General features: G+C 47.1%; 1 protein-coding gene across 1 annotated transcript; it reads right to left on the bottom strand.

Annotated features, from left to right (window-relative positions):
- Positions 1–20,843: 20,843 nt before the first annotated feature.
- LOC148142757 (uncharacterized) lies at positions 20,844–53,520 on the bottom strand. The gene is made up of 4 exons (XM_087976210.1): positions 53,141–53,520; positions 52,385–52,694; positions 51,825–52,197; positions 20,844–20,986 (listed from the first exon to the last, which is right to left on the bottom strand). Exons 1-4 carry the CDS (start codon positions 53,518–53,520, stop codon positions 20,844–20,846), a joined length of 1,206 nt encoding a protein of 401 aa, XP_087832336.1.
- Positions 53,521–72,089: the final 18,569 nt, after the last annotated feature.

Below are 72,089 nucleotides of genomic sequence, written 5' to 3' on the forward strand. Positions count from 1 at the left end.
ACCTCCACACACATCATTTACTATTCACCTGCACCTCCACACACATCATTTTCTATTCACCTGCACCTCCACACACATCATTTACTATTCACCTGCACCTCCACACACATCATTTTCTATTCACCTGCACCTCCACACACATCATTTACTATTCACCTGCACCTCCACACACATCATTTTCTAATCACCTGCACCTCCACACACATCATTTTCTAATCACTTGCACCTCCACACACATCATTTACTCAGCATTCCAGAAAGACCACTCCCTCCGCGACTCCCTCATCAGATCCACACCCCCCACCAACCCAACCTCCACTCCCGGCACCTTCACCCGCAACCGCAAGAAATGCAAAATTTGCGCCCACACCTCCCCCCTCACTTCCCTCCAAGGCCCCAAGGGATCCTTCTATATCCATCACAAATTCACCTGCACCTCCACACACATCATTTACTGCATCCGCTGCACCTGATGTGGCCTTCTCTACATTGGGGAGACAGGCCGCCTACTTGCGGAATGTTTCAGAGAACACCTCTGGGACACCCACACCAACCAATCCAACCGCCCTGTGGCTGAACACTTTAACTCCCCCTCCCACTCCACCAAGGACATGCAGGTCCTTGGCCTCGTCCATCGCCAGACCATGGCAACATGACGCCTGGAGGAAGAACGCCTCATCTTCCGCCTAGGAACCCTCCAACCACAAGGGATGAACTCAGATTTCTCCAGTTTCCTCATTTCCCCTCCCCCCCACCTTGTCTCAGTCAAATCCCTCGAACTCAGCACCACCTTCCTAACCTGCAATCTTCTTCCTGACCTCTCCGCTCCCACCCCCACTCCGGCCTATCACCCTCATCTTGACCTCCTTCCACGTATCGCATTCCCAGCGCCCCTCCCCCAAGTCCCTCCTCCCTACCTTTTATCTTAGCCTGTTTGGCACACCTTCCTCATTCCTGAAGAAGGGCTTATGCCCGAAACGTCGATTCTCCTGCTCCTCGGATGCTGCCTGACCTGCTGCGCTTTTCCAGCAACACATTCTTCAGCTCTGATCTCCAGCATCTGCAGTCCTCACTTTCTCCTAGTTGATTTTAACCTACTGCAAATACTCTTGAAGAAACTCTTCTCCTCCCTCTACAAGGATCTTAGTGAGTCCCTCTCTCACTGCACCCCCCAGGTCATCTCCTCTGCCCTGAAGCTCTTCAGCCACGTCCTCAAACAGACTCGCTACCACAGCCACATCTCCTTCCTCAGCACCTGTCTACCGAACTGACTGATCCCGCATGGACTCCAGACTACGTTCAGACCAACAACATTTGGACCAGTACCTACAACAAATCCGAAGACTCCAGCAACAGACCTCCCTCTGGAATCCACTCCACTGCTACCGACATTCCCTGCAGTCAGCCCTACCCCAACTCAGGACAACACTCTCACAGACCTGCAAAGGACCTCTACTGTTCTTCATCCACAGAAGAATCCATACACTAAACAAACAGTTCTTACTAGCCATATCAGAAATTAAAGACAGTAAGTACCAAAAACTTTCATGTACTTACCCCACACTCCGGATTCCTCAACCGTTCCAGTATCTTCCATCAGCCTCCGGAACCGCTCGGGAGCCATTACCCACATGGCCACTGCAGCAACCGCCGCCGTGAACCATGACGTCAATTCCACTCCCACTGACCATACAGCCTCTGTGATCGCTGCCCAGACAACCGGCTCCACGATCGCCAGGAAGACCATCGCCAACACATTCGCGGCCTCCGCAGGGTCCACAGCCACCGGGAACAACACCGTTTCTGCCATTGCCACAACCATTTCCGCCCCCGGAGTTACCATCGCCGCATCTACTTCTGCCCCCAGTGATGTCGCTCACCTGCACAACGACCACGCCGCATGCATCTCCGCCACGTGCAGATCTCTGCCCCCACGCTGATCTCCGCCCCAGCACCGATCTCCGCCCCAACACCGATCTCCACCCCCACGCCTAACCCCGCCCCCATGCCAATCTAAGCCCCCACGCCCAACTCCACCCCCAAGCCCAACTCCGTCCCCACGCCTAACTCCACCCACACACCTAACTCCGCCCCCACACCTAATCCTGCCTACACTCCCAGCTCCAGCCCCATACCAGGTGCGAGCTGCCATATTTTCACCATCCCTCCATACCTCCCCCTCTCTGAGGATGAAAGATCAGTCCTCAGCAGAGGCCTCACCTTCATCCCCCTACACTCCTGGATTAACAATAGACAATAGATGCAGGAGTAGGTCATGGCTGATCATCCTTAATCAGTATCCTGTTCCTGCCTTATCTCCATAACCCTTGATTCCACTATCCTTGAGAACTCTATCCAACTCTTTCTTAAATGAATCCAGAGACTGGGCATCCACTACCCTCTGGGGCAGAGCATGCCACACAGCCACCACTCTCTGGATGAAGAGGTTTCTCCTCATCTCTGTCCTAAATGATCTATCCCGTATTTTTAAGCTGTGTCCTCTGGTTTGGTACTCAACCATCGGCGGAAACATGTTTCCTGCCTCCAGAGTGACCAATCCTTTAATAATCTTATCTGTCTCAATCAGATTCCCTCTCAGTCTTCTAAACTCAAGGGTTTACAAGCCCAATCGCTCCAGTCTTTCAGCATAAGGTAGTCCCGCCATTCCAGGAATTGACCTCGTGAACCTACGCTGCACTCCCTCAATAACCAGAATGTCTGTCTTCAAATTTGGAGACCAGAACTGCGCACAATACTCCAGGTGTGGTCTCACCAGGGCCCTGAACAGCTGCAGAAGAACCTCTTTGCTTCTATACTCAATCCCTCTTGTTAAGAAGGCCAGCATGCTATTAGCCTTCTTCACTACCTGCTGTACCTGCATGCTTACCTTCATTGACTGGTGTACAAGAACACCCAGATCTCCTTGTACTGACCCTTTACCTAAATTGATTCCATTTAGGTAGTAATCTGCCTTCCTGTTCTTGCCTCCAAAGTGGATAACCATACATCCATCCACATTAAACTGCATCTGCCATGCATCTGACCACTCACCTAACCTGTCCAGGTCACCCTGTAGTCGCCTAACATAGAACATGGAACATAGAACAATACAGCACAGAACAGTCCCTTTGGCCCACGATGTTGTGCCGAACATTTGTCCTAGTTTAAGCACCCATCCATGTACCTATCCAATTGCCACTTAAAGGTCACCAATGATTCTGGCTCTACCACTTCCACAGGCAGCGCATTCCATGTCCCCACCACTCTCTGGGTAAAGAACCCACCCCTGACATCTCCCCTATACCTTTCCACCCTTCACCTTAAATTTATGTCCCCTTGTCACACTCTGTTGTACCCAGGGAAAAAGTTTCTGACTGTCTACTCTATCTATTTCATCTTATAAACCTCTATCAGCTCACCCCTCATCCTTCGCCGTTCCAACGAGAAAAGGCCTAGCACTCTCAACCTATCCTCGTACAACCTATTCTCCATTCCAGGCAACATCCTGGTAAATCTTCTCTGCACCCTCTCCAAAGCTTCCACATCTTTCCTAAAGTGAGGCGACCAGAACTGCACACACTACTCCAAATGTGGCCTAACCAAAGTCCTGTACAGTTGCAACATCACTTCACAACTCTTGAAATTCAATCCCTCTGCTAATGAACGCTAATACACCATAGGCCTTCTTACAAGCTCTATCCACCTGAGTGGCATCCTCATCACATTTCACCCTGCCACCCAGCTTAGTATCATCAGCAAATTTGCTAATGTTATTACTAATACCATCTTCCATATCATTAATAAATATTGTAAAAAGCTGCGGTCCCAGCACTGATCCCTGCGGTACCCCACTGGTTACTGCCTGTCATTCCGAAATGGAGCCATTTATCACTACTCTTTGTTTCCTATCAGCCAACCAACTTTCAATCCAAGTTAGTACTTTGCCCCCAATACCATGCGCCCTAATTTTGATCACTAACCTCCTATGTGGGACTTTATCAAAGGTTTTCTGAAAGCCCAGGTACACTACATCTACTGGATCTCCCTCGTCCATTTTCAGAGTTACATCCTCAAAACATTCCAGAAGATTAGTCAAGCATGATTTCCCCTTCATTAATCCATGCTGACTCTGTCCTATCCTGTTACTACTATCCAGATGTGCAGTAATTTCATCCTTTATAATAGACTCCAGCATCTTTCCCACCACTGAGGTCAGACTAACTGCTCTATAATTTCCTGCTTTCTCTCTCCCACGTTTCTTAAAAAGTGGTACAACATTAGCCACCCTCCAATCCGCAGGAATTGATCCTGAATCTATCAAACTCTGGAAAATAATCACCAAAGCATCCACGATTTCTAGAGCCACCTCCTTCAGTACCCTGGGATGTAGACCATCAGGCCCCGGGGACTTATCAGCCTTCAGACCTAACAGTCTCTACAACACCAATTCCTGGTAAATATAAATTCCCTTCAGTTCAGGTCCTTTAGCCACTGTTACCTCAGGGAGATTGCTTGTGTCTTCCCCGGTGAACACAGATCTGAAGTACTAATTCAATTCTTCTGCCATTTCTTTGTTCCCCGTAATATATTCCCCTGTTTCTGTCTTCAAGGGCCCAATTTTAGTCTTAACCATTTGTTTTTGCCTTTCACATACGTAGAAAAGCTTTTACTATCCTCCTTTATATTTTTGGCCAGTTTACCTTCGTACCTCATTTTTTTCTCTGCGTATTTCCTTCTTAGTAATCCTCTGTTGTTCTTTAAAAGCTTCCCAGTCCTCCGTTTTCCCACTTATCTTTGCTATGTTATACTTTTTCTCTTTTATTGTGGTTCTGTTGGCCGAGCTGGAAGTTTTTGTTGCAAATGTTTCGTCCCCTGGCTAGGCGACATCATCAGTGCCTGGGAGCCTCCAGCGAAGCGCTTCTTTGATGTTTCCTCTGGTGTTTATAGTGGTCTGTCTCTGCCGCTTCCGGTTGTCAGTTTCAGCTGTCCGCTGTAGTGGTTGGTATATTGGGTACAGGTTGATGTGTTTGTTGATGGAGTTTGTGGATGAATGCCATGCCTCTAGGAATTCCCTGGCTGTTCTCTGTCTGGCTTGCCCTATGATAGTAGTGTTGTCCCAGTCGAATTCATGTTGCTTGTTGTCTGCGTGTGTGGCTACTAAGGATAGCTGGTCATGTTGTTTCGTGGCTAGTTGATGTTCATGTATGCGGATTGTTAGCTGTCTTCCTGTTTGTCCTATATAGTGTTTTGTGCAGTCCTTGCATGGTATTTTGTACACTACATTAGTTTTGCTCATGTTGGGTATCGGGTCCTTCGTTCTGGTGAGTTGTTGTCTGAGTGTGGCTGTTGGTTTGTGAGCCGTTATGAGTCCTAGGGGTCGCAGTAGTCTGGCTGTCAGTTCTGAGATGCTCCTGATGTATGGTAGTGTGGCTCGTCCTTTTGGTTGTGGTATGTCCTCGTTCCGTGGTCTTTCTCTTAGGCATCTGTTGATGAAATTGCGCGGGTATCTGTTTTTGGCGAATACCTTGTATAGGTGTTCCTCTTCTTCTTTTTGCAGTTCTGGTGTACTGCAGTGTGTTGTGGCCCTTTTGAATGGTGTCCTGATGCAGCTTCGTTTGTGTGTGTTGGGGTGGTTGCTTTCATAGTTTAGGACTTGGTCTGTGTGTGTGACTTTCCTGTATACCCTTGTAGTGAATTCTCCGTCTGGTGTTCTCTGTACCATCACGTCTAGGACTGGGAATTGGCTATTCTTTTCTTCTTCTCTCGTGAATCGGATTCCTGTGAGTGTGGCGTTGATGATCCGGTGTGTTTTTTTTATTTCCGTGTTTTAATGATTAAAACACGGAATTCTGTGATTTCCGTGTTTTTAATCCGATTCACGAGAGAAGAAGAAAAGGATAGCCAACTCCCAGTCAACTGAAATATTGTCACTTCCGATTGTACCCTCTCCCTCTCAAATTGTAGATTGAAGCTTATTGTATTATGGTCACTACTTCCCAATGACTCCTTCAATTCGAGGTCCCTGATCAATTCTGGTTCGTTGCACAATACCAGATCCAGAATTGCCTTCTCCCTGGTAGGCTCCAGCACCAGCTGTTCTAAGAATCCATCTCGAGTTCAACACGTGGCGAGACGTCGAACAATTCTTCCACCACCTTCACCTCCAACCAGGATTCTCGCCCACCCTCTGACGACCCCTTCTCCCGCCTCCAACACACCCCATCCACTGGACACCCCGTGCTGGCCTCTTACCCGCCCTCGATCTCTTCATAGCCAATTGTTGCCGTGACATTAACCGCCTCAAAGACACCCACGAGAATTCCTGGAAGCACAGCAGTCCAACCGGAACTCTACAAACACATCAAGTTAGATCCCATCTACCACCCCCTGAGAAAAGAAACAGGAAGTGACTTCACCACAGGAAAAACATCACCAAAGGAAATGACATCACCAACCCAAAGAAACCCAAACATAAATAGAAAGCAGGAATTTTCAGCATTGCTTCGCCTGAGGCCCACTGAAGATGTTACCTAGTAAGGTAACAAAATGTCTGGAGATGAACCTTGCAGCTCAGCCAGCAACCTACATCCAAAACCTCAACCTGAGCTACAAATCTTCTCAAAACGTGCTCATCCATATGTCTATCCACTGACCATTTAGATGCTCTCATGTTGGTGAGTCTACTACTATTGCAGGCAGTGCGTTCCACGCTCCTACTACTCTCTGAATAAGAACTACATCTGTCCTGTATCTAACACCCCTCAATTTAAAGCTATGACCCCTCATGCTAGCCATCACCATCCAAAGGAAAAGGTTTTCACTGTCCACCTCATTTAACCTTCTGATTATCTTGTATGTCTCTATTAAGATACCTCTAAAACTTCTTCTCTCTAATGAAAACAGGTTCAAGTCCCTCAGCCTTTCCTCATAAGAGTTTCCCTCCAAACCAGGCAACGTTCTAGCAAATATCCTCTGAACCCTCTCCAAAGCTTCCACCTCCTTCCCATAATGCTGTGACCAGAACTGTACACAATACTTCAAGTGCAGCTGCACCACAGTTTTGTGCATCTGCAGCATGACCTCGTGGCTCCTCGTGGTAGAAGGATTGAGATCCCTCCACGAATGAAAACGAACATACAATATGCCTCCTAACAACCCTGTCAACCTGGGTGGCGACTTTCAAGGATCTATGTGCATAAACACCAAGATTTCTCTGCTCATCTGCACTACCAATAATCTTACCATTAGTCCAGTCCTTTTTATTCCTGTTGCTCCTTCCAAAGTGAATCACCTCACTCGCTCTGTGTCCTCCATATGTTTTGACACCGGGACGAGGAAACAATTCTCACCTGGAACAGTTCATGTTCAGCTTCTTACTTTTAACTGCTACATCTTCATAATTAACTTTTCAGTCACCTATGAGTTGACTGTTTTGTTTTTGGGGCGTCTGTGACTCCCAGATGTAAATCTTGTAAGTTGTCTGGATCTATGTTGGAGTCCTATCCTGGAACAGGGCTGTCCTGCATCTGTCAGTCAGTAAACTGCTATGAAATCTTTCTTCACAAGATCAAAGACTGAGTATTTTCTGTAACAGTACATTTCTGAAGATTTAATCGGGTTATGAGACAGTCATTTCCCATAATCTGTTACTAGAATTATAGTTGGCTCCGTTCCTGTCCCATTGGGAATTCCAGACCAGATAAAAGAGCACAATTTGGGGGCTCTCGCTTCTCCACTAATCCCCATTCCCTTTCGTGCTGGTGGAGAATGAAGTAGCCGCTGTGAGGAACATGTAACTCAGTCAGAATTGTCAGCAAGAATCCATCAGCACATTCTCATTGGAGATGTTACTGAGTAGAACATCTCAGATACAGAATTACAAAGTTCACAGCAAAATCAATTCAGGATGAAAGCAGAAAGTGCATAAAGTGATTTTAAAGTATTTCTGATGTAAGTTCCTGTATTATGGGGAATGATCAGATGGAGCTTTTTAAAGGGACATGGCAGCCATGACAGTCCAATCGGTTGTGGATCCAGTACCTCAATCTCCAGTTACTGGCTGTATTAAAATTGGCAGAAGCAGACAGCAATTTTCAGAAGGAACATGGGTCAGTCCTTGATGTGTGTAATTACAGAATCATTGCTGCAGTTGCTTGTCAATGCACTAGTGTCTGCAACTGGGATGAGTCAATGAATCCCTTCCCACACTGAGAGCAGGTGAATGCTCCTTCCCCAGTGTGACCTCACTGGTGTACAGTGGAATTTTTCGGTCTGATCGAACCTCTTTCCACAGTCAGTACTGAAGGACCTCTCCACAGTGTGACCTTGCTGGAGCCCCAGAAGTGTAGCTTTCCAGTAAATGGGAAAGTGTTCTTTTCCAGGCTCTGGAACTGGCTCAAGGTCTTTGTCACCTTCAGTTCACCCAAACACTCTCACAGGTGTTTTTTTTTTCTTCTGCTTTTCCAGTCTCAGACTGATGTTTGAAAGTTTTTTTCCCACTGATAGATCAGATATACACAATGAAAGATTACATTAAGGTGAAGAATTCAGTGACTGTCTCAGTTCTTAGTGTGATGTACGATTGAAGTTTCTCATCAGCAATACATTAGATTAGATTAGATTACATTACAGTGTGGAAACAGGCCCTTCGGCCCAACAAGTCCACACCGACCCGCCGAAGCGAACCCACCCATACCCCTACATTTACCCCTTACCTAACACTACGGGCAATTTAGCATGGCCAATTCACCTGGCCCTGCACATCTTTGGACTGTGGGAGGAAACCGGAGCACCCGGAGGAACCCACGCAGACACGGGGAGAACGTGCAAACTCCACACAGTCAGTCGCCTGAGGCGGGAATTGAACCCGGGTCTCTGGCGCTGCGAGGCAACAGTGCTAACCACTGTGCCACCGTGCCGCCCACGCCACCGTGCCGCCCACATATTTTACTAATTTCTTGAAAAATGTATTTATATAAGTTAGCACTGTTAAATACAGGATGGAACTTCGAAACAGACAATTTCAGTTTGTTTCCCGAAGCTGCAAATCCCTGTCTCCCATTTCTACCCTCCTTCTGCCAATCCAAATAAAGTATTGAATAATCCTTTCTGAAAGTTTAACAGAAATGTGCACCAACAGATAGCATATGTTCCATATCTCACTTTATAGAAACACAGCTAATAGGAGCGTGAGGAGACTGTTTGATCCATTGAGCCATGATTCAAAATGATCCTGGGAATAGGCCCTTCAGCCCAACAAGTCCACACCTACCCTCTGAAGAGTAACTCATCCAGACTCATTTTCCCTACATTTCCCCCTGATGTAAGCACCTAACATATGGGCAATGCAGCATAGCCAATTCATCTAACCCGTACATCTTTTGGAATGTGGGAGGAAGCCCACACAGACAAGGGGAGAGTGTGCAAACTCCAAACAGACAGTTGCCCAAGGCAGGAATTGAACCTGAGCACCTGCTTCTGTGAGGCAGCAGTGCTAACTATTGAACCACCACGCTTCGAGGAATAATTCAGGGGTAAATATAGGGAAATGAATTTGGCTGGGTTACTCTTCGGAGGGTCAGAATGGACATGTTGGGCCGAAGGACCTGTTTCCACACTGCGCAGAATCTAATCACATGATTTAGATGTGATTCCTTCTTGAAAATATAATGTTTGGCCTCAACTGTGGTGTGAATTCCACAGGCTCACCACTCTCTGGGTGAAGACACTTCTCCTCATCTCAGATCGAAAAGATTTACCCCTAAATCTTAAACTGTATCCCACGGCTCTCGATACGCCCACCATCAGGAATATCCTTCTTACATTTAACCTGGCTGGTCCCAGCAGAATTTTATAGGTTTCCATGAGATCCCTCATTCTTAGTTCCAATGAATACAATCCTTATCTCAATCTCTCCTCATGTGTCAATCCTGTCATCTCAGGATTCAATTTGGTCAATCTTCACTGCACTCCCTCGATCGTAAGAGCATTCTTTCCCAAACAAGGATACCAAAACTGCACCCAGTATTTCAGATGTGGCCTCACCAATGCCCTGTTTAATCGCAGTGAGACACGTTATTCCTTTCTGTTTGCTATGAATGTCAACACACAGTCAGTTTCCTTTACTGACTACTGCGCCAACACACTTCCTTTCAGTGACTGATGCACAAAAACACCCCTCTCCCAATGTACAGCCATTCAAATAACCTGCCTTTCTGGTTTTTCTACCAAAGTGGAAAACTTCACATTTATCCACACAAAACTGCATCTGCCACGCAGATTGCCCACTAACGCAGCCAATCCAATTAACTTTACATCCTCCTCAAAGCTGACCCTTTAATACAGCTTTGTGTCATCTGCAAATTTTGAAACACTACATTTCGATCTGAATCATTGACATACCTTGTGAATAGCTGGGGTCCTAGTCCCAATCTCTGCACATTCCTGTCATTTATATCACTCAACATACCGAATAGCAGAAGTTCAAAACTGACTATGTGGAGGTTCAATTAGCAATTGTGATTCACCAAATTATAAAAGCAAAGAAACAGGCCAGTTGGCCCATTGTGTCCAAGCTTTCTGACCATGTGCCATTCTCTTACATTGTTTATCATCAATTAATCATCTACTGCCCTTGATTGAACCTGCCAAAACCACTGTTTCATGCAATGTCTTCCAGATCTAATTACTCACTGAGCGAAGTTTCTTTCTCACATCCAGTTCCTTCTCTTGCAATGTATTTGAAATCAACCCTCTTATTCTCAATGCTTCTACTACTGGGAGGGATTTGGCTGAGCCCAATTGTCTGGGTCAATGGTTTGCAGAGCAGTGTGATGTCAACAGTAGGTTTAATACCCATTGCCAGTTTCAGGTTCCCATGAAGGGCTTTCCTTCTCAACCTCTTCCCTTGCCTAAAGGTTTGCTGACCCTCAGATTAAATCATCACCAGTTGCTTCTCTCTTGAATGAGGAAGAAGCCCCTATGGTCAGGTAAGACTATGGCACCATGACATGCTAGTCAGCATGGCATCACATTATCTACTCTGGCTAGGCTGTGCATGATTTTGAAAACTTCTTTCAAATCTTCTGCCAGCCTTCTCCAATCTAACTTTCTGACTGAAATTTCTTACTACTGGAACCATTTATGTGAAGGCGGTTTCTCCAAACCCCCCAGTATTCTTTCTGCTCCTTCTCCTCCTCGGGCTACTGTCTGTATGGGGTTTGCACATTCTCCCTGTGTCATTAGCCAAGCTAAATTGCCCGTAGTGTTAGATGCATTAGGCAGAGGGAAATGGGAATGGATAAGTTACTCTTCGGAGGGTCAGTGTGGACTTGTTGGACCGAAGGGCCTGTTTCCACACTGTAGGGAATCTAATCTAATCTAATCTAATCTAATCTTCTCTTCAGGTGAAACTAAATTCACCCCAGAACAGTCTCATGGTCCATCCTGGTGCCTGAGTCTCTTCATGCTGATAAACGAACTCCAGTGAAACACCAAGAAGAATGAAGCCGCTGTTTCCAATTTTCCCTGCTCCAATTTTCATTCCTGAGCTACCTCCTCGATCCCTCTCTCCTGTAACTCATTGTGATTCATCCAGTTTGTTCACAACTTGGTGCTGCATTTGATTCTGAGAGGAGCTGCTGATCTCAGACCAAAGCAAAAAGAACAAAGAAAAAGCCTGCGGCGATCCAGATCTTCTAACTAAAAGTGTCACCTATTTTCCAAGGGTCTGTATCCCCCTGCCCCCTGCCCATTCATGTATCTGTCTAGATACATCTTAAATGACACTATCATGCCTAACTCTACCATCTCTGCTGGCAATGTGTTCCAGGAACCCACCACCCTCTGTGTAAAGAACTTTCCACGCATATTTCATTTAAAGGTTTTCACTCTCCCCTTGAACTTGTGACCCCTAGGAATTGAATCCCCTACTCTGGGAAAAAGTGTCTTGCTATCTACCCTGTCCATACTTTTCATGATTTTGTAGACCTCAACCAGGTGCCCCCTCAACTTTTGCCTTTCTAATGAAAATAATCCTAATCTACTCAACCTCTCTTTATAGCCAGCACCCTCCAGACCGGGCAACATACCAATCAATCTCCTCTGTACCCTCTCCAAAGCACATCCTTCTGATAATGTGGCAAACAGAACTGCACGCAGTACTCCCAATGTGACTGAAGCAATGGCTTCTACAGCTGTAACATGACCTGCCAACTCTTGTACTCAATACCGCGTCTAGAAGCTTGCCATATGCCTTCCAGACCACTCCGTTGACCTGCGTTGCCACCTTCAGGGTACAATGAACCTGAACACCGAGATCTCTCTGTACATCAATTTTCCCCAGGACTTTTCCATTTACTGTATAGTTCCTTGAACTGCATCTTCCAAAATACATCACCTTACATTTTTCCAGATTGAACTCCATCTGCCATTTCTCTGCTCAGTTCTCCAATCTATCTACATTCTGCTGCAATCTCTGACAGTTCCATTCACAATCTGCTTCGCCACCAAAAGTAGTGTCATCAGCAAACTTGCTATTCAGACCATCTACAGCTTCCTCCAGACCATTTATGGATATCACAAACAATAGTGTCTCTGCACGGAGCCTTGTGGAACACCACTGTTCACAGTTCTCCATTTTGAGAAATACCCTTCCACTACTACTCTCTATCCACCCCCTAGTACACCCTGGACCCATGTGACTTCACTTTCTCCATCAGCCTACCGTGGGGAACCTTATCGAACACCTTACTGCAGTCCATGTCTTTGACATCTACAGTCGCATCAATCAAATTTGTCACTTCCACAAAGAATTCTTTTCAACCGGTAAGACATGACCTTTCCTGCATAAAACCATGTTGCCTATCATTGATAAACCTATTTTGTTTCAAATGTAAATCGATACCATCCCTTAGTAACTTCTCCAGCAGCTTCCCTACCACTGATGTCAGGCTCACTGGTCTGTAATTACCTGGATTATCCTTGTTACCCTTCTTAAAAATGGGGACATTAGCAGCTCTCCAGTCCTCCAGTACCTCACCCGTGTTCAAGGACGCTGCAAAGTTACCTGTTAATGCTTAGCTATTTCCTCATTCGCTTCCCTCAGTAACATGGGATAGACCCCATCCAGACCTGGGGTCTTGTCCACCTTAATGCCTTCCTCCCTCCTTATGCTGACTTGACCTCGAGTAATCAAACATCTATCCCTCGTCTCAATATCCGTCATGTCAATGTCCTCGGTGAATGCTGATGCAAAGTACTCATTAAGAATCTTACTGATTTTCTCCCACTCCACGCATATCTTTCCTGCTTTGTCCTTGAATGATCCAAGCCTTTCTCTAGTTATCCTCTTGCTCCTTATAATGGAATAAAAAGCTTTAGGATTTCCCTTAACCAGATGTAGGGGAAGCTGCAGATAATGGGGGTGGCAGAGGCAGGGTGGTGAAGTGGGGATAGGTGAAGGCAGGTCAAAGGTACGGTGGCACAGTGGTTAGCACTGCTGCCTCACAGCGCCAGAGACCCGGGTTCAATTCCCGCCTCAGGTGACTGACTGTGTGGAGTTTGCACATTCTCCCCGTAAATGCATGGGTTTCCTCCGGGTGCTCCGGTTTCCTCCCACAGTCCAAAGATGTTCAGGTTAGGTGAATTGGCCATGCTAAATTGCCCGTAGTGTTAGGTAAGGGGTAAACGTAGGAGTATGGGTGGGTTGCGCTTCGGCGGGTCGGTGTGGACTTGTTGGGCCGAAGGGCCTGTTTCCACACTGTAAGTAATCTAATCTAATCTAATCTAATCTAAAAAAATCTAATCTAATCTAATAAAGGTACAACCTAATTGGTCAATGGGAGGACCGAATCCAGTTGGTGGCAGGGAGCAGTGGAAGGGATGGGGAGAGCTGGGAAGGTAGTCGGGCGATGGGAAGGAAGGCTTTTTGAAATTGGAGAACTCAGTTGTGAGTCCATCGTGCTCTCGGCTGCCCAGGTGGAAGATGAGACGATAGTTATAGTTACAGAAACCCTCCAGTATGGGAACAGGCCCTTTGGCCCAACCAGTCCACACCAACACTCTGAAGAGGATCCCACACAAACCTATTCCCCTCCCTTATTACTTGACATTTACCCCTGACTAATGCTCCATACCTCACATCCCTGAACAATATGCGCAATTTAGCATGGCCAATTCACCCAATCTGCACATCTTTGGATTGTGGGAGGATGGTCATGTTGGAAAGGGAGTGATTGGGGGAATTGAAATGGGCGATGCCTTGGAGGATGGAGATTTTGGAAAGGGAGTGGTGAGGGGAATTGAAATGGGCAGTGACTGGGAGACCTGGTCGGCCCCTGCGGACCCGGCAGCGATGCTCGTGAGCCTAAGTTTACATTCGGTCTCTCCGATGTAGAGAAGGTGACAGTGGGAAAACCTGATGCAGCAAGCCCGGTTGGAAGAGAGGCAGGTGAAGGAGCTGAGTGGGAGTGGGGCGAGTGAGGAGCTGAGTGGGAGTGCGGAGAGTGAGGAGCTGAGTGGGAACGGGGAGAGTGAGGAGCTATGTGGAGCGGGGTAAGTGAGGAGCTGTGTGGGAGCGGGGAGAGTGAGGAGCTGTGTGGGAGCAGGGAGAGTGAGGAGCTGAGTGGGAGCGGGGAGAGTGAGGAGCTGTGTGGGAGCAGGGAGAGTGAGGAGCTGAGTGGGAGCAGGGAGAGTGAGGAGCTGAGTGGGAGCGGGGAGAGTGAGGAGCTCAGTGGGAGCGGGGAGATTGAGGAGCTGAGTGGGAGCAGGGAGAGTGAGGAGCTGACTGGGAGCGGGGAGAGCTCACCAGGGGATGGCAGCAGTAGCCATGTTCATGGCACCGTGGCTGGCTCTGCTGTACAGAAGGGAAGAAAAAAGTGTGGAAGGGCTATTGTCAGAGGGGATTCAATTGTAGAGGAGTAGGTAGGCAGTTCTGTGGTTGAAAACGAGACTCCCAGATGGTATGTTGCCTCCCATGTGCACATGTCAGGGATGTCTCAGATCAGTTGCAGAAGATTCTCAAGGGGGAGGGTGAACAGCCGGTTGTCGTGGTGTATAAAGGCACAAACAATATCGGTAAAGAAAATGGGATGAGGGCTTACAAACAGAATTCAGGGAGTCTGGAGCCAAGTTAAAAATTCGGACCTCTGAAGTAGTAATCTCAGGATTGCTAATAGAGTCACGTGCTCATCAGAGGGATAGAATAAACAGGATGAATGAGTGGCTTGACAGATGGTGCAGGAGGGAGGGGTTTAGATTTTTGGGACTTTGGGACCGGTTCTGGGGGAGGTGGGACTATTACAAATTGGACGGTCTCCACCTGGGCTGGACTGGAACCAATGTCCTTGGGGGTCCTTTTGGTAACGCTGTTGGGGAGGGTTTAAACTGACAGTGAGGAGGTAGTAACTAAAGCCTGTAATAAACTAGATAATGAAGTCAGGATGACGAAGGGGAAGAGGAGACAGGGAGCAGATGATGAACACAAAGGGGCGGGTGGTCTGAGGTGCATTTGTTTTAATGCAAGAAATGTCTTAGATAAGGCAGATGAACTTAGGGCTGGGAGTATGACATTATTGGTATCACTGAGACTTGGTTAATGGAAGATCATGACTGGCAGTCAAATATCCCAGGATATCGATGCTTCAGACGGGATAGAGAGGGAGGTAAAATGGGTGAAGAAGTTGCATTCCTGGTCAGAGAGAACGTCACAGCTGGGCTGAAGGAGGACACTATGGAACACTAGAGCAGTGAGGCGATATGGGCAGGGCTCAGAGACAGGAAGGGTGCAGTGACAATGTTAGGGCTGTACTACAGGCCTCCCAACAGCAGGCAGGAGATAGAGGTCCAAATATGTAAAAGGATCATGGAAAGATGGAGGAGCAACAGGGTGGTGGTGATGGGAGATTTTAATTTTCCCAACATTGACTGGGATTCACTTTGTGTTAGAGCTTGGAGCAGAATTTGTAAGGAGCATCCAGGAGGTATTTTTTAGAGCAGTATGTAAATAGTAAAGCTTGGAAGGGGCTCATTCAGAGCAGAAATGAACGTGTTTGTGATCCCTGGACATCAATCCTCTCAGTCCCGGTACATTTGTGCAGGAGTTCCTTAGGATAGCTTCCTCGCTGAACCAAACATCTTCAGCTGCTTCATCAATGTCTTTCTCCATCATAAGATCAGAAGTGGGGATGTTCACTGAAGATTACACAATGTCCAAAACATTTGTTAGCCCTCAGTTCCTGTGGCCATGTGTAGCAAGGCCTGGACAACATTTCAGCTTGTGCTGTTAAAATGCCTGTAACATTCATGCAACAGGACTGTTGGGCACTGCCCATTTCCACAGTGAAGAGGAAGAACCAGCACCTCAAGCTGGTTTCACAGGGAAATAACATTGAAACTATTGGAGAAGAAGAGGCCCAGAAAAAGTCGTCTGTCCTGCACATCGAGCTGTTAAACAGGAACCAGCGATCACACAATCAGCTCATTGAGCCTCTTCCATGGGACCAGGACAACTCACCTCTTCAGGAGAAACTGAGGATTTATTCCTAATACGTTGGTTCTCCTGCACTTAGGACCTGCCTGACCTGCTGTGCTTTTCCAGCACCACACTCTCGATCTCCAAATCACTGCTTGAGTCCCTGACACAGCAACTGCAAGAGGCCATTCAGCCCCTCAAGCCTCTGATAGGAGGATATAATTGATGAGAAAGTGAGGTCTGCAGATGCTGGAGATCAGAGATGGAAATGTGTTGCTGGAAAAGCGCAGCAGGTCAGGCAGCATCTAGGGAACAGGAGAATCGACGTTTCGGGCATTTGCCCTTCTTCAGGAACCTTCCTGAAGAAGGGCTAATGCCCGAAACGTCGATTCCTCGGATATCATTGATGCTCCAACATGACAAACCAATGTTTCAGAGACTGCACAGACAGACTTCTCCATGTTGTCCCTCCTGGCTCCATTGATAATGGTACACATGTGTTACTTTACCAAGGTTTGCTTAGGGTGAGGAGGGAAAGGGGATGGTTTGTGCCAAATCTCAAGGATGCAGCTTCCATCTCCGAGAAGACAGACTGGCATTCTCGATGGAGGTCAGAAGCTGGTGGGAATGGCTAACTCTTTCAGGAGTAAGGCATCGTGGCTGCTGACAGATTTTTGAACAACGTGAGTTTCACTGCAGGGTCACACGGCAGCACACACTGAGGTGGTGAGAGTTCATTCAACCAAGATGGGAGCTTCGCAGAGAAAAACTATTGGGAAACATGTATCATGGAGGAAATGAATATGCAATTTTTTACGCTGTCAGTATCATTATTTTCGACATAATGAATGTTAGCCTATTACCCTCCGGTTTCAATGCGATCACCTCTTATTGCCTCCCAACACGAGAGATTAACCACTCGTTTCCTTCACACTCTTCTCATGGTACCATCTTCCCAGGGATTATTCTGGTGGACCTCCTTTACACTGTCTATGTGATTAGGAAATCATTCCTCATAAAGGAGAGAAAATCTGTACACAGTGCCCCAAATATTGTCTCACCAACACTTGACAACAGCAGGAAGCTGTCTTTGCTCCTACAATGAACATTCTGCAATGAAGGACAACAATGAAGGACAACTGTCCTGATTACTTGCTGCTCCGTATGAATCCCTAGTGACTCATGACCAAGGGCATTCAGGTCCTTGTCACCAACAGCACTTCCCAACCTCACACCTTCTAATCAATATAAAATCAGAAGGATGGTATTTGTTGCCCACACCCAAATCATTCCTTTGCCTTGTCAATCCCGATGCTCCAAGTACTGATACAGGTGACGCCCATGAGTGATGACCTTCAGTCCAGAGCAGAACCCAACTCTCTGTATTCTCTCCATGAACCAATTCTCAATAGTTACAAAGTCAAAGGAATGTATGGTTACTTTAAAAGAGAAGGTGTGTTTCTAAGCTGAGAGATTGTGACAGCCCATGTGTCTGTGAGTGCAGAGATTGCTGAAAATTGAGAAAATGTAACCGTTAGCTTGGGGTTGTGTTTTGATGTCAAGGCAATCAAATTTGAATTTAACCAATTAATATAAATTATGCCCAGGATACCAAAAACCAATTGAACTTGAATTTAATTGTATTGACAACATCTGACCAAATGACTTGGATATTTAAAAACAAGTGCATTTTAAAAATTAGTCTGAGCACATGTCATCTGAAGGGGCTCTTCACCCTCTCAAAGAAATCTCTCAGAAGGCACTATCTATCAAACATACCTTTTCCAGTGAAAACAGGAAAAAAGTGTAAGAAGACAGCCCAGGGAGATGACAGCAGATTTGGAAGGATAGAAGGAAGACAGCAGAAGGATCTGTTTGGACTTTGAGAGATTAAGTTACATTAATGGGTAATAATTGTGTTATTGGACCAGCATTTTTAAAGAGTTGGAGTCAAGTAGCGGTTAGTTCAGAAAAAGGGGGCTCAGATTTGTTAATAGTTTTGTTTAGTGTTCACTGTTAGAGTTAGGAAAAAGAAATTATTTTTCTTTAAACAGTGGAAATCATGAGTTTTCTTTCACTCAATTAGCCTTTTTTTAACCTGATTACGAGGTGAGGCGAGCTTTCCTGGGATATTGGTTTTAATTAGCAGAGGAACTAGACCTCTGCATTAAAACAGGTTGGACTCAGGAGTAGGGAGTTACCTTTGATAAACCGAGTTCAAACCTCCTGGGATCGAGGAGGATGATCAAAGGAGTCAGAGGTGTGGACCACATGGGCAGACGGACTGTTGTTCCTGTCGCCACTGCACTGTTTACCCACCTGCCCCATTGAGGGGCCATGCCTATCCGAGACAGAGGTGTCTCCCTCCAACACTGGCTGGGAAACTGGCCTGTTGCTTGCCCCATGGCAGGAGGCTGGTGTTCCCAGAGAAGGGCCGGTTATCCCCTTTCCTCCTCCCGCTGCTGCTGTTTGTGGAGCCCTTTCTGCACTGCCATGATACTCTGCCACTCGGTGACCAGGTGGCACTTGTGGCACTGGCAGTACTGCCAGCTACACACCCGCTGCTCCTTCAGCCAGACATCGAAACCATGGTTCCAGCATCGCCTTTCTTAAAGTGACAATGCAGTCTTTCGACTTTGTAAACCCATCCGTGTAATATATTCTCCTCTTACCCCTGGGCTCTAACCTTCTTCACTCACCAGTGTGCAAGCATTACAAAATTCATCTGAAAATTGAAATATTCCAGTCCCACTGTTCTCATTAGACAATGTCACAAACAACATCCTCCACAAACCCCAGCGCATTTATTAAAGATAATTTCTGAATGTCGGCTGGCTCTGCAAAATCATATCATTACTCTCCAATTATCCAGTTACCTCCTTCCTCACAAAACGTGCTCGTATCTTTAACCAACTGGCATCAAATTACTAACTGTTTGGTAAATAATTCCCTCTGCATCATGTTTTCAATATTTGCAGCCATAGCACCTACTCACCACTGTCTTGGATTAGATTAGATTACATTACAGTGTGGAAACAGGCCCTTCGGCCCAACAAGTCCACACCGACCCGCCGAAGCGAAACCCACCCATACCCCTACATTTACCCCTTACCTAACACTACGGGCAATTTAGCATGGCCAATTCACCTGACCCTGCACATCTTTGGACTGTGGGAGGAAACCGGAGCACCCGGAGGAAACCCACGCAGACACGGGGAGAACGTGCAAACTCCACACAGTCAGTTGCCTGAGGCGGGAATTGAACCCGGGTCTCAGGCGCTGTGAGGCAGCAGTGCTAACCACTATGCCACCGTGCCGCCCACTTTCCCAGAATTTGAAGAACTTTGAAGAACTTTGACTTCCCTCATTAGTCATGGAAATGCTGCATAGAATCAAGGAATTTACAGGATGAAAAGAGGCCATTGACTCATCATGTCCAGACTGGCACCCAAAAGAGCATGCTCAGTCTGCAGCCCCATCTCTACAGTGTTCTAAATTCATCAGTCATTTGGTGCAGCAACTTACCGCACTTCAATCCAATCAGTTTTTCAAGTAATTGCTCTTTAATAATTCAAATTTCCTGCACTTCCTCATCTTCACTAGTCACCCTGTTCCCTAATATTTCTGGAAGATTTTCTGTTCCTTCCTCTGTGGAGACAGAACCAACGTATTCACCTCAGGGGACAGGGATCATCTATGTCACCTCGTGAGTACCTCAGGGGATGGCACTATGGCACATGGTGGATATGACAACCATTCTTTCATGGAAAGTTCCAGAATCAAACCAGTTCGCTTCATGGTCCTCTCCCTGGTGTGAGACCACAAGTTATGCTGAAGCAGGTGACACAGCTCTGTGACCTCCACATTGTCTAATCAAACTGGCTTCACACATTGCAACTGGAATAGGTACAACATTGGAAAATATTCCTGGAAATGCCAGAGAGGAGATTGTAGTGCCCTGCTCCCCACTGTTTACAGAGCTTCCCTTCTATGCAGTCTCTGCTCCATTTGTTAGCCGTGTTGAAGACCCCGATACACTGTGAATGCCCTGCCCACACCTTGTTCAGAGTGGGGTCACCAGACCCTCAGCTCTCCCTCAATGAATGCAGCAGCTGGTACACAAACCTGAGGAAACCATTTACAGAACCTTCACTGTTGTTCCAGTGACAGGAGCAGGTCAAATCCACATATACATGGTACACCCACTCTGTGTTGAAAATGCCTTCGTTCTCAGATTCTTGTCAGTTGCTGATGAACTGTTTACATCTCTGCACAGTCCCAGTGTCCTGAAATATTAGCAGTTCCACCCGCCATAGAGTTAGTTGACAATCGCACCATTTTCTGTACCTCAGTCACGATGACAGCAACACCACTATTGCATGGGGATTTGATTAGAGAAGACGGGGAGGCGATGGTCCAGCTTGTGGTCTATTAATCGAGGGATCCAGGTAATAACCGAGACCCCGGATTTGATCCCACCACGGTAAAAGGTGGAAATTGAATTCAATAAAACACCTGGAATTATGAATCAAATGAAACTATGAAACCATCGTTTGTTGTCAGGAAAACCCACCTGGCTCCCTAATGCCCTTCAGGAAAGGAAGTTTACTACCTTCACCTGGTCTGGCCTACATGTGACTCCAGACTCTCAGCAACAGGGTTGACTCTCAGCTGCCCTTTGAAATGGCCAAGTCAGCCACTCAGCTGGATCAATCACTACAAAGTCTCAGAGAAATGAAACTGAATGGGCCTAGGAACCTTCAGTTGGTCAAGAAGGCAGCTCAGCAGCATCTTCTCAAGGGCAATTGGCAGGGGAAATAAACGCTGGCCCAGTCAGTGATATCCATGTCCCATTAGTGAATATAAGGAGATGAGCACACTCTGGGAAGAGAGGCAGAGGGGACATAACTCAGTTTAAACAACGACTTGGAATGATTTTCAAGAGTTTGGGAAAAGGCAGAAAATAAATGAGATTCATGGTGCATTTTATTTCCATCCCAGCCGATCAACAATCCCTTTGTTTGCTTCTTTTTCTCTCCCTCTCTCTCTCCTTCTGTTCAACTCACTCCTTCTCCTCTTCATAACAAACAATTCTGTCACTAAAATAATCACAATATTTCCCAGCTGCTTTCAGTTCTCACGTATGGTCTGTGGACTCGAAATGTGAACTCTGTCTTTCTCTCAACAGAGGCAGGCAAACATGTTCATTTTCCCCAACACTTTTTTTTTTGGTTTCAAAATGGCAGCATCTTCCATTGTTTGATTTAACTCCTAATTTCTTTGATTTCATGGGAATGTCGACATCACTGGGAAGGACAGCATTTGATGACCATCACTGATTGACCTTGACTGTGAGGTCATTCCACAAGGCAGAATAGAGCCAAGCACAATGTTTTGGGTCTGAAGTCACACATAACCCAAACCAGATAAGAATGTTCGATTTCTTTTCCAAACGACATCAGCGAAACAGCTCGGTTTTTAGACAAAATCCTGAGGGACTTATAGTTATTATCAATGAAATTTACTTTTGTTCCAATTCTTGTGATTTGAATTTAAGGGCTGTTATCAGTTGTTGTCAGATATGAATCAGTGTCTTTAGATAATTAGCTTGTGGCTCTGAATTAACCTTCCAGTGACATTAATACTCTGGCACAGTGTCCCTATCATGGAATTACTTTAGTGACAAAAACAAATTTGGGATCGCCTCCCCATATTCTCTAATCAACTCCCCATGCAATAGTGGTGTTGCTGTCATCGTGACTGAGGTACAGAAAATGGTGCGATTGTCAACTTACTCTATGGAGACTGGAACTGCTAATATTTCAGGTCAGTGGGACTGTGCAGAGATGTAACAGTTCATCAGCAACTGACAAGAATCTAAGAATGAAGGCATTTTCGACACAGAGTGGGTGTGCCATGTATACGTAGATTTGACCTGCTCCTGTCGCTGGAACATCAGTGAAGGTTCTGTAAATGGTTTCCTCAGGTTTGTGTACCAGCTGCTGCATTCATTCAGGGAGAGGTGAGGGTCTGGTGACCCCACTCTGAACAAGGTGTGGGCAGGGCATTCACAGTGTATCGGGGTCTTCAACACGGCTAACAAATGGAGCAGAGACTGCATAGAAGGGAAGCTCTGTAAACAGTGGGGAGCAGGGCACCACAATCTCCTCTCTGGGATTTCCAGGAATATTTTCCAATGTTGTACCTATTCCAGGTGCAATGTGTGACGCCACTTTGATTAGACAATGAGGAGGTCACAGAGCTGTGTCGCTTGCTTCAGCAGAACCTGTGGTCTCACACCAGGGAGAGGACTGTGCTAATACTAAAAATGAAGTGAATTAGTTTGATTCTGGAACTTTCCGTGCAAGAATGGGTGTCATATCCACCATGTGCCATCGTGCCATCCTCAGAGGTACCCATGAGGTGACATGGATTTTCTCTGTCTCCTGAGGTTGGTTCAGTTTCCACAGAGGAAGGAACCGAAAATCTTGCAGAATTATTAGGGAACAGGGTGACTGGTGAAGTTGAGCAAGTGCAGGAATTTTGAATTATTAAAGAGCAATTACTTGAAAAACTGATTGCATTGAAGTGTGGTAATTGCTGCACTAAATGAGGAAGTCACAGTTCTTTCGATTCTTGGTCAGATCCTGGACAGTAGTGAGTAGGTGCTGCATCTGCAAATATTTAAAACATGATGCAGAGGGAATTATTAACCAAGTCATGAATAATTTGATGGCAGTTGGTAGAAGATATTAGCACATTTTATGAGTAATGTGATAACAGGATAATTGGAGAGTAATGATATGATTTTGCAGAGCCAGTTTACATTCAGAAATTATCTTAAATAAATCTGCTGCAGTTTGTGGAGGCTGTTATTTGAGACATCGACAAATGAGAACAGTGGGACTGGAATATTTCAATTTTCAGGCGAATATTGAAATGCTTGCACACTGGTGAGTGAAGAAGGTTAGAGCCCAGGGGTAAGAGGGGAATATACTACGTGGATTGATGTTACAAAGTTGAAAGACTGCATTGTCACTTTAAGAAAGACGATGCAGGAACCATGGTTTCGATGTTTGGCTGAAGGAGCAGCGGGTGTGTAGCTGGCAGTACTGCCAGTGCCACAAGTGCCACCTGGTCACCGAGTGGCAGCGTATCATGGCAGTGCAGAAAGGGCTCCACAACAGCAGCAGCGAGAGGAGGAAATGGGGATAACCGGCCCTTCTCTGGGGGCAGACGCCAGAAACACCAGCCTCCTGCCACGGGGCAAGCAACAGGCCAGCTCCCCAGTCCAGTGTTGGAGGGAGACACCTCTGTCTCGGATAGGCATGGCCCCTCAATGGGGCAGGTGGGTAAACAGGGCAGTGGTGACTGGAACAACAGTCCGTCTGCCCATGTGGTCCACACCTCTGACTCCTTTGATCATCCTCCTCAATACCAGGAGGTTTGAACTCGGTTTATCAAAGATAACTCCCCACTCCTGACACCAACCTGTTTTAATGCAGAGGTCTAGTTACTCTGCTAATTAAAACCAACACCCCAGGGAAGCTCCCCTCACTTCGTAATCTGATAAAAAAAAAGGCTGAGTGAGTGAAAGAAAACTCCTGATTTCCACTGTTTAAAGAAAAATAACAATTTCCTTTTCCTAACTCTAACAGTGAACACGAAACAAATCTATAAACAAATCTGAGCTCACTTTTTCTTAACTAATCATGACGACTCCAACTCTTAAAATTCTCCTCCAATAACACAATTATTACCTATTAAAGTAACTTACTCTCTCAAAGTCCATACAGACCCTTATGCTGTCTCCCTTCTATCCTTCTAATTCTGCTGTTATCTCCCTGGGCCGTCTTCTTACACTTTTTGCTGTTTTCACTGGAAAAGGTATGTTTGAGAGATAGTGCCTTCTGAGAGATTTCTTTGAGAGCGTTGAGAAGCCCTTCAGATGACATGTGCTCAGACTAATTTTTAAAATACCCTTGCTTTTAAATGTCCAAGACTCATTTGGTCAGATGTTGTCAATACAATTAAATTCAAATTCAATTGATTGTTGGTATCCTGGACATAATTTAAATTCATTGGTTAAATTCAAATTTGATTGCCTTAACATCAAAACACAACCCCAAGGTAACGGTTACATTTTCTCAAATTTCAGCAATCTCTGCACTCACAGGCACATGGGCTGTCACAATCTCTCAGCTTAGAAACACACCCTCTCTTTTAAAGTAACCTTACACTCCTTCGACTTTGTAACTATTGAGAATTGGTTCATGGAGAGAATACAGAGAGTCGGGTTCTGCTCTGGACTGAAGGTCATCACTCATGGGGTATCACCTGTATCAGTACTTGGAGCATCGGGATTGACAAGGCAAGGAAATAATTTGGGTGTGGGCAACAAATACCATCCTTCTGATTTTATATTGATTAGAAGGTGTGAGGTTGGGAAGTGCTGTTGGTGAAAGGATCTGAATGCCCTTGATCATGAGTCACTAACAGAATTCATACAGGGCAGCAAGCAATCAGGACTGTTAATAGTATGTTGTCCTTTGTCACAAAATGATTCAAGTACAGGAGTAAAGACAGCTTCCTGCTGTTGTCAAGTGTTGGTGAGACAATATCTGGGGCACTGTGTGCAGATTTTCTCTCCTTTATGAGGAATGATTTCCGAGCCACAGAGACAGTGTAAAGGAGGTCCACCAGAATAATCCCTGGGAAGATGGTACCATGAGGAGAGTGTGAAGGGAATGAGTATATCATCTGTAGTGTTGGGAGGCAATAAGTGGTGGTAGTGCTGAACCGGTGGGTTATGGCCGAACACCCATTATGTCCAAACAAATGACACCGATAGCATGAAAAATTGCATCTTTATTTCCTCCATGATATGTGTTTCCTGATAGTTTACATACCTCTGCAACTCCCATGTTGGTTGAGAGAGAGCTCCAGGTTCTGAATAATCTCTCACCACCTCAGTGTGTGCTGCTGTGTGACCCTGCATTGAAAGTCACATTGTTCGCAAATCTGTCAGCAGCCACAATGCCTTTCTCCTGAAAGAGTTAGCCATTCCCACTAGATTCTGACCTCCATCGAGAATGCCAGTCTGTCTTCTTGGAGATGGAAGCTGTGTCCTTGAGACTTGGCACAAAACATCCCCTTTCCCTCCTCACCCTAAGCAAACCTCGGTAAAGTAGCACATGCGTACCATTACCAATGGAGCCAGGAGGGACTACATGGAGAAGTCTGTCTGTGCAGTCTCTGCATCATTGGTTTGTCATGTTGGAGCATCCTGCAATGTCTGTATAAGCAGCTTGAGGGGCTGAATGGTCTCTTCCTGTTGCTGTGTTAGGGACTCATGCAGTGATTTGGGGATCGAGAGTGTGATTCTGGAAAAGCACAGCAGGTCAGGCAGGTCCGAGGTACAGGAGAATCGACGTTTCGGGCAGAAGTTCTCACTTTCTCCTCAAACGGTGAGTTGTCCTGGTCCCATGGAAGAGGCTCAGTGAGCTGATTGGGTGATCGCTGGTTCCTATTTAACAGCTCGATGTGCAGTACAGACCTCTTTTTCTGGCCCTCTTCTTCTACAATAGCGAGGAATTGTAGAAAAGCTTCCTTGACACACTGCACAAACACCGCCCCATCCAATCTACTTGATCTAAAGAGCTTCCAATCAATATTTGGGAAGTTGTAATCGCCCATGAAATCGCCCTGTGGCTTCTGCACCTTTCCAAAATCTGTTTCCCAATCTCTTTCTACACATCTCTGCTGCTATTGGGGGGCCTATAGTAAACACCCAACAAGGTGTAGATTGTCCGACCAGAGGGGAGGCCATATTGGATTTGGTACTTGGTAACGAACCAGGACAAGTGATGGGCTTGTTAGTGGGTGAACATTTTGGTGATGTGACCACAATTCTGTGACTTTCACCTTGGTTATGGAGAGAGATAGGTGCGTGCAACAGGGCAGGTTTTACAATTGGGGGAATGGTAAATACGATGCTGCAAGACAGGGTCTGAGGAGCATAAGTTGGGAGCATAGGCTATCAGGGAAGGATGTCGTGGAAATGTGGAACTTTTTCAAGGAACAGATACGACGTGTCCTTGATATGTATGTACCTGTCAGGCAGGAAAGAGATGGTCGTGTGAGGGAACCTTGGTTGACGAGGGAGGTTGAATGTCTTGTAAAGAGGAAGGAGGCTTACATAAGGTTGAGGAAACAAGGTTCAGTCAGAGCGTTGGAGGGATACAGGATAGCCAGAAGGGAGCTGAAGAAAGGGATTAGAAGAGCTAAGAGAGGGCATGAAAAATTTTTGGTGGGTAGGATCAAGGATAACCCCAAGACATTTTATGCATATGTGAGAAACATGAGAATGACGAGAACGAGGGTAGGTCCGATCAAGGACAGTCGTGGGAGACTGTGTATTGAGTTGGAAGAGATAGGAGAGGTCTTGAATGAGTACTTTTCTTCAGTATTTACAAATGAGAGGGACCGTATTGTTGAAGAGGAGAGTGTGAAACAGACTGGTAAGCTAGAAGAGATACTTGTTAGGAAGGAAGATGTGTTGGGCAATTTGAAAAACTTGAGGATAGACAAGTCCCTCGGGCCTGACGGGATATATCCTAGGATTATGTGGGAAGCAAGAGAGGAAATTGCAAAGCTGTTAGCAATGATCTTTTCGTCTTCACTGTCAACGGGGGTGGTACCAGGGGACTGGCGAGTGGCAAATGTTGTGCCTCTGTTCAAAAAAGGGAATAGGGATAACCCCGGGAATTACAGGCCAGTTAGTCTTACTTCGGTGGTAGGCAAAGTAATGGAAAGGATACTGAGTGATAGGATTTATGAGTATCTGGAAAGACACTGCTTGATTAGGGAAAGCCAGCACGGATTTGTGAGAGGTAGGTCTTGCCTTACAAGTCTTATTGAATTCTTTGAGGAGGTGACCAATCATTTGGATGAGGGTAGAGCAGTGGATGTAGTGTACATGGATTTTAGTAAGGCATTTGATAAGGTTCCCCACGGTAGACTTATGCGGAAAGTCAGGAGGCATGGGATAGAGGTAAATTTGGCCAGTTGGATAGAAAACTGGCAAACCAGTCGAAGTCAGAGAGTGGTGGTAGATGGTAAATTTTCAGCCTGGAGCCCAGTTACAAGTGGAGTTCCGCAGGGTCCTCTGCTATTTGTAGATTTAGATTTAGATTACTTTACAGTGTGGAAACAGGCCCTTCGGCCCAACAAGTCCACACCGACCCGCTGAAGCGTAACCCACCCATACCCCTACATTTACCCCTTACCTAACACTACGGGCAATTTAGCATGGCCAATTCACCTGACCTGCACATCTTTGGACTGTGGGAGGAAACCGGAGCACCCGGAGGAAACCCACGCAGACACGGGGAGAACGTGCAAACTCCACACAGTCAGTCGCCTGAGGCGGGAATTGAACCTGGATCTCTGGCGCTGCGAGGCAGCAGTGCTAACCACTGTGCCACCGTGCCGCCCAATTTGTAATTTTTATTAATGACTTGGAAGAGGGAGTCGAAGGGTGGGTCAGTAAATTTGCAAACGATACGAAGATTGGTGGAGTTGTGGATAGTGAGGAGGGCTGTTGTTGGCTGCAAAGAGACTTAGATATGATGCAGAGCTGGGCTGAGGAGTGGCAGATGGAGTTCAACCCTGCCAAGTGTGAGGTTGTCCATTTTGGAAGGACAAATAAGAATGCGGAATACAGGGTTAATGGTGGGGTTCTTAGTAAGGTGGAGGAGCAGAGGGATCTTGGGGTGTATATTCATAGCTCTTTGAAAGTTGCCACTCAGGTGGATAGAGCTTGTAAGAACGCCAATGGTGTATTAGCGTTCATTAGCTGAGGGATTGAATTCAAGAATCGTGAAGTGATGTTGCAGCTGTACAGGACCTTGGTTAGGCACATTTGGAGTACTGTGTGAAGTTGTGGTCACCTCAATTTAGGAAAGATGTGGAAGCTTTGGAGAGGATGCAGAGAAGATTTATCAGGATGTTGCCTGGAATGGAGAATAGGTCGTACGAGAATAGGTTGAGAGTGGTAGGCCTTTTCTCATTGGAACGGCGAAGGATGAGGGGTGACTTAGAACATAGAAAATAGGACATAGAAGAGTACAGCACAGAACAGGCCCTTCGGCCCACCTTATTTCTGATACTCCTTGCCTTGAAGTATACGCACTTGAACCCATCTCTGTGTCCGCAAGTATTCCCTGTCAGTGCTACCTTCTTCACAGCCTCCCTACATTCTTGGACATCCTGACAAACAGCTAGCCTACTTGCTGGACTACAAGTCCGGATCCCATCCCCCTGCCAAATTAGTTTAATCCCCCCTGAAGAGTGCTAGCAAACCTACCCCCCAGGATATTGGTGCCCTTCTGGTTCAGGTGCAATCCGTCCTGCTTGTACAGGTCCCACCTTCCCCAGAATGCAGTCCAATTGTCCAAATACCTGAAGCCCTCCCTCCTACACCATCCTTGCAGCCACGTGTTCAACTGCACTCTCTCCCTATTCCTTGCCTCACTGTCACGTGGCACCGGCAACAACCCAGAGATGATGACTCTGTCTGTCCTAGCTTTTAGCTTCCAGCCTAACTCCCTGAGCTCTTGAATGACCTCCCCACCCCTCTTCCTACCTATGTCATTGGTGCCAACGTGTACCACGACTTCTGGCTGCGCACCCTCCCCCTTAAGGATTCTGAAGACACGGTCCGAGACGTCTTGGACCCTGGCACCCGGGAGGCAACAAACCATCCGAGAGTCTCGCCCATGTCCACAGAACCGCCTGTCCATCCCTCTAACTAGAGAGTCTCCTATAACTAGCGCTCTCCTCCTCTCCTTTCCCTTCTGAGTCTCAGAGCCAGACCTCGCGCCACAGACCCAGTCACTGCAGCTTATCCCTGCTAGGCCGTCCCCCCCAACAGTATCCAAAGCGGTATACTTATTGTTTAGGGGAACGACCACAGGGGATCCCTGCACTGCCTGCTTCCTCCCCTTCCCACCTCTAACTGTTACCCAGCTACCTCTGTTCTCTGGTGTAGCTATGTCCCTGTAGCTTCTATCTATCACCCTTTCAGCCTCTCGAATAATCCTCAGTTCATCCAACTCCAGTTCCAGTTCCCTAACTCGTTCTGTGAGGAGCAGGATCTGACTGCATTTCCTGCAGATGAAGTCGGCAGGAGTATCGGTGGTCACCCCTACCTCGAACATCCTGCAGGAGGAACATTCCACTGCCTGCGCTGCCATTACTCTACACCTCGTCTCCAAAACAAGAACACTGAGTAGCTTACCTGTGGACTTCAAATTAGGTTAGAGGAGGAGGATGGGAGGGAGGCCCTACTATGTAGGGCCTGGGGTCTAGAACACACCCACTCAAATATCAATCACTTACCTTCCCGACCAGCTCTGCGCTCCAACCTCACTTCCACCCAGCTCGTGCCGCTCTCTGCTGTGAAAAGACTTGATAGAGCTTTATAAGATGATCAGGGGAATAGATAGAGTAGACAGTCAGAAACTTTTTCCCCGGGTACAACAGAGTGTTACAAGGGGACATAAATTTAAGGTGAAGGGTGGAGGGTATAGGGGGGATGTCAGGGGTGGGTTCTTTACCCAGAGAGTGGTGGGGGCATGGAATACACTGCTTGTGGGAGTGGCAGAGTCAGAATCATTGGTGACCTTTAAGTGGCAATTGGATAGGTACATGGATGGGTGCTTAAGCTAGGACAAATGTTTGGCACAACATCGTGGGCGAAGGGCTTGTTCTGTGCTGTATTGTTCTATGTTCTATTCTATGTTTCTCTCGTTACCCTTTAGTTCCTTATATATGAAAAAAAGACTTTGGGATGCTGTTTAACCCTATTTGCTAAAGGTACCTCATTACCCCTTTTAACCCTCATAATTTCTCGTTTCATATTGGTCCTAGATTCCCAATGTTCTTCCAAAGCTTTGTCTGTGTTCAGCAGCCTAGACCTTATGTCTGTGTCCCTTTTCCTGTTAGCTAGTCTCACAACCTCACCTGTCATGCACAGTTCCCTGACCTTGCCATTTCTATCCCTCATTTTCACAGGATCATACCTCTTCTGAAATCTAATCAACCTCTCTTTAAAGGCATATCGAAGGTGGATTTACCTTCAAACAGCTGTTCCCAATTTACGTTCCCCAGCTCCTGCTGAATTTTGGGAGAGTTGGCCTTTCCCCCAATTTTGCACTCTTCCTTTAGGACCACTTTCATCTTTGTCCATGAGTGTTCTAAAACTTCCGAAATTGTGATCATTATTCCCAAAATAATCCCCTCCTGAAACTTCAACCACCTGACCAGGCTCATTCCCCAACACCAGGTCCAGTATGGCCCCTTCCCAAGTTGGACTATTTACATACTGCTCTAAAACGTCCTCCTGGATGCTCCTTACAAATTCTGCTCCAAGCTCTAACACAAAGTGAATCCCAGTCATTGTTGGGAAAATTAAAATCTCCCATCACCACCACCCTGTTGCTCCTCCATCTTCCCATGATCTTTTTACATATTTGTACCTCTATCTCCCACTTGCTGTTGGGAGGCCTGTAGTACAGCCCTAACATTGTTACTGCACCCTTCCTGTCTCTGAGCCCTGCCCATATCGCCTCACTGCTCGAGTCTTCCATAGTGTCCTCCTTCAGCCCAGCTGTGACATTCTCTCTGACCAGGAATGCAACTCCTCCACCTCTTTTACCTCCCTCTCTATCCTGCCTGAAACATCGATATCCTGGGATATTTCACTTCCAATCATGATCTACCCTCAACAAGTCTCAGTGATAGCAATAACGTTATATTCCCAGCTACTAATCCAAGCCCTAAGTTCATCTGCCTTATCTACGACACTTCTTGCATTAAAACAAATGCACCTCAGACCACCAGACCCTTTGCGTTCATTATCTGCTCCCTGCCTCCTCTTCCCCTTCGTCATGCTGACTTCATTATGTCAGGCTTTGGTTACTACCTCCTCACTGTCAGTTTAAACCCTCCCCAACAGCGTTACCAAAAGGACCCCCAAGGACATTGGTTCCAGTCCAGCCCAGGTGGAGACCGTCCAATTTGTAATAGTCCCACCTCCCCCAGAACCGGTCCCAATGTCCCAAAAATCTAAACCCCTCCTTCCTGCACCATCTGTCAAGCCACTCATGCATCCTGTTTATTCTATCCCTCTGATGAGCACGTGGCACCCGTAGCAATATTGAGATAACTACCTCTGAGGTTCTACTTTTTAACTTGGCTCCTAACTCCCTGAATTCTGTTTGTAGGCCCTCATCCCGTTTTCTTTACCAATATTGTTTGTGCCTTTATACACCACGACAACTGGCTGTTCACTCTCCCCCTTGAGAACGTTCTGCAGCCGATCTGAGATATCCCTGACCCTTGTACCTAGGAGGCAACACACCATTCGGGAGTCTCGTGTTCAACCACAGAGCTGCCTACCTACTCCTCTACAATAGAACCCCCTCTGACTATAGCCCTTCCACTCTTTTTCCTGCCCTTCTGTACAGCAGAGCCAGCCACGGTGCCATGAACATGGCTACTGCTGCCTTCCTCTGGTGAGCTCCCACTCAGCTCATCACTCTCCCCGCTCCCACTCAGCTCCTCGCTCTCCCCACTCCCACACAGCTCCTCACTCTCCCTGCTCCAATTCAGCTCCTCTCTCTCCCCGCTCCCTCTGTTGCGGAAAATAGGCAGCTGATGCTCGAGGTAAGTCCCTTTTAATGTGTGAAATATACCCCGGTCCTCTCTCTCTATCTCGCCCGCCCTGAAAATGCTCTCCCCATCTCTGCCTTACACAAGGACCATTCCCTTTGACAGTCCTTGGTTTGTGCCACTCTCCCCACTGACAGCTCCCTCCCCCAGGAACGTTGCCCTGCAACAGGAAAAGATGCAAAACCAGGCAGGGCCCCAAACAGTCCTTCCAGGTGAGACAGAGCTTCACCTGCCTCACTTCCAACCCAGTTTACTGCATCAGGTGTTCCCGATGTGGCCTTTTCTACTTTGGGCAGACCGAATGTAAACTTAGGGAATGGTTCGCCGAGCATCACAGCCAAATCCGCAGGGGCCGACCGACCTCTCAGTCACTGCCTATTTCAATTCCTCTAACCATTCCCTTTCCAACATCTCCATCCTCCCAGTCACTGCCTATTTCAATTGCCCTAACCATTCCCTTTCCAACATCTCCATCCTCCCAGTCACTGCCCATTTCAATTCCCCTAACCACTCCCTTTCCAACATCTCCATCCTCCCAGTCACTGCCCATTTCAATTCCCCTAACCACTCCCTTTCCAACATCACCATCCTCCCAGGCACTACCCATTTCAATTCCCCTAACCATTCCCTTTCCAACATCACCATCCTCTCAGTCACTGCCCATTTCAATTCCCCTAACCACTCCCTTTCCAACATCACTAACCTCTCAGTCACGGCCCCATTTCAATTCCCCCAAACATTCCCTTTCCGACATGACCACCTCCAAGGCCTCTGGTTTCCTCGAACAATCCAAAGAAGTGCAGATTGAGTGAATTGGCCATGGTAAGTTGCCCATCGTGTTCAGGGATGTGAGGTATGGGGCATTAGTCAGGGGTAAGTGTCAAGCAATAAGGGAAGGGAATAGGTTTGTATGGGATCCTCTTCGGAGTGTTGGTGTGGACTTGTTGGGCCAAAGGACCTGTTCCCACACTGAAGAAATTCTATAAATGCTACAGAAATGATCTGGAAAAGGGCACTGTTGGAATGATCAGCAAGTTTGTAGATGACACAAAGATTGTTGGAGTAGCTGGAAGCATAAGGGACTGTCAAAGAATGCAGGAGGATATAGATAGACTGGAGAGTTGGGTGGAAAAGTAGCAGATGGAGTTCAATCCAGACAAATGTGAGATGATGCATTTAGGCAAGTCTAATTCCAGAGCAAATTATACAATGAATGGAAGAGCCTCGGGAAAAGTTGATGGGCAGAGAGATCATGGAGTGCAGGTCCATTGTTCCCTGAAGGTTGCTGCACAGGTGGATAGAGTGGTCAAGAAGGCATATGCTATGCTTGCCTTCATCAGATGTGATATTGAGTTGAAGAGCTGGAACGTCATGTTAAAATTGTACAAGACATTGGTTCAGCTGCATTTAGAATGTTGTGTACAGTTCTGGTCACCACAATACCAATAGGATGTGAACACTTTGGAGAGGGTGCAGAGAAGGTTTACGAGGATGTTGCCTGGTATGGAAAGTGCTAGCTATGAAGAGAGGTTGAGCAGGTTAAGATTGTTTTCGTTAGAAAAAAGGAGATGGGGGAGGACCTGATTGAGGTCTATAAAATCATGAAGGGTACAGACAGGGTAGATAGAAATAAGCTTTTTTCCCGGATGAAGGATTCAATAACGAGAGGTCACACTTTCAAGGTGAGAGGTGAAAAGCTTAAGGGGAATACAGGCGGCAAGTACTTCACACAGAGAGTGGTGGGTGTCTGGAACGTGTTGCCAGCAGAGGTGGTAGAGGCAAGCACGGTAGATTCATTTTTAGATGCGTCTGGACAGATGCACGAGTAGGTGGGGAGCAGAGGGATACAGATGCTTAGGAATTGGACAACAGGTTTAGACAGTGGATTTGGATAGGGTCAGGTTTGGAGGGCTGAAGGGCCTGTTCCTGGCCTGAAAATTTTCACTGTTCTTCTCTTTGTTCTTTATAACTATAACTAACATCTCATCTTCCGCCTGGACAGCCAAGAGCCCGGAGGACTCACAATTGAGTTCTCCAATTTCAAAAATTCTCCCTTTCCAACCCCTCCCCATCCCTTCCACTCGTCCCTGCCACCAACCGGATTCAGTCCTCCCATTGACCAATCAGGTTGTACCTTTGACCTGCCTTCACCTATCCCCACTTCACCACCCTGCCCCCACCACCCCCTTTCTCTGCAGCTCCCCCGACACCCCACCCGCAGTTCTGAAGAAGGGGTAGACCTGAAACATCGATATCTCCACCTCCAGATGTTGTCGGCTTGCTGTGTTCTTCCAGCCACCTGCTGGGTTGACATCTTCTCCCTGTTTATGGTGTCTGGGCTGATTCCCTCAGGGAGACTCAGAATTCCATGGAATGAACCATTTCAGCTGATCTGGCAATGTCTTTATTCAATTTTCTCATTGTTGTGACAGCACTCTACAAGCTCTCACTCCTCCAGTTAGTCCCACTCCCTTGTCTTCTTCTCCATGTTCCCACACCACATTCTCCATTAATTAATTATGTTTCTGTCTTTAATATGAATCTTTGTGTCCCTCTGTATCTTTCCCTGGCCTTGGTTTATCGCTCCACAGTCTATCGAGTGCTGCCATTGTGAAGCTCAGAAACAAGAAAAAGGTTTGTGTCGGGCTGTTGCTCACTTCCCGGTGTGCCCCATGTGATGCTCCATGTGGGACAGGGGGCTACAGCAGCTTTGACACACATCCTTGAAGCTTGGTCTGTGCCTGTCCACTGAACGCCTGTGTTTGTCCCTTTCAGCTGATCGTGCGGTCAGTAACACGGGGAAAGCCCTCGAGTATTATTGTAAAGGAGCAGGTGTCTGACTTGTAGCTGAGGGGCTTCTGACTGACTCCTGTTATTGAAGCGTTAGTGGAGGTGCTGGGGATGGTTTGCTGGAGGTTGTGCTGTGAGCTGCCTCAGACATTCAGGGAGACCTGAGGATTTGGTGACCCAACTCTGGATGGAGCCTGGGGACTGTAGTTACAGCATCTGGGTCTGTAACATGAACAACAAATGGAGCAGGGGCTGGAGAGAGGGGCAGCTCTGAAACCACAGAGTGAGTGTGGGTGGGGAAAGGGATCTGCTGTATCCACTCCAGGTTTTCCAAGAACAGCTTCCCAAGTGACACTTAACCCAGGAGCAGGGTGTGAGGGGACCCTGATTGAACAAGGAGCTGGTCACAGAGCAGTGTCACCTCCTTCAACACGACCTGCAGCTTCACACCAGGGGAGGACGGTGCTGCCAGTGGCTGTTAGGGTCACAGCTTCATTCAGCTTCTAGGATCCGGAACATTCCAGGCAGGCGTGGGGGACATATCAATCATCTCCCAGTATGGATCTCCCGCCATTTGGTGACGGAGGATATATATGGCGGATGAGGTGAATACAATGTTTCCTCCATCAGCAGGGAGCTGCCAGGGCTACCCTTGTTTTCCCAGTACTGTGGGATTCCCGATGGTGTACATGGCTCTGCAGGGTCCCCATGTCAATGGGGAGAGTTAGAGGAACTGAAGGACCTCTCACTCCATTAATGGTGTAGTGTGACCATGCACAGTACATCATGTTGGTGAATACCCACTGTCCTGGCAGCAGCCACAGCCTCTTCATTCAGAAGCAGTCAGCCATTCCCATCATCTTCAGGTCCCCACGTAGAAAGAAAGGATGGTGTCTCAGATGAGGCCACCCCCTTTGGACACGGTTCAACGCACCCTGCCCCTCACCACTCCCCACCGCCAACCAACCACATCAAAATATCCCATGTATACTGAGAGCAATGGGCCCACTGGGAACATCAGGGAGCAGACCATCAGGGAGATGGAGCAACACTTCCGATGTTTGAACTAGGTCCTGCAATCTCCCTCCATTTAGGTAATCTATGGCCTTGTATCCTTTCTGAAAAATTCACAGGTTCACAGTTAGCCACGCTACATTCCATCTGCCAAATGGTTATTTACTGCTTATCCATTTACAGATCCTGCACCTCCTCTTGATAACTTTGTTTCCTTCCTATCTCAGCAACATCGCTGAATTTAGTGAGAATTCATTTGTTCCATTTATCTAAACCGTTGATATAATTTGCAAATAGATGAGGACCCAGCAGGTGTCTGTGCAGTCATTATTTTCTGTTAAACTGATAAAGACTGATTTATCCCACTGGATGGTGTCTTCAATATGAGGCTGAGCCTTTCCCTACATCAGGACTGTGTGCCGGCTGGTGTGGAGGCAGGAGATGTCCATCATCAGGCACTTTCCTTGACCATCTTTGACCTGTCACCATGAGAATTCTTGGGTTCTGGAATTAATGTTGGGGAATTAGAAGGTAACTCCTTTCTTGACTGTACAGCATGGTGCCATCACCATCGGTGGGTCTGTCCTGCCGTTGGGACAGGATATACCCAGGGATGGTGATGGGGCTGCGTGAAACATTACCCTTCAGGTTTGATTCTGTGTGTAATGGCAATGTCAGACTGTTTCCTGCCTGGTCAAAATGAGGAATAAAGGTGACAATGGAGCAGGGAATAATGGCTTAAAAAGCTGAATGAAAGACCGCCATCTGATTACACATTGTATCTTCAAAAATGATTTAGGAACTCAATGCAAACATTGAGGTAAATGGATACAATTTAATGACATCAGAGAGTCCTTGCTCCAGGGTGTCTGATATTTGGAACGACCTTTTATATTTGTAGATCTCCAAGTAAAAGTTGACATCTGTACGATTGTAAACAGAGAATCTTACTGTGGTTCTGTTCGCCGAGCTGGAAGTTTTTGTTGCAAACGTTTCGTCCCCTGGCTAGGCGACATCATCAGTGCTTGGGAGCCTCCTGCGAAGCGCTTCTTTGATGTTTCCTCCGGTGTTTATAGTGGTCTGTCCCTGCCGCTTCCGGTTGTCAGTTTCAGCTGTCCGCTGTAGTGGTTGGTATATTGGGTCCAGGTCGATGTGTTTGTTGATGGAGTTTGTAGATGAATGCCATGCCTCTAGGAATTCCCTGGCTGTTCTCTGTCTGGCTTGCCCTATGATAGTAGTGTTGTCCCAGTCAAATTCATGTTGCTTGTTGTCTGCGTGTGTGGCTACTAAGGATAGCTGGTCGTGTCGTTTCGTGGCTAGTTGGTGTTCATGTATGCGGATTGTTAGCTGTCTTCCTGTTTGTCCTATATAGTGTTTTGTGCAGTCCTTGCATGGTATTTTGTACACTACATTGGTTTTGCTCATGTTGGGTATTGGGTTCTTCGTTCTGGTGAGTTGTTGTCTGAGCGTGGCTGTTGGTTTGTGTGCCGTTATGAGTCCTAGGGGTCGCAGTAGTCTGGCTGTCAGTTCTGAGATGCTCCTGATGTATGGTAGTGTGGCTCGTCCTTTTGGTTGTGGTATGTCCTCGTTTCGTGGTCTTTCTCAAAGGCATCTGTTAATGAAGTTGCGCGGGTATCTGTTTTTGGCGAATACCTTGTATAGGTGTTCCTCTTCTTCTTTTTGCAGTTCTGGTGTACTGCAGTGTGTTGTGGCCCTTTTGAATAGTGTCCTGATGCAGCTTCGTTTGTGTGTGTTGGGGTGGTTGTTTTCATAGTTTAGGACTTGGTCTGTGTGTGTGGCTTTCCTGTGTACCCTTGTAGTGAATTCTCCATTCGGTGTTCTCTGTACCATCACGTCTAGGAATGGGAGTTGGCTATCCTTTTCTTCTGTGAGTGTGGCGTTGATGATCCGGTGTGTTTTTTCTATTTCCGTGTTTTTAATGATTACAAACGTGTCATCGACATATCTGACCCAGAGTTTGGGTTGAATTTGTGGTAGGACTGTTTGTTCTAACCTTTGCATAACTGCCTCTACTATGAATCCCGAGATTGGTGATCCCATGGGTGTTCCGTTGATTTGTTCGTATATCTGGTTGTTGAATGTGAAGTGTGTTGTGAGGCACAAGTCCAGTAGTTTAAGTATGCCGTCTTTGTTGGTAGGTTCAGCGTCCTGTTTTCTGTTCTGTATGTCCAGTAGGTTGGCTATTGTTTCTCTGGCTAAGGTTTTCACAGACTACTGCGACCCCTAGGACCCATAACGGCACACAAACCAACAGCCACGCTCAGACAACAACTCACCAGAACGAAGGACCCGATACCCAACATGAGCAAAACCAATGTAGTGTACAAAATACCATGCAAGGACTGCACAAAACACTATATAGGACAAACAGGAAGACAGCTAACAATCCGCATACATGAACATCAACTAGCCACGAAACGACACGACCAGCTATCCTTAGTAGCCACACACGCAGACAACAAGCAACATGAATTTGACTGGGACAACACTACTATCATAGGGCAAGCCAGACAGAGAACAGCCAGGGAATTCCTAGAGGCATGGCATTCATCTACAAACTCCATCAACAAACACATCGACCTGGACCCAATATACCAACCACTACAGCGGACAGCTGAAACTGACAACCGGAAGCGGCAGGGACAGACCACTATAAACACCGGAGGAAACACCAAAGAAGTGCTTCGCAGGAGGCTCCCAAGCACTGATGATGTCGCCTAGCCAGGGGACGAAACGTTTGCAACAAAAACTTCCAGCTCGGCGAACAGAACCACTACAACGAGCACCCGAGCTACAAATCTTTGCACAAACTTTGAAGAGAATCTTACATCAAATCTTCCAGTTTTTGGCTTAATCTTATTGTTTCAGTACACAAAGTGCCAGTTGAGTTGAGTTTGGAGAGAGATTTTCACAATGACGCTGAGTGGATTTCACCAAACCTAATGGACAGAAGGGCCTGAGTGATGTGGCTTTTTATGACCCTGTCATATTCTCAAACTGATATTCTCCGGAACATTCTCTAACCAATATTCCTCTGGAACAGTCTATGACTGACATTCGAGGAGAAAGTGAGGTCTGCAGATGCTGGAGATCAAAGTTGAAACTTTATTGCTGGAACAGCACAGCAGGTCAGGCAGCATCCAGGGAACAGGAGATTCGACGTTTCGGGCACAGGCCCTTCTTCAGGAATCTTTCCTGAAGAAGGGCCTGTGCCCGAAACGTCGAATCTCCTGTTCCCTGGATGCTGCCTGACCTGCTGTGCTGTTCCAGCAATAAAGTTATGACTGACATTCTCCAACACATTATATAACTGACATTCTCCGGAACATTCTATAAATGGCATTCTCTGGAACATTCTACAAGTCACATTCTCTGAACATTCCATCACCAACATTCCCAGAATATTCTATTATTGACATTCTCTTAACACATTCTGTAACCAACATTCTCTGGAACATTCTATAAACAGCATTCTCCAGAACATTCTCTGACCCACCTTCCCTGGAACAATCTATAACCAACATTCTCCAGAACATTCTTTTACCAACATTTCTAGGAAAATTCTACAGCCTACATTCCCCGGAACATTCTGTAACTGACATTCCCCTGCACAATCTATATCCAACATTCTCTTGATCATTCTATAAGCAACATTCTCCAAAACATTCTAAAACTGACATTATTTATGAACAGCCGGATGACATTTAATTGAAAGAAGATAAATCCCCAGGGCAAAGATCCCATTCCACGGAGGAGGAAACACTGTTTCGAAGTCCCTCAGGCAGTTAAAGGGCTTTCCCCTACGTTTACATTTCTTCAACTCAGAGAATCGATCAACCACAATTTAGACTAAAAGACAGAAGTTTCTAACGTCCGTTTGTTTTCAAGGAACTGGGACAGAATCCTTCAGGACGGCAATGTTTACTCTCTGTCTTCGGAACTGTAAAGAAGTGACCTGTCTGCTTTTGAGTGATTGAGTGTGTGGGAATGTTCTAGAAACCATCGGTTCTTATAGATGCATGTCTGTGTGTTTAGGGAGGGAGGGTTTCTTCTGTATTAAATCACATTTCTGTCAGTAATTCAGAATTTACCATGTGTTATTCCAGCTACAACTACATCAATAAATTTCTGAACATTTCATTTTGAAAATCTCACTCTGGTCTCAATGAATTGTAAAATATCCTTCAACATGAGAGATTCACAAGCTGTGATGCTCTCACCACAGAAAAGATCATCCACTCATGTAGTAGCATGTCGAGACCATCAGAGGGTGGCATTGTATCGCATTAAACACAATCTGTTTGGGCGGGGGAGGGGGAGGGGGAGGGGGAGTAAAAGAGACTCAGTCTTTCATTTATCACTTTTTCATTCATTCATTTATTCAAACGTGGCTCCAGTCCCATTGTGCAAGATAGGGGACTCTGCGACCCCCCATCAGGCACTCTGCTTCCCTTCCCAAGAACAAAGACACGGAGGAGTTCGTCCAAAACTATTTATTCAATTCTGCAGAACCGGGTGTGACCTCAATGGCTTCCCACGAGGCACACACACAGATTGTAATCCCCGCACGTTATATACATGTAGGAGTGGGCGGGGCCTTCTACTGTCTCAGCCAATGAGTGTTAAAATTCCCCACTGTCCTCCTGATGTATGAGATTATTTGGTTATTCACCCAGCCAATCAGTGTTCGAGTTCCCCGCTTCTCCCTTATATGGATGATGACGTACAGCCGTGGTTGTGGGCGGTCCCTCAGCCACGAGGAAAGCTGTTTCCATTGTTCCATTCATGAAAATCTGGGGGAGTGTCTGCTCGTGTTTACTACAAGGTAGAGAAGACTAAAATGGTGGCTTTGTACTTACTATGTGCTTACTACAGCAGTTAATGATTTAAAAATTACACCACCCCCTACAAATCCCCCGTGTCTTTTCTTACGGTTTGTAATTTTTAAACTGGGAGTTTCTTCTCCAGGGCGTCCAATAGCTCCCGAGCTTGTTTATCAAGCTGCCCGTCTCTAATGCTACCCCCGCCCAAGAGGGATTCAGACTGTTCTATCTCGAGGTTCATCCTTTCGACCTGCCCATAAGGAACATCCCTCTTAGTAAGGGCGGTTTCGATCAGTCGCTGAGTTAATCCCCTGGCGCAGGGAATGATGCAACACCCGAGGGCAGTTAGTACCCCTGCCACCACTATACATGAGACGAGAAAGGAAACGACCACCCCCTTCCATTTACCGAACCAAGCTTCCAACCAACCCGTGAGGCCAGAATCGATGCCCGAGTTTTCGGCGAGTTCATCCGCCAATGTGGTGAGCCCATCCAGGGCGCGGGTGATGGACCCATCAGGGGCTGTGTTGTTGGGGATGAAAGTGCAGCACTGAGTGCCTATCATGACACAAACACCCCCCTTCTCTGCTAACATCATGTCCAGGGCCAACCTATTTTCCCACGCCATTCTGCTAGTGGCGTCTAGTTGTTCTGCTATTCCCTTCACTGCATCCCGAGTATAATTAATGAACCTCTGCTGATTGTAGTAAATATAATTAATCCAATCCACGTTCTTATTGATGGTAACCCACCAGAACAGTGACGACTCAAAACCCGCCGCTATCCGGTTCCTAGCCTTGTATTCGTCAGGAACACCCCTGGGGACCCCTATGGCATCTAAATATATGTTATCATCGAAAGAGGTCTCCAAAGCCCTTAGTTCTTCTACTGGAACGGGGTTGCTCTTGTTTTTCGAATGCCAGGGTGAATGGGATGGCCAATTGAACGATTGCACAAGTGCCCGCCCATTTTCGGGGCAGGGTCGGTCGCAGAATCCTCCCACCACAGTACCACCAGAGGTCTGCCCTAGGCACATGAATGTGGGAGTAATTCCTGCCCCCGGTAGTTTCGTTGACCAGCCGAATTGATCCGCTGCACTTGTCAAATGTCCCCACATCATTGTCCCATTGCAGTGCCGTCCGAGAGACGCAGGCTTGGTGCGTACCCGTTACCCCTGTGAATGATGGAGGGCGGGGCGCCCCTTTAGACCTGACGGGAGGAAACTTCAAACTTAAGGGTCGACAAGTGGGGTCGTTCCAGGCCTCTCGGTCCTGGTACAGCCTTACCATGCAGTCCAAGGCTTGTGGATGTTTCTCCCATCCCAGCGGGAATGGGACCACCTGAGGGTTAGGACGGGCACCCGTGCACACGTAGCAATCACTCTTTTTCATGCTCCTTACCGTATATTTGACCCATTCCATCCAGGCATTCGCCTCCCCGTATCCCGTTTCTATTTCAAAGGTCCTTTCCAAGTCCATCACCTCAATTATCCTAACCTTTTCCTGCTCATCGGGGGTGGATGAGGCCCCAGACTCAGCTTCAATGACCGTGATGGTTGTGCAGCACAGCTGCAACCCCTTCTGTCCTGCCTGGCCCCCAACCCTAATACCCAGGATCGTTCCATTAAGGCTCGTCCCGTTGTTCCCCAAGGTCTTTATGGTCAGGTAGAGTGGATTGCACTGATTCTGCTCACAATTCCGCCCAGGGGTGATGGGATCACGGACAATTGACACCATAGCCTGGACCCCGGGGGCCGGAGGTCTATTGATGCTTTCTTTGCCATGCAACTGTAATACTAACGTCTGACCCTGGAATCCCCTTTCTCTCTCTAGGTTACGCTTAGTCTGATTCAGTTCACTTTTAGTCGCACAGGGCACCAACCCACATAGGTCTAAACTAAGTGTCTGTGTTGGCTTGTTGGCGGGAACGGAGATGGAGAGCCACCGACGGTCCTCTGCCTGTTTTTTCCCCAGAGGCCGAATTGGGTAACACGCACACTATGACCCAGCCGAAGGATAATGACAAAGCAAGTTAACATACGATTGACTGCATTTTGTTGCAACACTCGTGTCCGGCCGGAGGACACAGTCCTTTAAACTCGCCAAAGTCCAATTAGTCTGTTCTCAGGGTCTCTGTTCCTTAGATGCCTCTGTCAGAGAGGTTTGTTCGTCCTCCGTCGGTTGTGGCACCGGTCCCTTAATCAGAGTATAATGTGTCCAGCCCTTTTCGGCCGTGCGGACAGCCGTTTCGGTCGTCAAAAGTACTAGGAAGGGACCGTCCCAAGTTGGTTCGAGGGTGCGTTGCTTCCAGCTTTTAATCAGGACCCACTGACCCGGCTTGACGGTGTGCACCGCAAACTCGAGGGGCGGCGTCTGTGCCAAAAGTCCCTGTTGGCGTAAACGAGATAGAGCAGACCCCAGAGCCACCACATATTTTTGCACAAACATGTCCCAAGACTCGAATAAGGGAGGTTCTCCCTTCGGCCCATGGAACGGGAGGCCAAACAGCATTTCGTAAGGGGAGACGCCCAAATCCCGTCTTGGCTGGGTGCGAATTTGCAACAGGGCGAGGGGTAGGCATTTGGTAACTGTCTTCAGGCCCTGCCTCCCTTCCCAAGAGATGGGGTATTGGCGCACTCTGACGTCGGGGCTCTGGGGCTTTAATTTTTCCTCCACAGGTCGAATTGCGAGCCCCCCCCGGTTCCCTTTGGCGACCAAAATCCTAGGGTCTATCTCTGTCAATCGGGACTCACTAAGGTAAGACATGGTAATGGCTAATTCTTCCTCTTCACCCACTCCTATTCGTAGACCGAAACGGACTATTAAATCCCGTCCCAACAACCCATAGGGAAGGTGCGGGAGGTGAAGGAGTTCCACTTGGAGCTCCTCCTCCTCCAGCCGCAAGGGTTGTGGTTCAAATATTCTTGCACTGAAAACCCCACCCTTTACTCCTGAAATGTTTAATGTTTTAGCCTGGAAGCCAACCCCCCTAGGATGGAGGGGGATTGAGGACCTGCCGGCGCCTGTGTCAACTAAGAAAGTAACATCTTGTCTAAATGGGCCCACCCGTAAATTTACCAAGGGTTCTTGGTAGGCCCGTGTTCCGATCCTCCCCTGACTTCCCTAATCCATTTGTTCGCGCTCCATTTCATACATCCCTTCTCGCTCCCTTTTAAAATCGGGACAATCCCTCTTGAAGTGTCCCAGTTTCCCGCAATGGTAACATCCGGCCGCCTGAGGCCGTTCGATTCCTCCTCTCCCACTTCTGCCCCGTCTCGCTCCTCTCCCTCTCCAACTTTTCCTCGACCTTCCTCTTTCCATCCCATAACCTTCTTCCCCCATTCCGGTGGATTTACAAGCTTCCCGTACGGCTGCCACCATCATTTTTGTCTTCTGTTTCTCCCTTATTACATCCCTCTGAACGTACACCGTCTGTGCTTCCCGTAATAATTCTGCAATATCTTTTTCAGCCCAATCCTCCACTTTCTGTAATTTCTTCTGAATGTCAGGCCATGACTTAGTCACAAAGTGCACCTTAAGCATGCCCTTGCCTATTTCCCCATCGGGGTCTAAACCTGAATACTTTCGTATGGACTCCCGCAAACGGTCTAAAAACTCACTCGGGGATTCATCCTTTTTCTGTCCAACTTCGAATGCTTTCGCTAAATTCCGCTGTTTGGGCACGCAGGTTTTGATTCCCCTGATTATAAGGTTTCTGAGGTCTGTCATATTAGCCCGTCCCCCCTCGTCATTATGATCCCACCGGGGGTCCTCTAAGGGGTACTTCTGCTCTCCACGCTGAGGGCCGTCCTGATGCTCCCTATCCCAAATGGCCATTGCACTATTCCGGATCATGACAATTTCATCGTAATTAAATAGTATTCTCATCATGGCCTGCAATTCGGCCCATGTGTATATACTGGGCCCCAGAAATTGATCTAATTGTGTTCCCACACTGACGGGGTCGTCCAGTAGATGGGGTAGTTCATTACGGAGTTGTCGGATATCCCCAGAATTTAAAGGTTGTACTATGAATCCGGTCCGTTCGTTCCCAAACGGCACCTCTCGTAAAGGGTTCATCTGTTCAACATTGTTAACCCTCTCAGCACCCAATCTCTCTTCTTGATCTCTCCGCATCTCAATTCGGGCTGATCTCCTAATGCCTGGGGTGGGCTCTTCTTCCCTTCCTGTGTCCCCCCCAGCAGGCTCTCCCTCACTGAGCATGACCTGCCGGGAACCGGGATTATCCGACGCAGGAGGGAGGTCCGCGCTGGACGCCTGGCCGTGCGCGGGTTGTACATACGGGGGCGGGGCAGAAGGGGGCAAACCGTCGGTGAGGACGTCCCAAGACTTCTGGGGCTTTCTCGGGTCTGTTTGGGGAATCAGAGGATAGAGACTCGTGGGGTCCCCACAGTCACTCGCCAACCAGGCGGCGGTGTATTTGCTCTCTTCTGGGTTAAACGGTTGTTTTCTGTTAACATATATATTTAGGAGTTGACACACCCAGTCTTCATCAGACCCATACTCGGGCCAAACTACCGAGGGGGCGCGGATAGGTTCTTTGGTCCATATAAAACAACAATATTTTATCATAGTCTCTTTCTTTAAGTCCTTTGTCCTACTGCTTTCCGTCCATAAACTCAATTTCCGACCCAGTGGACTATCGGGGGGTATTTCTTTTCCATTTACAGTCCTCCCTGACTTGTCCTTAGTGGACCTAAAAGTCTGATTTCCCATGGTCTATCTTCGGTCCTGGTCTTAAACACCTAAAGCATTTTCACAGATGACCGTCAAAACCACAATTTCCCGTGGTCTATCTTCGGTCCTGGTCTTAAACGCCTAAAGCATTTTCACAGATAACCGTCAAAACCACAATTTCCCATGGTCTATCTTCGGTCCTGGTCTTAAACACCTAAAGCATTTTCACAGATGACCATCAAAACCACAATTTCCCGTGGTCTATCTTCGGTCCTGGTCTTAAACGCCTAAAGCATTTTCACAGATAACCGTCAAAACCACAATTTCCCATGGTCTATCTTCGGTCCTGGTCTTAAACGCCTAAAGCGTTTTCACAGATGACCGTCAAAACCACGCGGCCAACAAGGAAGAACAAAAAAAATCTCTTACCTTGATCCGTGCACGGAGTTGTCTGGCCTTTTTAAATGTGTGTACCCCCGCATATAGTCACTAACCGGTCATCCCAGCACTCGTCCGTGTGTTCCTTTTCTCGGGATCCAAAATTATTTTAATGAGCCGGGTCACTCTCTGGGCCGACGGCTGACGGACCAAGCCGATCCAGTGAGCAGTATAAATATATACCAGACGCGTCTTTTTGTATCAGACTTGATCCACGAGCCGAAGAGAGCCCCGGCAATAATTATTGCATCCCGGACGAGCCCCCAATTGTGCAGGATAGGAGACTCTGCGACCCCCATCAGGCACTCTGCTTCCCTTCCCAAGAACAAAGACACGGAGGAGTTCGTCCAAAACTATTTATTCAATTCTGCAGAACCGGGTGTTACCTCAATGGCTTCCCACGAGGCACACACACAGATTGTAATCCCCGCACGTTATATACATGTAGGAGTGGGCGGGGCCTTCTACTGTCTCAGCCAATGAGTGTTAAAGTTCCCCACTGTCCTCCTGATGTATGAGATTATTTGGTTATTCACCCAGCCAATCAGTGTTCGAGTTCCCCGCTTCTCCCTTATATGGATGATGACGTACAGCCGTGGTTGTGGGCGGTCCCTCAGCCACGAGGAAAGCTGTTTCCATTGTTCCATTCATGAAAATCTGGGGGAGTGTCTGCTCGTGTTTACTACAAGGTAGAGAAGACTAAAATGGTGGCTTTGTACTTACTATGTGCTTACTACAGCAGTTAATGATTTAAAAATTACACCACCCCCTACACCATTGCACCGAGAGACAGATCCACAGGCACAAACACATAGAGACACACATTTGGAGATACACACCAATATGACAATTGTATCACTTTACACACAAAACAGACAGACAGAAAGAAAGGGGAGAGACGGGTGAACACCATTTCAATGGATTCACCCCCAGAACAACAGAGATCCCACTGCACAGTGACACAGACTTAGAGACACACTGAAAGAGAGATGCACACTAATACATACACTCATCTACAGCAGCTGATGTGCACACATTAACAAACAGAGCAAAGATAGATCAGCAGAGACAGTTCAGTACAGATATACACACACACACAGAACAAAGAAGATTTACAGCCCAGGAACAGGCCCTTCGGCCCTCTAAGCCTGAGCCGATCCAAATGTACTGTCTGAACCTGTAGGTCAATTCCGAAGCATTTGTATCCCTCTGCTCCCCAGCTACTCATGCATCTGTCCAGACACATCTTAAATGAATCTACCGTGCCTGCCTCTACCACCTCTGCTGGCAACGCTTTCCAAATGCCCACCAACCTCTGTGTGAAGTATCCCCCTTAAAATTTTCACCTCTCACCTTGAAAGCATGACCTCTCGTTATTGAATCCCCTTCATCCTGGGAAAAAGCTTGTCTCTATCCACCCTGTCTATACCCTTCATGATTTTGTAAACCTCAATCAGGTCCCTCCCATCTCCTTTTTTCTAATGACAATAAACCTAACCTACTCACCCTCTCTTCATAGCTAACGCCTTCCGTACCAGGCAACATCCTCGTAAACCTTCTCTGAACCCTCTCCAAAGCGTCCACACCCTTTTGGTAATGTGGCGAGCAGAACTGTACACAGTATTCTAAATGCAGCCGAACCAATGTCTTGTACAATTTTAACATAACTTGCCAGCTCTTATACTCAATGCCCCATCCAGTGAAGCCAAGCATACTATGCGCCTTCTTGACCACTCTATCCACCTGTGCAGTAACTTTCAGGGAACAATGGACCTGCAGTCCCATATCTCTCTGCCCATCAACTTTTCCCAAGGCTCTTCCATTCATTGTATAATTCGCTCTAGAATTAGACTTGCATCACCTCACATTTGTCTAGATTGAAAGCCATCTGCCATTTTTCCGCCCTACTCTCCAGTTTATCTATATCCTCCTGTATTCTCTGACAATCCCTTATTAGATTAGATTAGATTAGATTAGATTACTTACAGTGTGGAAACAGGCCCTTCAGCCCAACAAGTCCACACCGACCCGCCGAAGTGGAACCCACTCATTCCCGTACATTTACCCCTTTACCTAACACTACGGGCAATTTAGCATGGCCAATTCACCTGACATGCACATCTTTGGACTGTGGGAGGAAACCGGAGCACCCGGAGGAAACCCACGGAGAACGTGCAAACTCCACACAGTCAGTCGCCTGAGTCGGGAATTGAACCCGGGTCTCTGGCGCCATGAGGCAGCAGTGCTAACCACTGTGCCACCGTGCCGCCCAACTTTCTGCTTTCTGCTACACCACCAATCTTTGTGTCATCTGCAAATTTGCTGATCATACCAACAGTGCCCTCTTCCCGATCATTTATGTATATTACAAACAACAGTGGCTCCAACACTGACCCCTGTGGAACACCACTGGTCACCTTCCTCCACTTCGAGAAACTCCCTTCAACTACCACTCTCTGTCTGCTGTTGCTCGACCAGTTCTTTATCCACCTAGCGAGAACACCCTGCATACCATGTGACTTCACTTTCTCCATTAGTCTACAATGGGGAACCTGATCAAACGCCTTACTAAAGTCCATGTATATGACATCAACAGCCCTCCCTTCATCTAACAACTTGGTCACTTCCTCGAAGAACTCTATTAAGTTGATAAGGCACGATCTACCTCGCACAAAACCATTTTGCCTATCACTGATAAGCCCATTCTTTTCTAAATATAAATAGATCCTATCCCTCAGTACCTTCTCCACCACCGACGTCAGGCTCACTGGTCTGTAGTTACCCGGAATATCCCTACTACCCTTCTTGTACTGGGGGACAACATGAGCAAACTTCCAGTCCTCTGGCACATCACCTGTACTTAAGGATGCCACAAAGATATTTGTCAGGGCCCCAGCTATTTCCTCTCTCGCCTCCCTCAGTAACCTGGGATAGATCCCATCCAGTCTTGGGAATTTGTCCACCTTAATAACCTCTAACATACCCAACACATCTTCCCTACTGATGCCAACGTGATCCAGACTAATCAAACTTCTGTCTCGAATCTCAAGATTCATCATGTTCCTCTCCTCAGTGAACACTGATGCAAATTAATCATTCAGAATCTCACCCATTCTCTCAGGTTCGGCACACAGCCTTCTTTCAATATCTTTCTGTGGACCGATCCTTTCTCTAGTTACCTGCTTGCTTCTTATATAAGAATAAAATGCTTTGGGGTTTTTCTTAATTCTGCTTGCTAAAACTATTTCATGACCCCTTTTAGCCCGCTTGATTCCTCAATTAAGACTGGTCCTACTCTTCCGATATTCCTCCAGGGCCCGTTCTGTTCTTAGCTGCCTAGACCTTATGTACGCTTCCCTTTTCCTCTTGGCTAGTCGTACAATCTCTCCTGTCATCCACGGTTCACGAATCTTGCCTTTCCTATCCCTTGCCTTCAATGGGACATGCCTATCCTGCGCTATCCTTAACCTATCTTTGAAAGCCTCCCGCATCTCAAATATGGACTTCCCTTCAAATTGCTGTGTCCAATCCACATTTCCCAGCTTCTGCCTAATTTTGATATAATTGGCCTTGGCCCAGTTTAGTACTCCTCCCTTAGGACCACTCTCTTTTTTATCTACGAGGATTCTAAAACTTACAGAATTGTGGTCACTGTTCCCAAAGAAATCCCCCACCGCAACTTCTACCACCTGACCTGGCTCATTCCCCAGCACCAGGTCCAATATGGTCCCTTCCCTCGTCGAACTTTTGACAAACTCCTCTAGAAAACTCTCCTGGACGCTTCGTACAAATCCTACCCCATCCAGACCTCTGACGCTAAGTGTATCCCAGTCAATGTTGGGAAAACTAAAATCTCCCATCACCACCACCCAGTTGCCTCTACATCTTTCCATAATCTGCTTACTTATTTGTTCTTCTACCTCACGCTCACTGTTGGGAGGTCTGTAATACAGCCCCAACAATGTAACTGCACCCTTCTTATTTCTCAGCTCCACCCATAATGCCTCAGTATCCAAGACCGCCATAGTGTCCTCCTTTAGCACAGCCGTGATATCATCCCTGACCAGCAAACCAACTCCACCCCCTCTTTTACTTCTCTCCCTGTCCTGTCTGAAGTGTCTATATCTTGGAATATTTAGTTGCCAATCATCATACCCTTCCTTCAACCAAGTCTCTGTGATTGCAATAATGTCATACTCCCAGGCACCAATCCAAGCCCTAAGTTCATCTGCCTTACACACTATACTCCTTGCATTAAAGTAGATGCATTTCAGGCCACCAGTTCTTTTGCTCTAACCTGCTCTCTGCCGACTCTTCCCTTTATTAATGCTATCTTCATAATTCTTACAGTCTCCAGTCTCCACCTCGCTGCCTACTTGTTTTCTTTTCTGGTTCCCAGTCCCCTGCCACATTAGTTTAAAACCTCCCCAACAGCGGTAGCAAAAACTCCCCCAAGGACATTGGTTCCGGTCTGGTTCAGATGTAGACTGTCCCTTTTGTAATAGTCCCACCTTCCCCAGAACCGGTCCCAAGGTCCAACAAATCTGAACCCCTCCCTCCTACACCATCTCTCAAGCCACGTGTTCATCCTGCCTATTTTTTCATTTCTCCACTGGCTAGCACGTGGCACTGGTAGTAATCCTGAGTTCACTACCTTTAAGGTCCTCCTCTTTAACTTCTCTCCTAGCTCCCTGAATTCTTCTTTCAGGACCTCATCTAATTTCCTACTTATATCGTTGGTGCCTGTATGCACCAAGACAACTGGCTGTTCACCCTCCCCTTTTAGAATGCTCTGCAGCCGATCAGTGACATCCCTGACCCAAGCACCTGGGAGGCAGCATACCATCCGGGAGTCCGTTTTCAGCCACAGACCCGCCTATCTACTCCCCTCACAATACAATCCTCTATGACTATGGTCCTATGAGTCCTTTTCCTGCCTTTCTAAACAGCAGTGCCCACCACAATCCTGGCAACTGCTGCCCTCCTCCGGTGAGCCATCTCCCCCAACAATATCCAAAACGGTATACCTGTTTTGGAGGGAGATGACCGCAGGGGACACCTGCACTGCCTTCCTACTCTTTTTCTGTGTTGGTCACCCATTCACTGTCTCCCTCAGCAATCCTAACCCGCGGTGTGACCAGTTCACTAAACGTGCTAGCCACGATCTCCTCAGCAAAGCGGATGCTCCACAGTGAGTCCATCCACAGCTCCAGAGCCGTCATGCGGTCAAACAAGAGCTGCAGCTGGACACACTTCCTGCAAGTGTAAGAGTCAGGAACATCAGACACGAACCTCAGCTCCCACATCAAACAAGTGGCACATGCCACGGGTCTGACGTCCCCTGCCATTGTATTAGCTTTATATGAACTAACTGAAACCAAACAATGCACTTAAATAAATGGAAAAGAAAGATAAGAAATAAAAGCCTTATCTGAGTGGGTCTTTTTCTTCTGGTTAGAGGAGGGGGGTGCGGGAGGGAGATACGACACATGTTTAGCCACTGCCCAAATATAAATTAAGCCCATACCTTCCCGGCAGCCCTCGCTTCACTCCTCCTTCTCTCCCCGCCGCTCTGGCAAAATGGAGGCCTGACTCCCGCACAGACACACAGACACAGACACACGCACACAGACACATACACACAGACACACACAAACAGACACACACAAACAGACACAGACACATATACATGCGCACAGACACACACACAGACACAGCCACACACAGACACATACACACGCACACAGACACACTCAGACCCACACACAAACACATACATTCACACAGACACACATACACAAACACACACACAGGCACAGACACACAGACACATACACACACACACAGACACACAGACACACACGCACACAGACACACACAGACACACAGACACACACAGACACATATACACGCACATAGACACACACACAGACACAGACACACACGCACACAGACACACACACAGACACAGACACACACAGACAGACACACACGCACACAGACACACACAGAGATACAGACACACACGCACACAGACACAGACACACACAGACACAGACACACACAGACACATACACAGACACTGATACACACACACACAGACACATACATACGCGTAGAGACACACACAGACACACATACACAGAAACACACACAGACACACACACACACACACACACAGAAACACACACAGACATACACACACAGACTTACACACACAGACACACACTCAGACACACAGACACACACAGACACACACACAGACACACACGCGCACACATACATGCACACACACAGACACACACACAAATAAACACACACACATACATACACACACACATACGCACACACAGACACACATACACAGACACACACACAGACACAGACACACAGACACATACACACAGACACAGACACACAGACACAGACACACATGCACACAGGCACACACAGACACAGACACATATACACGCATGCAGACACACACTCAGACACACAGATACACACACAGACACACACAGAGACACAGACACACATACACAGAAACACACACAGACACACACACAGACACCCACACAGACACACACACACAGACATACACACACAGACACACACTCAGACACACAGACACATACACACAGACACACACAAACAGACACACACAAACAGACACAGACACATATACATGCGCACAGACACACACACAGACACAGCCACACACAGACACATACACACGCACACAGACACACTCAGACCCACACACAAACACATACATTCACACAGACACACATACACAAACACACACACAGGCACAGACACACAGACACATACACACACACACAGGCACACAGACACAGACACACACGCACACAGACACACACAGACACACAGACACACACAGACACATATACACGCACATAGACACACACACAGACACAGACACACACGCACACAGACACACACACAGACACAGACACACACAGACAGACACACACGCACACAGACACACACAGAGATACAGACACACACGCACACAGACACACACACAGACACAGACACACACAGACAGACACACACGCACACAGACACACACAGAGATACAGACACACACGCACACAGACACAGACACACACAGACACATACACAGACACTGATACACACACACACAGACACATACATACGCGTAGAGACACACACAGACACACATACACAGAAACACACACAGACACACACACACACACACACAGAAACACACACAGACATACACACACAGACTTACACACACAGACACACACTCAGACACACAGACACACACAGACACACACACAGACACACACGCGCACACATACATGCACACACACAGACACACACACAAATAAACACACACACATACATACACACACACATACGCACACACAGACACACATACACAGACACACACACAGACACAGACACACAGACACATACACACAGACACAGACACACAGACACAGACACACATGCACACAGGCACACACAGACACAGACACATATACACGCATGCAGACACGCACTCAGACACACAGATACACACACAGACACACACAGAGACACAGACACACATACACAGAAACACACACAGACACACACACAGACACCCACACAGACACACACACAGACATACACACACATACACACACTCAGACACACAGACACATACACACAGACACACACAAACAGACACACACAAACAGACACAGACACATATACATGCGCACAGACACACACACAGACACAGCCACACACAGACACATACACACGCACACAGACGCACTCAGACACAGACACACACACAAACACATACACACTCACACAGACACACATACACAAACACACACACAGACACAGACACACAGACACATACACACACACACAGACACATATACACGCACACAGGCACACAGACAGACACACATACACAGAAACACACACAGACACGCACACAGACACACACACAGACACACAGAAACAGACACACACGCACACAGACACACACAGACACAGACACACACAGACACATATACACGCACACAGACACATACACAGACACAGACACACAGACACAAACGCACACAGACACACACACAGACACAGACACGCACGCACACAGACACACACACAGACACAAACAGAGATACAGACACACACGCACACAGACACACACGCACACAGACACATACACACGCACACAGACACTGACACACACACAGACACATACATACGCGTAGAGACACACACAGACACACATACACAGAAACACACACAGACACACACACAGACACACACACACAGACATACACACACAGACATACACACACACACACAGACACACACTCAGACACACAGACACACACACAGACACACACAGACACACACACGCACACATACATGCACACACACAGACACACACACAAATAAACACACACTTACGTACACACACACACATACATGCATACACACACATGTACATAGATACACACACAAACACGCACACAGATACACACGCACACACATAGAAGACACACACACACGCACACACATATACACGCATGTACACAGATACACACACACATTCACACACAAAGATGCATACACACAGATTCACACACACAGACATGCACGCATGCGCCCACACACAGATACACACACAGACACACATGCACGCGCGCACACACAGATACACACACACAGATACACATACACATGCACACACACACACGCACACAGATACACACACACACATGCACACAGATACACACACACACCGATAGACGGTACACTGGCTCACACACTCATAGCTACAAATTTGCAGAGATAGTTCAATTGAGATAGACACACAGACAGTTACAGGGAGAGAATCACATGCAGGCACATTTATATACTCAAACATACAGACCAACATAGATTCATACACATACAAAGACAGCAATAGACACAGACTGAGGTGCGGATGTGCAAATAGACCTTTACACAGACACAGACAAACACACAGAACCATACACGTACAAACGCACTCACACACTCAAACACACAGACACATATTGTTATGGACCAGGCCAGACTACCTCAAAATATATTGAGAAGGTAGCTTAAGCCCTAACTTTTTCTTATTTTAAAGGCAGATGAGAAATCAATATTCCAGGTGTGATGCAGCTGGTCAGATCACTCAGCTTTCAGCAAAACAGAATTTATGAAAACACAACAGAATAACAAAAGAAAATCAAATTTAGAATAACATCATTACTAGAAAACTTAACTATCCAGATACAGCAAATTAACGAAGGATCTGTTCCCATCCAGACATCCCAGAACACACACTTTAGCAAAATAGGTAAACTGAAACAGATTCTTGCAGGCAGGAGGGAACAACATCCAAAGAAATTCGAGAGCGACAGTAAGTTAGGATTCTGGACTCCAGCATCTTGTGACTGCCACAGCTAAACCAAACTGGAAAGAAAAAACCTGTACTGAGAGAACTGGCCACTCCCCTGCCATTGTTAACCTCGGCTCTTTCAAGCCCCTTCAACACCTCCGTCTTTACAACCTCTCTTCTCCATGTCGTGCAATTGAGGAACTGCATAGGTATTAACAAAATCATAGTTGGAGTCATGTACAGGCCTCCAAACAGTCGTCAGGAGGTGGGGCGCAAGATACAACCGGAGATGCAAAAGATTTGTAGGAACTGCAAAGTTACAGTGATCATTGGGGATTTCAATATGCAGGTGGACTGGGAAAATCAGGTTGGGAATAGTTCGCAAGAAAGTGAATTTATGGAATGTCTATGAGATGGCTTTTTGGACCAACTTGTGGTGGAGCCCAGTAGGGAACAGGCAACACTGGATTTAGTGATGTGGTATGAAGCAGACTTGATCAGGGAGCTTAAGAGGAATGAATCCTCAGCAGGCAGTGATCATAATATGTCTGAAATTACTCTGCAATTTGAGAGGGAGATGATAGAATCAAAGGTAACAGAATTACAGCTGAATAAAGGCAACTACAGAGGCATGAGAGAGGAGGTGGGTAGAATTGACTGGGAGAGGAGTGTATCAGGAAAGACAGTGGAACAGCAATGGCAGGAGGTTCTGGGAGTAACTCAGGAGACACAGCAGAGATTCATCCCAAGGGAAAAGAAGCCTGGTACAGGGAGGAAAAGGCAACCATGGCTGACTAGGGAAGACAGGGATAGCATAAAAGTGAAAGAGAAAGCAGATCATTTGGGGAAGGTCAGTGGGAAACCAAAGCATTAGAAACTTGCAAAGACCAATGGAGAGCAATAACAAAAGAAATAAGGAGGGTCATGATGAAAAATGACGGTAAGCTAGCCAGACATATCACGCAATACCATAAGACTTTCTTTCGACAGATAAAGGGCAAAAGAGAGGAAGACGTGGACATTGGGCCGCTGGCAAATGACACAGAAAGATAGTGGCAGGGAAAAGGAAATGGCTGAAAAATTAAATAATTATTCTGTGGCAGTCTTTATTGTGGAAGACATGATTAATATCCCAAAAAAATCAAGAGAGGGTAGGGACAGAGCTCATGTGGTGGCCATCACCAAAGACATCAACTTCATCAATCCTGATCTATTCCAGCCTGTTTCCCAGCTTCTTAAAGTTCTCATTCACAACAAGGTCCCTTTCCTTAGTGAAAATGAAGCAAAAATCTCATTTAAGGCTTCCCCTATCTCCTCAGATTCCACACATAAGTTCCCTATCCCTGACTAACCCTACATTCTCTTATTCCTCACATATGAGTAAAATGCCTTTGGGTTCTCCCTAATCCTTCCTGCCAAGCCTTTTTCATGACCTCTCCTGGCTCTCCTCAGTCCATTTCTGAGGTCCTTTCTAGTAAGCTGTAATCCTCTAAAGCTGTGCTAGATCTTTGCTTCCTCCACCTCACATAAGCTGTCTTCTTCCTTTTGACAAGAAGCTCCCCTGTTCTCGTCATCCAAGATTCCTGAATCTTACCCCTTCTTGCCTGTCAGTGGACAAATTTGTGCATCACTTGCAACAACTGCTCCTTAAATACTCTCCACATGTCTGTTATACCCTTTCTGTGGAACAATTGCTCCCAATCTGTACTTCCCAACTCCTGTCTGATAGCATCATAAATTCCTTTTCCCCAATTAAATATCTTCCCTTGGTAACTGCTCCTTTCCCTCTCCAAGGCTATGGTAAATGTGAGGCAATTGTGGTCACTGTAACCAAAGTGTTTCCCAACATGAGACCGGACATCTGTCCTGGCTCATTGCCGAGCACCAATCCAAAATGGCCTCTCCCCTCGTCGGCCTGTCTACATACTGAGTAAGGGAACCCTCCTGAACACACCTGACAATAACAGCTCCATCCAAAACATCTGAACTAAGGAGGTTCCATTCGATATTGGGAAAGTTGAAGCACCCATAACAACAACAACAACTCTGTGACATCTGCCAGCCGGTGAGTTCATTGATCTCTCTACTGCTATTAGGGGGTCTGTAGGAAACTGCTACAGAGGTGACTGCTCCCTTGCTGTTCATACTGACTCTGTAGACAATACTTCCACAACAGCCTTCCTTTCTGTAGCTGTGATGCACTCTCTGATTAGCAATGCTGCACCCCCTCCTCTTTTTCCATCCTCCCTGTTCTTTTTAAATGTTCTAAACCCTGGAACATCTAGCAACCATCCCTGCCCGTGTGAAACCCACATCTCCGTTATGGCCACAACATCATAGTCCCAAGTACTGATCCACGCTGTCAGTTCATCACTCTTATTTCTGACACTCCTGGATGTACTGGCCCTGGAGTCTGTTCAGAGAACATTCACGAGAATGGCCCTAGGAATGAAAAGCTTAACATACGAGGAATGTTTCAGGACTCTAGGTCTGCACTCGATGGGGTTCAGAAGAATGAGGGGGAATCTAATTGAAACCTGGAATACTGAATGTCCTGGACAGAAAGGATGTTGGGAAGATGTTTCCATTGGTAGGAAAGACTAGGACTGAGGGCACATCAGTAGAGTAAAGGGAAGACCTTTTTTTAAATGGAGTTAAGGAGAAACGTCTTCAACCAAATAGTGATGCATCTATGGAATTCACTGCCTCAGAAGGCTGTGGGGGCCTGGACTTTGAATATATTTAAGATGGAGAGAGATAATTTCTTAACTGTCAAGGGGATCAAGTGTGACAGGGAGAATAGGGATGAGAAACGTAGCAGCCATGATTGAATAGTGGAGCAGGCGCGATGGGATGAATGGCCTAATTTTTGCTTTTTTGTCTTATAGATTTTAAAAAAATGAAGAACAAAATAAGTTTGTTAAAGTGACAGCATTGTCACATCCAGATGCTCTGACACAGACATACATACAGATACACAGAAACACACAAAACGACACACATAAATGCATACATGAAACATGTACACACAGACACACTGACTCACACATCCATACAGGCACACAGAAACCTATACACACACAGACTGTAGTGTGCAGGAAATGACACTTGCCTGTGTTGAACCATTGAGAGAGTGAGACAGTGCTGTGGTGTCCCTCAGCTGTTGTCAGGGAGGGGATGAATGTGTCCAACAAACTGCAGCTGTGTTTCTGTGAGGAATTCAGGTCTCAGGCCAGTTGGTGTGTGTGAGAGAGAGAGAGAGAAAGAGAGGGTACTGCTGGAAGCTCAGTTCAAGTTTTGAACCTTTACCAACCCATCCCCAAAACAGGCCCTATCTGAAGTGAACCCCAGGAGCAGTGTCTATCCCTCATGGAAGCAAGTGAGTGTGAGAAATCAGCAAGAGAGAGAGAGTAATGGTGAGTATCACCTTTTCAGACTGTGTCTTTCCTGAACTCCTGCCTCTTGGCCGATTTCCCATCACTTTTCTCACATTGTCACTTTATGTCTCTTTGTTTCTCACTTTGTGTCCCTGTATCTTTCTCTCAAAGTCTCTCCTCCTTTCTCTCTTTTGGTCTTTCTGTCTTCCCCTCCTGCATCTCTGTCTGTCACACTCTCAACTCTTTATTTCATTCTCCCTCTGTCTGTCAATTCCCTCCAGGTGTGTGCCCCCTCCCTCTCTGTCTGCATTTTTTCTATCTCCTGTCTCCACCTTTCTGTCTCTCCCTTTCTCTGCATTTTTCCTGTCTCTCCCCCAAGTGTTTTTCTCTATCCAAAATTGCTGAATGTGACTCCCTGCCAAATGTTACCTCTCGAACTTTGTGTCATCCAATTTTGAGATCCCATACACCCCCCATTTCACACCCTCGCCTTTTCGTTTTTGCCCCCGCAGATATTCCCTCAACATATTTCACTATTTCCCACTTTTGCCCTTGTCTTTACCCCACAACTTTGCCACACCCTCACAGTAATTTGCCCCTTCCCAAAATCTTGAGTCACCCCAGAAGAATATCACCCTCAGATGTAGCATTCCCCCCGCACAAATATTTTGCCCACCATCTGCCAAATATTGTCTCGTCAAATGTAGTGTCCCCATCAATTCTGTAGTCCCCAAATATCATCCCAAAATTTCTCCTCCATCTCAGTTTTGGACCCATGCCCTTAGTGACCAGGCCCCCCCAAACCTCTCCACAGATACAGCACTACCCCTGACACAGGAGACTCTGCTGGATTAGGGCCAAGCCCTCAGTAGGGTCATTAACCTTCACCATGATTTGATAAAGGCAGCGATGCCCACACCCCACCAGGAGCCACCTCATCCGTTCCAACCTGGGGACTATGTAATGATCAAATCACTGGGAAAGGATTCTCGCTCTCCTCGGTGGAAAGGCCCATACTTGGTGCCTCTGACAACCCGACAGTTGTAAAACTGAAGGGAAAACCTGATTGGACACACGGGACCTGCTGCAAGTGAGCTCCGCCCCCAAAAGACAACAACCAGGAAGCACAGCAAACCACAGCTCCACAACCTGAGGAAAGCTCCAGCTAACCGCCACAGCCATCACCATCTTTATACTCCCCCTGATCATCCTGCCTCAGGATGACTGGAACCTCATACAATCTTCCCCATGAACCCCCGGCCCTACTCCTCACAGACACTCCCGGACAGGGCACACCCATCGGATCGATCTGCCTTAAAAGCAGCCATCCATCCGGATGGAATGCTGGCTGGAGCCGGTGCGCCAACTCCTTGCTCCTCACCCCTCAGCAAGTCAGTCCACAGCAGAGGGCAGGATACTGAACCTTCACATCCCCAACAGGAGCAGGCAAAACCCCACTTTCACCACCACCTGGACAGGGACCCAGACCGACCGCCTGAGAACCTATAATGGCACTTACTTTATTTACAGCCACAAAGCCTCCCCTTGGTTCCTGTTATCCTGGACCAGGAGCTGCTGTGTTGGGTACGTGGTCCCATTGTATAACATTCCCAGTCTTCTCCCTTCACGAAGCCACCGTCTCGCAGGAAGTGAACTCTCAACACCCTTGACCAGATTCTCTCTGTCTGTTCACCCACCTATGCAGCCATTCAATTGGAAATAGAAGCCCAGCTGCTGGCCATCCCCTTGGAGTAGGTAGCCAATGCCACATCCAAAGCACTCACCCAGCTGATTGCGGTAGTTGTTGCCGTTCACACTGTGGCCCAATAAAACAGGTCTGCCCCTGGATTATCTGCTGGCGGAGAAAGGGGGCACATGTGCCCTCATCGGCTCTGATTGCTGCAGTTACATACCCAGCCCCAGTGGGAACATTACTAACTCAGCCCGACATATCCAACAGGCTGCCGCTGTACTGCACAACCCAAAACCAAAATGGGACCCACGGAACTGGGCACGCTCCTGGCTGGGTTCCTGGGGCACGGCCTTGCTCCAGGGTCTCATAGTCCTCATTCCTATCATTGTCATTATTGCAGTTCTTGTCATGGCTATTAAAATGTGCTGTCTGAGCTTGTGCTCAATGCTTCTACCCCCCTGCCCTGACCTTACCACCCAACTAGTGAAGGTCCACAGGGATAAGAACTTTGCCCCGACACGAAATATGTGGTTTCAGACTCGGAGGAGTTGTTGACAGTGAGGAAGGATGTGGCAGGTTACAGCAGGATATAGAGAAGCTGCAGAGCTGGGCAGAAAGGTGGCAAATGGAATTCAATGTAGCTAAGTGTGAGGTGATTCACTTTGGGAAGAATAACAAAAAGATGGGGTACTGGGCTAATGGTCGGATACTTGGTAGTGTGGATGAGCAGAGGGATCTTGGTGTCCATGTACACAGATCTCTGAAAGTTGCCACCCAGGTAAATAGTGCGGTGAGGAAGGCATATGGCGTACTGGCTTTTATTGGTAGAGGAATTGAGTTCCGGAGTCCTGAGGTCATGTTGCAGTTGTATAAGACTCTGGTGCGGCCGCATCTGGAATATTGTGTGCAGTTTTGGTCGCCATACTATAGGAAGGATGTGGAGGCACTGGAACGGGTGCAGAGGAGGTTTACCAGGATGTTGCCTGGTATGGAAGGAAGATCGTATGAGGAAAGACTGAGACACTTGGGGCTATTTTCATTAGAGAAAAGAAGGTTTAGGGGTGACTTGATTGAGGTGTACAAGATGATTAGGGGGTTAGATAGGGTTGACAGTGTGAACCTTTTCCCGCGTATGGAGTCGGGTATTACAAGGGGGCATAGCTTTAAATTAAGGGGGGGTAGATATAGGACTGAAGTTATGGGTAGGTTCTTCACTCAGCGAGTCGTAAGTTCATGGAATGCCCTGCCAGTAGCAGTGGTGGACTCTCCCTCTTTATGGGCATTTAAGCGGGCATTGGATAGGTATATGGAGGATAGTGGGTTAGTATAGGTTAGGTGGGCTTGGATCGGCGCAACATCGAGGGCCGAAGGGCCTGTACTGCGCTGTATTCTTCTATGTTCTATGTTCTAGTCTCGGACTCCGAATACCAACCCATTGATTCTGACCCTCCCCCTGGCTCTGGCTACATACCCCCCCCCTTCGCCTCTTCCTCGAACTCAGCGCTTCCCTGACAAAAACAAAAAAAGGGGAATTGTAGGAGAAAAGATAAACCACTCTGCCTGCCTTGTTCAGAGAAACCATATCTGTTCTTATCAAAACAGAGCATACTGGGAGTGCAGGTTACTGCACAGGTTACCCTGAAGGTTACTGCACAGGTGGATAGAGTGTTCAAGAAGGCATATGGTATGATTGCCTTCATTGGATGGGGCATTGAGTATAAGAGCTGGTAAGTCATGTTAAAATTGTCCAAGACATTGGTTCGGCCGCATTTGGAATACTGTGTACAGTTCTGGTCACCATGTTACCAAAAGGATGTGGACACTTTGGAGAAGACGCAGAGAAGGTTTACGAAGATATTGCCTGGTATTGAAGATGCTAGCTCTGAAGAGAGGTTGAGTAGGTTAGGTTTATTTTCATGAGAAAAAATGAGGTTGAGGGGGGAGCTAATTGAGGTTTACAAAATCATGAAGGATGGATAGAGACAAGCTTTTTCCTAGGGTGAAGGATTCAATCATGAGAGATTACGCTTTCAAGGTGAGAGGTGGAAAGTTTAAAGGGGATACATACGTACTTTTCACAGAGGGTGGTAGACATTTGGAAAGCGTTGCCAGTAGAGATGGTAGAGGCAGGCACGGTAGATTAATTTAAGATGCGTCTGGACAAATGCTTGAGTAAGTGGGGAGCAGAGGGATACAGATGCTTAGGAATTGACCAACACGTTTAGAGAGTACATTTGGGTCGGCTCAGGCATGGAGGGCCGAAGGGCCTGTTCCTGGGTTGTAAATTTTCTTTCTTTGTTCTATAATCCCTCAACTTCACGACAACCAGCTCAGGAACTAAACAGCAAAGCAAGACATTACCTAAACAGCCTCCAGACTGAAGGAATACACTCCTCAGATGATCTGATAACAGACTTCCTACCTCACAATAGCATCACCGCTCCTGCAGCCCCGAGGGCATTCACAGTGCCCTCAGGTACTGAAGCCCCACAAAGTCTTCCTAGACTGAGTGGCACCCAGATACCTGACAAGAATACGCACCCCCCTGCAGGCCCATTGGAACCAGGATACTGGACATTAGCACCTGCTCTCGCAGAGGAACGGAACCTCCTGTTACAGTTATTACCTGATTGCTGTGACCGGCCAGCCGATTGTATTCCATTGAATGTAATTTAATTAATCTTATTTTGTAATTAACACTACACTACTGTAACACCACTGTAACACTATAAAACTGACTGTATCTGCAGCTTGAGGAAGAGAATCCTTGACCTAACTGGGTAAAGTGCTCATTTTCTATCAGTCCTTTTAATTTCTCTTTCCCACGATACAGTGAGAAATAAACTAGTGTTCGTCAATTTCACAAGATCAGTGTGCGGCCTCTATTTGTAATTGGACGATTCTTCGACAGTGTCCGAGATTGCAACAAGTGGCTCAGAGTCAAAATGTAATTTGCAGAGGCTGTGATTTTACATTTTCTTTCTCACTCTCTGTCCCGCTGTGTCCATTTCACTCTGCCTGCACCTCCCTCAGTCTTCGGTCTACCTCCATTTCTCTCTGTCCATCGTCTGGGTCTTTCTCACTCCTCTGTCTCTCACACACACACTCCTTTTCTGCCTCTCCATCACAATTCCTCTGTCTGTCATCTTCCCCCACCTACCCATCAAACTCTCCAGACCGTCCCATCATTTTAATCCATGTCTCAAGTCAGGTTTACAAAGTGAAAGGAACTACATTTCAGAGACAGAAGTTTAAATCAGAGAAACATTTTAAAATATTCACTTGTGGGACTTGGGCGTTGTTAGAAACGAAAATCGCCTCTTAATAATCGCTCTAGACAAATTCAGGAAAACAAAGTTTTATTAGCAAGTCTGCAGAGTTGGGCACCCTTCTGAGAAAAGCGCGCCGAGGCTAACAATGCTTTCTGATTAAATACAGGACAAGTCCCTCCCCTCTGTGGCTCTAAAGAGTCACGAGGTTCACATTCTCAACCGTTCAGTATTTTTCCATTCTGTATCCTTATCTCAAAGTCTGCAGCAGATGTCTCCCGAGTTGTTTTTTCTACCCTGTAGTCTTATCAGTCAAGGACTTATTCTTCTCTGTCAGAGTTAGTGGTCCTATCAATCAAGGACTTGTTTTTCTACTCTGTCAATGTGAGTGGTCTTATCAATCCGTAGCAGCAGATGTCTCGTCTTTTATTACAGAGAAGCATGTTTTACCCTACCCCTATGGCTCTATTCCCCTTAGACTCTGGGGTCATGCACATCTCAATTGTTTGTACCGAAATTGTCTCTCACAGGCGTCACTGACTGGCCAGCATTGTTAGCCTGTCCCTATTTGCCCTTGACAAGGTGGTGGTGAGATGCCATTTGAATTACTTCAGTTCACTTGCTGTGGGTTGACCCACATTGCCGGTAGGGAGGGAATTCCAAGATTTTCACCCAACAATTGTGAAGGAATGGCGATATATTTCCAACTCAGGATGGTGAGTGGCTTGAAGGGGAACTTGCAGGTGATGGTATTCCCAAATACCTGCTGCTCTTGTCCTTCTAGATGGATGTGGTCGTGGATTTGGAAGGTGCTGTTGAAGAATCTTTGGTGAAATTCTGCAGTGCATCTTGTAGATAGCACATACCGCTGCCACTGGGCACCAGTGGTGGAGGGGTTGAATATTTGTCGATGTAGTGCCAAATCAAGTGGGTTGCTTTGTCCTGGATGGTGTCAAGCTCCTTGAGTGTTGTTGGAGCTGCACCCATCCAAGCAAGTGGGGAGTATTCCATCACATTGCTGACTTGTACCTTGTAGACAGTGGATAATGAATTAGATTAGATTAGATTACTTACAGTGTGGAAACAGGCCCTTTGGCCTAACAAGTCCACACCGCCCCGCCGAAGTGCAACCCACCCATACCCCTACATTTACGCCTTACCTAACACTACGGACAATTTAACATGACCAATTCACCTGACCTGCACATCTTTGGACTGTGGGAGGAAACCGGAGCACCCGGAGGAAACCCACGCAAACACGGGGAGAACGTGCAAACTCCACACAGTCAGTCGCCTGAGGCGGGAACTGAACCCGGGTCTCCGGCGCTGTGAGGCAGCAGTGCTAACCACTGTGCCACCGTGCCGCCCACAGAATTTGGGGTGTCAGGCGGTAAATTACTCATCACAGTATCCCTAGTCTCTGACCTGCTCTTGTAACCACTGTGCTCATGTGGTGAGTCCAGTGAGTTTCCAGTCAATAGTAATACCGTTGAATGTCAAGGAGTGGTAATTACAGTGTCTTTTATTGGTGATGGTCATGGTCTGGCATTTGTGTGGCGTGAATGTTACTTGCCACTTGTTGGCCCAAGCCTGGATATTGTCCAGATCTTGTTGCATTTGAGCACGGATTGCTTCAGTATCTAAGGAATCGTGAAAGGTGCTGAAAACTGTGCAAACATCAGCGAACATCCCCACTTCTGACCTTATGACAGAGGGAAGGTAATTGCTGAAGCAGCTGAAGATCATTGGGCCTAGGACACTACCCATTTCTCCTGCAGAGATGTCCTGGAGCTGAGATGTCTGACCCTTTACAACCACAATCATCTTCCTTTGTGCCAGGTATGACTCTAACCAGTGAAGTGTTCGCCCCCAATATTATTGATTCCATTTCTGACAGGGTTCATTGATGCCACATCCGGTCAAATGCAGCCTTGATGTCAAGGGCTGTCACTCTCACCTCACCTCTGGAATTCAGCTCTTTTGTCCATGTTTGAACCGAGGCTGTAATGAGATCGGGAGCTGAATGACTTTGGCCAAACCCAAACTGGGCATCACTGAGCAGGTTATTGCTGAGCAGGTGCTGTTTGATAGCCCTCGACAAAAGTGAGGAGTGCAGATGCTGGAAACCCGGGTTTAGATCAGAGTGGTGCTGGAAAAGCACAGCAGGTCAGGCAGCATCTGACTCCTCGGACCTGCTGTACTTTTCCAGCACCACTCTGTTTGATAGCCCTGTTGATGGAGTGTCGGCAGATTGGGTGGTAATTAGCCGGGTTGGACTGGTCATGCTTTTTATGTCCAGGAAATACCTGGGCAATTTTCCATATTGTCAGGTCGATGCCAATGTTGTAACTGTACTGGAAGAGCTTGGCGAGAGGAGTGGCAAGTACTGGAGTGCGCTTCTTCAGTACTATTGCCAGAATATTCTCAGGGCCCATTGCCTATGAAGTATCCAGTGCCTCCAGCCATTTCTGGATATCTCGGGGAGTGAATCGAATTGTCTGGAGACTGTTGTCTGTGATGTTGGGGACCACTGGAGAAGCCTGAGATGGATTATCTACTCAGCACTTCTGACTGAAGATTGTTGCGAATGCATCAGCCTTATCTTTTGCACTGATGTGCTGGGCTTCTTCATCATTGAGGATGGGAATATTAGTGGAGCATCTCCTCCAGTGAGTTGTTAAATTGTCCATCACCATTCACGACTGGATGTGGAAGGACTGCAGAGCATTGATCTGATGCGTTGGTTGTGGGAGCACTTAGCTCTGTCTATCACTTCCTGTTTATGCCATTTGGCATGTAAGTACTTCCAGTAAGTATTTCCAGTGCGAGCAGCAGCGAAGGTAAGACCGTTTGGTTTTAAAAGTGCTTACCGGTAGCGGGCAGCGGTGTTTTTTATTCTCTTTCACTCTCTCTTCACAGAAAGAGCGGGAGCACCAGGGGGAAGTGACGACGACCAGAGGGGCAGCCGGGAAGGAAAGCGGTGAGTATTTATACTCACCCTTCGAAGCCGTCGGTCATTTCCAGTGCGAGCAGCAGCGAAGGTAAGACCGTTTGGTTTTAAAAGTACTTACCGGTAGCGGGCAGCGGTGTTTTTTTTCTCTTTCACTCTCTCTTCACAGAAAGAACGGGAGCACCAGGGGGAAGTGACGACGACCAGAGGGGCAGCCGAGACCCGGAAGCAGTTAGTGTAAGCTTACCTGGGTTGGTTTTTTCCCCCTTTAAAAGTGCGAAGGAGAGGAACCCGAGGCACTACACGGGTAGTGCCTCCCACCCGCCCTCCTCCTCTAACCTAATAATAACATCTGTTGTGGTAAGTAGGTAAGTGCTGAATTTTGCTTGTTGTATTCTTTAGACCCAGTTTTTTTTTAAAATAAAAGTTAGCTTTAGAGGGATGGCAGTGAAGGCAGTGCAATGTTCCTCCTGCAACATGTATGAGGTGAGGGATGCCATCGACGTCCCTGCCGATTACACTTGCAGGAAGTGCACCCATCTCCAGCTCCTCCAAGACCGTGTTAGGGAACTGGAGCTGGAGTTGGATGAACTTCGGATCATTCGGGAGGCAGAGGGGGTCATAGATCAGAGTTATAGGGAAGTAGTAACTCCAAAGATGGCAGATAGATGGGTGACAGTGAGGGGGACTGGGAGGAAGCAGCCAGTGCAGGGACCCCCTGCGGCCGTTCCCCTCAAGAACAAGTATACCGTTTTGGATACTTGTGGGGGGGATGACTTACCTGGGGTAAGTAACGGGGCTCAGGTCTCTGGCACGGAGCCTGTCCCCGTTACTCAGAAGGGAAGGGTGAAGAAGAGCAGAGCAGTAGTAATTGGGGACTCGATAGTTCGGGGCACAGATAGGCGGTTTTGTGGGAACGAGAGAGACTCACATTTGGTATGTTGCCTCCCAGGTGCAAGGGTACGTGATGTCTCTGATCGTGTTTTCCGGGTCCTGGAGGGGGAGGGGGAGCAGCCCGAAGTCGTGGTCCATATTGGCACCAACGACATAGGTAGGAGGAGTGCCGAGGATGTTAGACAGGCTTTCAGGGAGCTAGGTTGGAAGCTCAGAGTTAGAACGAACAGAGTTGTTGTCTCTGGTTTGTTACCCGTGCCACGTGATAGAGATTCGAGGAATAGGGAAAGAGAACACTTAAATGCGTGGCTACAGGGATGGTGCAGGAGGGAGGGATTCCGGTTTTTGGATAACTGGGGTTCTTTCTGGGGACGGTGCGACCTCTATAAACAGGATGGTCTACACCTGAACCTGAGGGGCACCAGTATCCTTGGGGGGAGGTTTGCTAGTGCTCTTGGGGGGGGTTTAAACTAACTCTGCAGGGGCATGGGAACCCAGATTGTAGCTTCAGGGTGCAGGGCCTGGAATGTAGGGAGATTAGGAACATGGCATCAATTTCCAAGGAGGGTGTCTGTAAACAGGAAAGTGGCTTGAAGTGTGTATACTTCAATGCAAGAAGTATACGAAATAAGGTAGGTGAACTTGCAGCGTGGGTTGGTACCTGGGACTTCGATGTTGTGGCTATTACGGAGACATGGCTAGAACAGGGACAGGATTGGCTGTTGCAGGTTCCAGGATTTAAATGTTTTAGTAGGGTCAGAGGTGGGGGTAAAAGAGGGGGAGGTGTGGCATTGCTTGTCAAAGATAGTATTACAGTGGTGGAAAGGACGATGGATGAGGACTTGCCATCTGAGGTAGTTTGGGCTGAGGTTAGGAATAGGAAAGGTGAGGTCACCCTGTTAGGAGTCTTTTACAGGCCTCCTAATAGTCCTAGAATCATTGAAGAAAGGATAGGGAAGGTGATTCAGGAGATGAGTGACAGTAATAGGGTGGTTGTTATGGGGGACTTTAACTTTCCTGATATTGATTGGGAAAGCTATAGCTCAAGTTCGTTAGATGGGTCAGTGTTTGTTCAATGTGTGCAGGAGAGTTTCCTGACACAATATGTAGACAGGCCAACAAGAGGTGAGGCCATACTGGATTTGGTTCTGGGTAACGAACCAGGCCAGGTGTTAGAATTAGAGGTAGGTGAGCACTTTGGGGATAGTGACCATAATTCGGTGATTTTTACTCTCGTGATGGAGAGGGATAAGTGTGTACTACAGGGCAAGAGTTATAGCTGGGGTCAGGGAAATTATGATGCGGTGAGGCATGACTTAGGATGTGTGGCTTGGAAAAGTAGACTCCAAGGCAAGAGTGTAAATGATATGTGGAGCTTGTTCAAGGAGCAACTATTGAGTGTCCTTGATAATTATGTACCTGTCAGGCAGGGAGGGAAGGGTCGTGCGAGGGAGCCGTGGTTTAATAAGGAATTGGAATCCCTTGTTAAATGGAAGAGGGTGGCCTATGTAAAGATGAGACGTGAAGGTTCAATTGGGGCGATTGAGAGTTATAGGGTAGCCAGGAAAGACCTGAAGAGAGAACTAAGAGCAGCAAGGAGGGGACATGAAAGGTCCTTAGTCGGTAGGATTAGTGAAAACCCTAAGGCTTTCTATAGGTATGTTAGGAATAAAAGAATGACTAGGGTAGGAATAGGTCCAGTCAAGGATAGTAGTGGGAAGTTGCGTGTGGAGGCTGAAGAGATTGGGGAGACACTGAATGAATACTTTTCTTCAGTATTTACTCAGGAACAGGGCATTGTCGTCGATGTGAATACTGAGTCACAAATAAGTAGAATGGATGGCTTTGAGGTATGTAGAGAAGAGGTGTTGGAAATCCTGGAAAAGGTGAAAATAGATAAGTCCCCTGGGCCTGATGGCATTTATCCTAGGATTCTCTGGGAAGCAAGGGAGGAGATTGCAGAGCCATTGGCCTTGATTTTTATGTCCTCTTTGTCTACAGGAGTAGTGCCAGAAGACTGGAGGATAGCAAATGTGGTTCCCTTGTTCAAAAAGGGGAGTAGGGATAACCCTAGTAACTATAGGCCAGTGAGTCTCACTTCTGTTGTGGGCAAAGTCTTAGAGAGAATTGTAAGGGATAGGATTTATGCACATCTGGATAGGAATAATGTGATCAAGGATAGTCAGCATGGTTTTGTGAAGGGCAGGTCGTGTCTCACAAACCTTATTGAATTCTTTGAAAAGGTGACTAAGGAGGTTGATGAGGGGAAAGCGGTAGATGTGGTATATATGGATTTTAGTAAGGCGTTTGATAAGGTTCCCCATGGTAGGCTACTGCAGTAAATACGGAGATATGGCATTGAGGGTGAGTTGGAGGTTTGGATTAGGAATTGGCTGGATGGAAGAAGACAGAGAGTAGTCGTTGATGGCAAAGTTTCTTCATGGAGTGCCGTCACTAGCGGTGTTCCGCAAGGATCTGTTTTGGGACCATTGCTGTTTGTCATTTTTATAAATGACCTGGAAGAGGGGTTAGAAGGTTGGGTGAGCAAGTTTGCGGATGATACGAAAGTCGGAGGAGTTGTTGACAGTGAGGAAGGATGTGGCAGGTTACAGCGGGATATAGAGAAGCTGCAGAGCTGGGCAGAAAGGTGGCAAATGGAATTCAATGTAGCTAAGTGTGAGGTGATTCACTTTGGGAAGAATAACAAAAAGATGGGGTACTGGGCTAATGGTCGGATACTTGGTAGTGTGGATGAGCAGAGGGATCTTGGTGTCCATGTACACAGATCTCTGAAAGTTGCCACCCAGGTAAATAGTGCGGTGAGGAAGGCATATGGCGTACTGGCTTTTATTGGTAGAGGAATTGAGTTCCGGAGTCCTGAGGTCATGATGCAGTTGTATAAGACTCTGGTGCGGCCGCATCTGGAATATTGTGTGCAGTTTTGGTCGCCATACTATAGGAAGGATGTGGAGGCACTGGAACGGGTGCAGAGGAGGTTTACCAGGATGTTGCCTGGTATGGAAGGAAGATCGTATGAGGAAAGACTGAGACACTTGGGGCTGTTTTCATTAGAGAAAAGAAGGTTTAGGGGTGACTTGATTGAGGTGTACAAGATGATTAGGGGGTTAGATAGGGTTGACAGTGTGAACCTTTTCCCGCGTATGGAGTCGGGTATTACAAGGGGGCATAGCTTTAAATTAAGGGGGGGTAGATATAGGACTGAAGTTATGGGTAGGTTCTTCACTCAGCGAGTCGTAAGTTCATGGAATGCCCTGCCAGTAGCAGTGGTGGACTCTCCCTCTTTATGGGCATTTAAGCGGGCATTGGATAGGTATATGGAGGATAGTGGGTTAGTATAGGTTAGGTGGGCTTGGATCGGCGCAACATCGAGGGCCAAAGGGCCTGTACTGCGCTGTATTCTTCTATGTTCTATGTTCTACTCCTGTTTAGTAGCTTCACCAGGTTGACACCTCATTTTTAGGTCTGCCTGATGCATGCCTTCCTGAACTCTCCATTGAACCAAGATTGATCCCCTGGCTTGATGGTAATGGTTGAGTGGGGGATGTACCAGGCCATGAGGTTACAGATTGTGCTGGAGTACAGTAGCTTTGTTGACCCATGGATGCTTCATGGATGCCCAGTATTGAGCTGCTAGATCGGTTCGAAGTCTGTCCCATTTAGCACAGTGATAGCAGCACACAACAAGGTGGAGGGTATTCTCAGTGTGAAGGCGGGACTTCATCTCCATAAGGACAGTGTGGTGGTCACTTTTATCAATACTGTCATGGACAGAGGCGATTGCAACTGGCAGATTAGTAAGGGTGAGGTCAAGTACATTTTTTTGTTGGTCTCTTGTTGGTTCCTTCACTACCTACCAGAGACCCAGAGTAGCAGTTATATCCTTTAGGACCAGACCAACCCGATCAGTAATGCTGCTGCTGCCGAGCCACTCTTGGTGGTGGACGTTGAAATCTCAAACCAAGCATTCATTTTGCCACCCTCAGTGCTTCCTCCAAGTGTTGTTCAACATGGAGGGGCACCGATTCATCAGCTGAAGGACGACAATATGTGATAACCAGTAAGAGGTTTCCTTGCCTCTATTTAACTTGAAGCCATGAGACCTCATGAAGTCCAGAGTCGATGTCAAGGACTCCCAGGGCAACTCCCTCCCGACCGTATGCCACTGTGCTGCCACCTTGGCTGGGTCTGTCCTGCCAGTGGGACCGGACATATCCAGAGATGGTAATGGTGGTTTCTGGGTTTGTAAGGTATGATTTGATAAGAATGACTATATCAGGCTTTTGCTTGACTCATCTGTGAGACAGTTCTCTCAATTTCAGCACGAGCTCCCAGATTCCAGTACAGAGGACAGGGCTATTAGTGCTTTTGCCGTTGTATTTTCCGGTTCCAAGGTCGATGCCAGGTGGTCCAGGGTTTCATTTCTTTGTTGTGAGTGTCTAGCGATTGATACGACTGAGTGGCTTGTGAGGCCATTTCAGAGGGCA

Source organism: Chiloscyllium plagiosum, unplaced genomic scaffold (genome assembly GCF_037043375.1).
Source record: "Chiloscyllium plagiosum isolate Xiang-an unplaced genomic scaffold, Cpla_swu_hap1 HiC_scaffold_28, whole genome shotgun sequence".
In the NCBI taxonomy this organism is placed as follows: domain Eukaryota; kingdom Metazoa; phylum Chordata; class Chondrichthyes; order Orectolobiformes; family Hemiscylliidae; genus Chiloscyllium; species Chiloscyllium plagiosum.

Bases quoted from the DNA above. Each gene is read 5' to 3' on its own strand.
- LOC148142757 (XM_087976210.1), bottom strand. From the start codon at position 53,520: ATGTGTCTGTGTCTGTGTGTGCCTGTGTGCATGTGTGTCTGTGTCTGT. The intron at 52,695-53,140 runs GTGTCTGTGTAT...GTGGCTGTGTCT, and splicing joins GTCTGTGTGTGTGTGTATCA to GTGTGTGTGTCTGTGCGCAT. The intron at 20,987-51,824 runs GTATGTGTCTGT...TCATAATTCCAG, and splicing joins CTGTGTGTCTGTGTGTGTGT to GTGTTTTATTGAATTCAATT.